At 45.6% G+C, this 71,546-nt stretch overlaps 4 protein-coding genes across 5 annotated transcripts; 2 read left to right on the forward strand and 2 right to left on the reverse strand.

Moving 5' to 3' along the window:
- Positions 1–2,771: 2,771 nt before the first annotated feature.
- On the forward strand, positions 2,772–36,095 carry LOC135911277 (semaphorin-2A-like). The gene is made up of 14 exons (XM_065443475.1): positions 2,772–3,218; positions 8,561–8,654; positions 8,850–8,901; positions 10,966–11,028; positions 13,892–14,008; positions 16,746–16,866; positions 18,770–18,934; positions 20,148–20,269; positions 24,660–24,783; positions 25,848–25,911; positions 27,674–28,020; positions 29,368–29,495; positions 30,703–30,848; positions 35,859–36,095. Exons 1-14 carry the CDS (start codon positions 2,816–2,818, stop codon positions 35,887–35,889), a joined length of 1,977 nt encoding a protein of 658 aa, XP_065299547.1. The 5' UTR covers positions 2,772–2,815; the 3' UTR covers positions 35,890–36,095.
- Positions 36,096–38,564: 2,469 nt separating this feature from the next.
- Positions 38,565–42,720, reverse strand: LOC135911279 (uncharacterized). Of its 2 annotated transcripts, none has more exons than XM_065443476.1 (3): positions 42,592–42,720; positions 41,637–41,738; positions 38,565–40,079 (listed from the first exon to the last, which is right to left on the reverse strand). In XM_065443476.1, the coding sequence occupies exons 2-3, from the start codon at positions 41,697–41,699 to the stop codon at positions 39,432–39,434; spliced, it is 711 nt and encodes a 236-aa protein (XP_065299548.1). In that variant the 5' UTR covers positions 41,700–41,738; positions 42,592–42,720; the 3' UTR covers positions 38,565–39,431. The 2 variants fall into 2 exon arrangements, with proteins under 2 accessions (XP_065299548.1, XP_070392064.1); XM_070535963.1 differs by lacking the exon at positions 42,592–42,720 and adding an exon at positions 42,491–42,579.
- Positions 42,721–61,903: 19,183 nt separating this feature from the next.
- On the reverse strand, positions 61,904–63,746 carry CCT8 (chaperonin containing TCP1 subunit 8). Its single transcript, XM_065443524.1, has one exon. It carries the CDS (start codon positions 63,567–63,569, stop codon positions 61,938–61,940), a length of 1,632 nt encoding a protein of 543 aa, XP_065299596.1. The 5' UTR covers positions 63,570–63,746; the 3' UTR covers positions 61,904–61,937.
- Positions 63,747–64,124: 378 nt separating this feature from the next.
- On the forward strand, positions 64,125–70,264 carry sigmar (Tumor necrosis factor alpha-induced protein 8-like protein sigmar). Its single transcript, XM_065443530.1, has 4 exons — positions 64,125–64,456; positions 64,572–64,755; positions 65,103–65,296; positions 65,748–70,264. Coding segments are annotated over exons 2-4 (561 nt in total). The 5' UTR covers positions 64,125–64,456; positions 64,572–64,754; the 3' UTR covers positions 66,114–70,264.
- The last annotated feature ends 1,282 nt before the right edge of the window (positions 70,265–71,546 follow it).

Raw genomic sequence — 71,546 nt, forward strand, 5'->3', positions numbered from 1 at the left:
AAAGCTCACATATTTTTCATGTATCTGTACCCCCTATGTAATACCCCTTCGGGGGCCTTTAGGGGTATTATGAAATAAATAAATAAATCAGCCGTGTAAACTTGTAAGCATTCGCTTACTAACTAAATTCACAAGCACGGTTTCACGCACGCATAGGTCAACATGAACACATCTCGCTCGATGGCCTGTGAAACTCGCTGTCAATACGCTGGAGTGAGGAGTCATGGCGGCAGCAGCAGCGAGCAAATTGACCTTCGTGCATATCTCGCTTCCACGCGAACGAAACGTCGAAAGCACAGCGCATACGAAGCTACCGGGACTACGCCCGCTCTGCAAACAACGAATATCGCTTTGAAGATGAGGGCGGCGCGGGCGCGCACTTTGTTCACGTCGCAGGTCGCTTTCAAGATACTGCGCCCGCACGGCCGCGTATCCCCCTCGCACGCTTTCACTCGCACATACAGCATACGGCGCGCAGTGACGATTTTATTGCCCTTGGACTTGATACGGAACGTCACAGCGGCGACGCCGGCGACTGCAGGAATGCGCATGGAGCGTCCATATAATTGCTATCGCAATAAAACACCCGTGCACTACATTGGGTGTACGTTTAGAAATCCGATGTGGTCAAACTTGTTCATAAAGCTGTGCCACTCCTGCATTGGCTGCTGAAAGGCTCCTGACAGTGTTAAATAGATAAATAAATAAATAAATAAATAAATAAATAAATAAATAAATAAATAAATAAATAAATAAATAAATAAATAAATAAATAAATAAATAAATTGTCCAGATTCCTCTAGTACGGCGTCCCTCTTAAACCACAGTGCAGTTCAAGGTGCTGAGCCGGACAGTTTAATTTAAATGGAAATCATCCTGTTGAATTTATTGCACATAGCCAAACTGCAAGAATCGAACAGTGGTGGCTGAACACGCTTCTTTTATTCAAGCCCGTCAAACAGACTCATATGTGTTTTTTCCCTCCCGTGATACAGAAAGCTTTCAGAGATAGTAATTAAGGTTTGCATTAGTGCTCAATTTTATTTCTTAACGTTTACATGTAAGTCTGCGTTCACGTGCTGTCGTTACAAGCACGTCGTTCGCATATAGGAGCTTCACCGTACGACACGAGATACAAAGTGAAGGTTTTGATAAGCTACCCCTTCGCAGACGTCCGATTTGCGGAGTTTCTGCATGAGCAGCCGCCCGGACTGCCGCGACAGAACCTATCTTTAAGCAACGCGTCTCTTCCGGCGCTATTGTAAGCTGCTGTTTATTTCGAAACGAACAGATCGCACACGAGCAAGCGGTTGGATACATTCGCGTGCGAGCCCTTACGCGCCATGAGGAAAACGCCATCCCGCTATTTGTTCTAAATCAGGAAAGACGAATGAACATCGACGCACGTTGGCATTGAATAATGGAGCACACTGAAAAGCATTTCTCATGAACACATCAGCGCAGCTCAGCGCAGTGTGTTTACATGTTTTTGCACAGTCTTCGTGACCTTATATAGCACTGGCTGACTATTCGAGTGCGCCTCCTCGTTTCGCTTACGAAATACAGTTCTCTTCTTTTCATAGCTTTGCATTATGTTTTTCTCACTGCGTTCAACTTTGACCCGTCTTTCGCAGAAGGGACGGAGGGTAATTGATGTTTAACAATGAAACTCGAAACAGCAAATTCCTTTCATCTCTCATATCCCCTGACGATTTCAAACACCTATAATTTGTATAAAGCTGAAGCAAATTCCTTTCACGACAATGGGGGGAGGGGGGCATTAGCTAGCTTCAGCTATAGAGTTCGGCGTCTAAATTGTTACCTTACACATCCGGTTTTTAGTTTACTTAAATCTGTTCTTTTTGTAACGAACCAGAAGCAATTCATTATTTTTTCTCTCCTGCCACCGCTTTCTTTTCCTAATTAATTTTAACTACTGGGCTTCTTTAACGTGGCCCCGATGCACGGGCCACGCGCGCTCTTACATTTCGCCACCATCAAAAATGCGGCCGCCGCGGCCGGAATTCCATCCCGCGACCTCGAGCTTCCATCGCAGTGCAACGCCAGAGACGCCAACAATATAGCCTAATGCAACGCAAGCACGCGCAATCCCGCTTGCCGATGCCACGCGAAATGCGACAGTGATAAGTCGGGTCAGCATGGCGAAAGGTATTTAGACAGTTTTCGCAAGGATATGAAGGGCGTGCAAGGGTATTTAGTACATTGTGCACAGTAAGCCCCTCTTAACACGTTGACATGAGTTGAGGTAACAAGGAGCAGCAATGTGCAGGTTGCTTTTCTCGTCTGCTAACATGTAACTTTGCCTTTTTTCTCGGCGCTTACATGGCTCCAATTCTAGAACATTAATTGTTGTTAATATTGTGGCTTATCCGCTCGAATCATCGTCACTCCGCATAGTGGGTGTTAGTCATGAGTTTCAAGGCAAATGACAACCACGGGGGTTTCTACGTCGTGTCACTCCCGTAGACACGCGTCCATCGCCGCGAAGAAATTCCTTTACGAATCCCATAAATTTCATCGATAGTACTATTGGTTATTTATTTCGTCGCTCCTATTTCCTTTTTAAATATCCTTATTGTCATTCATTCTGGCTGACTCTTCAAGTAAAATCTACCTCTACTATTTTCGCCTTTCATTTATTTATCGCCACTATCGCGTTTCTTCTTTTAATTCACCGCTATAATTATGAGATCAGCCTGACTCTCAACCACTGAGTGTCACTCATCGTCATCACCGACACCCCTCGCGCGTACGTGCCACGATTCAAGCGCTCAACTTCCACGCGAACAGCAGCATGCAGGCCGTCGAGAACTACCGCGGTCGGCCCTTCGCGGCCGCCAAGTCAGCCCCGCTGGAGCAGCTGAGGCAGCAGCCGGGGCCGTTGCAGGCGCCTCGCGGCTGGCCGTCTTCGTCGTGGCGCAGCGGCGGCGGCGGCGGCGATTTCCTAGCCTGCGGCGCGACGTGCGTCCTGATCGCGGTCGTGTGCCTGGTGCTGTCGGTCACGCTGGTCTGTCTGCTTACGATAGCCTACGCGAGCGATGGCGCCGACGGAGTCCGCGCGAGCGTGACCACAGTTGCCGCCGTCGACCGCGGGATAGCAACCCAGCCTTTCGCCGACGAGGCAGCGCAGGCGCTCAGCGTAGACTCGTACGCTCAAATCGAAGGCGCCTCACTCCGACACGTCGGTGCAAGACACGGTAAAGCTTAACCTGAAATAACTTCAGAACACGTCACAAGAATAGGTCGCTTGATTTAAAGTTCCTTCAAGCGAAGCGTACGTGTAGCAGCTCGCCGCGATGAGAAAAATTAGGCAAGGGAGCATCAGGCTGCGACTGGAAACATTTATTGGTTAAAGAGCAGCGCCCTTTCTGGTCTTAGTCGTGGCTAGATCCAAATGGCTAGGCAAGGGTGTTCTAGTTGTGGCTACAAGCCGAGGCATGCTATCCCGTTCAAAGTCAACATGGCCGCCACTGTATACGTATACCGTGACTGGTACCTGTGGCGGAGGCTCAGGTGCATTTCCAAGCGGCAACGCGAGATAAAAAAAAACGAAAGTAATGACCCTGGAGATGCCTAGTAACTTCAGGTGACAAGTATGAAAAGCTGATGTGCGGACTCACTGTATTATTCTGCTTAATATTTTTAATTAAAAAAGTGCTTCGACAAGTTCTATATGTGACAAAAATTAGTTCATTTGAATTGCTCGCTTAGTTAACGTTCGCTCAGAACGATTTCGCATATCAGTGACCCTAATGACAATGGAAGATGGTGCCCTTAAGGGATCCTTATCTGCTCTATAGGGCCGAGTTATTCTAGTCAACAGGATAGAAAGCTGGCCGAGTCATGAATAGGGACCAAACTCCTACCCAGTAAATGCTAGTTTTAGCTCCTAAAGCAGGCACCTAATTAAAGGCTCAGTTTAGGCACAATAAGAGCCGAAATAAGCACTATACAATTTTCCCAAAACTACGACGTGTTTTATCTATTGACAGTGTGTTACCCATACGTATGATAAAAAAAGCTGGTGTAGCGTTCACCTGCGAGGTCCGAAAAGCAGCAACCATGTTTTGCAAGCCACCGCTTCACAAGACGTTGCTGAGCGCACGAGGGGCTGATTTTCTGTCAAACCGCATACTGTAGCCGACAAGTTCTGACACAATGAGCAAGTGGTGTATCTTTAATAGCCAACATTCTCGTATTACAACGGTTCGTCAAGTCTAGCGAGCACGAAAAACCGAAGATACGCCAGGAAAGCTTCTGAACGGTTCATGAAGGAATCTAACATCCGTGCCTAATAGATTGAAGTCTACAATGTTCGAGTAAGGAAAGAAACCTTAAATAATATACGTTTACACATCTGCGTAAAAGTTATAATACTAGCATATAAGTATCATGTGTAGGTTTTTGGGTTCAAGGTTCTGTCTCCTACCACTCAGAATAAGCTTGTAAGCTGAAAACAAGCGCTCTGTATTGAAAAAGGTGAATGGAGCGATTTTGTATTTCCCTATGTGTGACGGATTCACACACTCTGGGTTTCTTGAGTGTTCGCCTTTAAGAACCTTCGAAATGGCTTAGACCGGGGGAAAAATGGCATATTTCTTGTCTAAATAATGCAATCTGCATGTTTTCCCAATCTGTTCTTTTTTTTTTCTGGAAAGCTGGCGCCCCACACTACGAATTCATTAAACTTGTGTTTTGGTGCGGTAGCTGTGTCACGAATCCTGTACTGTTCGCCAGATATTGTTCCTTGGCCGCTTTTTGTACATTGCTACGACTTTATTCCTAGCACAGGGCTACTCTTTTTATGACACATTGGTACACAGGAGCGTGTGTCTTTATACGTAAACTTACTTAAAAAGAAAAAAAATAAGCGGCAGATGGCGACGTGAGGGGCGGAATTGCTTCAGATGAGCTTCCATCGCCTCGCTGTCTCTATATAATCACAATAGGAGTGGAGGCGCAGAAAAAAGCGGACCACATTAACTCCAGCGAACAGTGTACTTCCAGCGGGCTTCGAACGCTTCCGCTTAACACACACGCAACGCAACCTGCAGTGAACAGCCTCTCCAAGCCGCAGGACAGATTTCTCAAAGTGCTGCGCCTTCCTCTCTCATTTCTCTCCTGAACTGACGCTGCGAGTCCACGACCGATATATCAATTAACTTTTCTCTGGAATTGCTAACAAGTGTTTCTCATATTTCTGCGTCTAAAATAAAAAAAAGCATGTCAAACAGATGGTGAGAGGGCCTCAAAAGTTTGACTAATATTGACGACGCAAGCGCTCATTCGCTAGGTCACCTTGCCAGGTGTGTTGCTATTAGCACCGGCGTCGACCGGTGCTGCTATCTCTTGTGGAAAGAAGTAACTGAATTAGCTTTCGAAACATAAAAATCGCCACGAAAAAGAATTCTCGTGAGATAAAAGCAGAAGTCGGCATATAAAGGCACAAAGGACAGAAACGGGCATTTATCGGCACAGTAAAGCCCGTGCTAAACCACTTCTTAACCCGTAGTTTGTGCTCAGACACCAAAAGGATAAAGTATATACGCGTGGCAGGAAATATGCATTTGCTTATAATTTGGACTGAAGTCATAAGTGATTTCTATTTAACGCTCCACAGCCGGAGACAAGGACGAAAGGGGGGAGGACACACACGGACGCAGACTCGCGCCTAGCGTTTCCTCAAGAGAGAAAACGCAAAGACCCGCCCCTTAACTCCACGTTAACTAGCACAATCCTTAATAATATATATTACAATGCTAGGAACACTGGTAAACCATATCAAACAGTGTAAGCAGCACGTGCCATTCATGTGTCCAAACCCTTTGTGAGCGTTCAAGATGCCTGACTAACGCATGCGTCGCCTTGGCATTTATATGGAATGGTTATGCGGAACCTCACCATCCTATTGCGCCCCCCAGCCCCCTGCCACTGCTACCCTTCGGGATATATTTCCCTCGCTGTTGATTTCGGTACCAGTATATTTAAAGAAACTTCATTTTTACTACACAATTGCGAGAAGCATTGCATAGTTATAATTCGCTTAGGTGTGAACGAGCTTCCCAGCTGTTCCTGATCCGAGTGAGGCGTCAGAACGTTCTTTCTCCTTAGTGCTTTCAGCGCTGGATAAAACTTGAGCATCCTGTCACATAAAGAAAGTGCAGCTGTCATCACTGGTTATGTCAGCAGTAACAGTGATAACTTGCCTTGTAAAACTAATTCTTTAAGTAGCTATTCTTACCACGACCCGAAGCCATTGTTGCGCATATGTACGAACGTGTGATGAATTTGCATTACAGCTTAATGTCCTGAATTTTGTTTGTCCGGGAAATGCGAGTAAGTTCCAGCGTTCTGAAGTCTAACTTCGCTTTTCTGTAATACTGTTAATGCTGCGTTGAAGCAAGGTTCGAAAGACTGTCTTATCTCCGTCGTTATCGCGCAAATATTTCATTGTATATAACAGTATAGCAATGTCCATCTACCAAGCCTTGGCACGCCTTTCATCATTCTGCATCTATACTTAACGTTCTGACCTTCGCGACTGCCGCGGTAATAGTTTACAGCCGGAAAAATTTCTTACGTTGTTCTAGTATTGGTCTTCAATATTATCGAGTGACCTGCACAAAATCAACACGACCATTCTGAAGTAACCAGATGTAACAAGCAGAAATAAGTTCATGCTACGGTTCCATTCTCCATCCTGTTATGTTTAGGTTCCGGCTAATTGCTGTACTTTTCGATCTCGTATTTTGTTTTATCATCGTGAAATAGTATGTTGACATCTCTGAAATATATTAATAATCTCACGGGAGCATCGACCGACACGTCGGTCATCGCCGTGTCACGAAGTGCGCCAGCGAATGTAGCGAGGGTGTTCGCATGCGCGCATTTCCCAGCATCGTCTGCTAGGCTGTTCCAGGGATTTCGACACAGCTGCTTATCTGAACATGTATCGTTTGAGACCGCTTATTGCAACCACTGTGCGCGCAGGAGCCCATGTGCGCATTTTTGTTTGCGTTGAAAGCGGATAAATGGCGGCGGCAATGTGAAGCCTACCGAAATAACCTGCTACACGGTGCCGGGACAAGAGCGTTCTCTGTGCGCATGCGCTTGCCGTCGCTAGTTTCACAGCTGCGCTCCGCGACAAGTCAGTCAGTCGACGCTCCCGTGAGTTGCGCGAGAAATTGAAAACAAAGCGGCACCACCAATTCCGGACAATGGTACCTCTCGTGTGACGTCAGCACTGGCTGATTCGTCGTCAAAGTCAAACGGTGGGAAACGGACGAAAGGCAATGACTAAGGCAACATGGACGCTCGCTCGCAACTAAATGTTTAATAACATTGACGAGATTATATACACGCGTATACAAAGGCGCGTGGTTCATGCACGATATGCAAGGCACATCAGCAAATCATGCCACTCGTGAATTGCGTTTCTCTGTCGTGCAAGGTGATAGACGTTTGGCTTACACACGATGCAGAATCCTTGTGCATTTGGTATGCCTCTACTAGTTCGCGGGTTAATTGGTTGTTATATAGAAACAAAAGTAGTGTTTCCTGAAACAGGTCATCGCAATTAGGGAAGCTTACAATGCGCGGCCAGATTTGAGCACACCGGATTTTTTGACAGCAGCGTGATGCTCTCGAAAGCGAACATTATTGTAGTTCACTTTCCCGCATGATAATGGTATGGCACACCGGATTTTTCGACAGCAGCGTGATGCTCTCGAAAGCGAACATTATTGCAGTTCACTTTCCCGCATGATAATGGTATGGCTTATACGACACCCGCAGAGCAGTAAACAAACTAACACTTGTGCTTGATGCGAAACGTGGTTCGCGATGCCGGCTTAGGTCGGTTGGCAAGATCACAAATGCTGTGTAATTGATACTACGCGGCGTATACCGCACTTTTTAGCAACTTTCCTTAGTCTATGCTTTATCCGATGCGCATATATGGAATGACCGCAAACCTTTCTTCTCTTGTTTTCCGTTGAAATGTCTCGCCTATCTTTATTTTCTTTACTGGGATTTCGCAAAATGAGACGACAGTAGATTTGGGAAACCACCCTCCTTCAGACGGCCTAGCGGTTGCAAAAAAAAATTGACGTTAGCAACATGTTGGCTGGAATCTTTTACCGCGGAACCTAAAAACAAGCACCGATACTTCTTTTTACCGATTTTGAATGTGCTGACGAGTAATCCAGAGTCATTATTTCAAAATCAGTGTTTCAAAATACACTGTTTCAGGAAACCGTGGTTGACACCTAGGCAAATAAAATTGCAATCATTTTGATTTAGCCTGCTCTTTGTCCTATGTCATGTGATACTCTTACTCTGGTGCCAGTGAGCCCTTTCCGAACGCACAGTTGATATCTCGATTGTACACCATGTATAGTCGAAGAAATCATTGCTCTGTTGTAGCTGGTACGAGTATATAAAGTGGTACGCTCTGCGCCTTGCATCTTACTCTATATCTATCTCAGTATGCGTATTCATTTTTCATAACTACAACGGAGGATTATCATGCACGGTGCAGGGGGACCGCCAGCGCGAGTCTTCAGCAGGGGAAAGCTCTACTACCGCGCTGCCTACCTGGACGAAGATAACGGGTACCTTTACGTGGGAGCCATGTACGTGTTAAATGTTGCTCTACAATATAACAAACAGTCGCCATATCCTATAACAAACCGTACCAATGAAAGTATAGCCATACAAATTCGGTACCGGAGTAAATGCATATCAACTGCTGCTGCATTGAGACGAAGTGGGTGTTTGTTGCTTCGCTGTAAATGACACCTTTAAACAAAGTTGTGGGTCGCTTGCAGGGATTACTTGTTCAAGCTCCAGCTGGTGGACATCAACAATGGCGTCCTCAAGGTGGGTTTTTTTATGCGCAGACCGCGAAGTATGTGCAGCTAACTACAGTTGCGTCTCATTGAACTAAAGCGGGCGGCGTTTCTCCGCACACAGAGCGTTGGCTAAAATGATTTTTCTTGCTAATTATAAGGACGAGCATAGTAAAAACAAATTAAGTAGCTGTCTACAACATTTTGTCAGATCAGATCTACCGCCTAGAAAAAAAAATTAAGTATATTGCATGTCGTGCGCAAACAGTGTGAGGAAGAAATTATCTATTGGTATTTTTACTCAGAGGTAAGATATACGCCCGGCTTTGCTTTTGAAACAATAGATCAAATTAGTAGCTACGGATCATACCTTCAATAATTTTGTGTATGAAGTTCTCAACTTGAGCCAGCAGCGCTATAATTATAGTTTTGGGACGTTAGCAGCGATTAAACATTAAAGCGTACTGTTTCCAACGTTCCGACACCTAGTATAATCGACCTCTGTAACAAGCTAAATCTGCCTGTTTTTTTTTTTTTTTGCTCTCCAAAAATACTTTGGGCAGATAGCTGGGCGACCGTAATAAATTTTGAGTGAGCGGCATCATAACCACATGCTTCGACATGGCGTGGAAGCGGCAGCCCTCTCCTTTCTTAGGCTGTGGTGGTGTAGTAATACAAGGAGCGCTGACTTTCAACGTATGGGCTCACAGAGGTCTGCCTTCATCTTTGAACAGTGACACGTGAAACATTTATGCCATGCTTACTAGTGTAATTCACGCCCTCGTGCGAGCTTGCCCTTTCACGTCTACGCCCACTCTCGGCAAGCACATTGGAGGTTCGAAAGTTCGAAGACAAATGTTTTACCTGAGGGCGCTTTCATCAACGTGTGCTTCAAAGCAGGCTGAGTAACGGTGGCAACGAAATCAAATAATAATGTGGATTAAGTGTTTTTCATGTGGATCGTGAATGATTTAGTGTTCTCTATAGCGTTGAACGCTGTATGAGCTGTTAGACTTGACCTTAACTCATGAACAACCTACACCACGTCATAATTTGGAAAAAAAAAAGAAATTTGATCTCACAAGAGCAAACCCGGTGATTTTGTTTCTCCTCCTTCCTTGTTTGAGAAAGGGACGTTGCCTTATTTATTTATCTATGGCTGAGGAGAAGTAGTAAGATACAGCTAATTTGGGCGGCAATATGTGCATGGTTTTCGACAAACTTGCCTCAGGTTCGCGTAGAACAGGGTTCGCTTCTGATTGTCAGTGAATGATAACGGCGGAGCATGTCGCCTTCAATTCCTCCGCTCCTCTACCGGTGGCGACTTAGCCAATCGTTTTCAAGCACAGCCAGTAAATTCTACGCCAATCAGCGTGTCTAAGCGGCAGCAAGTGGCACCTGCTCATTCGTGCCATGATGGCATCGCGAAAGGTCGCTCTACCATTCGTCGTCGCAGCAGTGTCACCACATACTGCATGGCGTAGGCTCGGTGGTCGTTCTAAAGCACGCATTCTACTGGAAGGTATCTTTACTTCAGAAATATTTTGTCACAGCTTCCTTTACTTTCCTCTTCTATCCTAATACGCTTTTCTGTATACTTACTCGAATTTCACAGTGTGTAGTTCTCGTTTTGTCAAATCCTTCAATATTTTCTGAAGGGTCTGTGACACACGGTAACAATAAGCTGTCAGCTAATGGCTGCGTTTGAAATGTCTGGTAAATGCGTTACACGATAATATTTAGAAGAAAAGTTGGGAAAAGTGCGTGCTTCATTCACGTTGAAGAGAAAGGGATGACTCAGATAATCTGTCAGTTCAGAATCAACGCTTTGTGTTGCCTAATCTTCGCTCTAGTGTTCTTGTATTATCGCCATTGTTCCACGCTGTGATGTTGTACAACGATCGGGAAGTCTACTTTCACTACTATCATAAGGGGTACCCGTGAATAAGTAAGTTCTTGTACTTATTCGGCAAAGCAGTGAGCCCAGCATAGTATAGAACACTGCTGGTATAGCGCGACCTAATTTATAATTTACCCACAAGGTGCCAGGGTGAAACGCTAAAGTGCGTGGTTATGTGTGGATGGGTTTCTACAGGAACTGAACCTGCCTGCTCGACAAGACTCGGTGCTACGGTGTAAGGCCAGAGGGGTGCGTCCGGTAAGTAAGACAACGACATATCAAAGAAACCATTCAGGCTGCTATGCAATCTCCGTGTTCTGTGTTTGTGACCTTCAAACGATAACCAAGTAGGGTGGAAGAAATAACATTAGTGTACTGTTGACAAACTGAACTTAGTGCCCCTTAATTAACATTGGCCAAGATATCTCCACCTAGCGCAAAAACAAAATTAAGCTGACATATAACTGTTCGCGGTACCTTATTATTTGCCTTTCTTGTAGGCTATTTTTCGCAAAGACGCGAGGTCAATTTTGTACATGCGCGACCATGTCGCGAACACGTGTTGAAGCTTTATTTGCATTTTTATTTTTTATTTTTTATTCAGGAAATGTTTACTCCATTCCAGCGTTTTGCTGTCCAAATTGGCTTTTTAGCACGGCTTGCCTTCTTGCAGTGAAGCAAACATTTGGTGTTTTATCTGTCCTTTTTTTTTAACAGCCAAGCTGTATATGGCTAGGGAATTTCCGTCGTCCGCGTACTAGCTCGTTGGCACCCCTCGGCGAATCCACGCGAACGCGCTCGTGCCACTGTTTACGCGTTCGTCGTCATCGTCTCCTTCCATCACTGGTTCCGTTGCCGCCCATAGCTTAGGGGGTAGGAGTCATTAATTGGCAAGAGGCGTCATCAACAACAACTATCATCGATAGCAGCTTTTCGTCGCCTTCCACAGCTGGTTCTGTTGCCGCGCATAATTCCAGCGTGGAATCTCATTTCTCTTCTGCCGTCGTAATAAAAAAAACGGGTTTTCTTCTTTTCACAGCGAAGCTGTATACCTCTACCCTCCAAGAAAATTTTCGTGTTGTAAGCAAAAAACTCCCCATACGTGGGCCGATTCCAGAGATAGTGCAATGCCGGGCCGACCCGCGGCGGAGGTGAAGCAGGCGTTAAGCACTCCCCATACGTGGGCCGATGCAGAAGGTAGTGCAATGCCGGACCGACCCGTGGCGCGGTGAAGCAGGCGTTAAGCGCTCCCCATACATGGGCCGATACCGAAGATAGTACAATGCCGGCCCGACCCGCGGAGGTGGTCAAGCAGGCGTTAAGCACTCCCCATACGTGGGGCGATACCGAGGATAGTGCAATGCTGGGCCGACCCGCGGAGGAGGTGAAGCAGGCGTAAGCACTCCCCATACGTAGGCCGATGCTGAAGATAGTGCAATACCGGGCCGACCTGCGGCGGAGGTCAAGCAGGCGTTAAGCACTCCCCATACGTGAGCAGATCCCAAAGGTAGTGCAATGCCGGACCGACCCACGGCGGAGGTCAAGCAGGAGTTAAGCACCCCATACGTGAGCCAATCCTGAAGATAGTGCAATGTTGGGCCGACCTGCGGCGGAGGTGAAGCAGGCGTTAAGCACTCCCCGCACGTGGCCCGATCCCGAAGATAGTGCAATGCCGGGCTGACCCGCGGCGGAGGTGCAGTTCGTCATTAAGGGGCCCACATACACAGCTTCGCTAGTCATCCTTCTTCATAAGGTGGAGGGGCACTGAGGGTTTCTTTTTTTAACGGTGGTATGTACCATTGCTTAGGGGTTATGTCATTCATTTTCTTGCATGACGAACGCATTTAATAACAGAGCTCATACGAGAATGTGTGTGCATACCTATCGTCACGATGACCACCGATCTGGACAATGAGCATCTTCGTAACCTTTGTTCAAAATTCCATGTCACCTGTGTGTGCTGCCTGCGTGCTCTAAACAGCTTCGTTGGTCATCCATCTCCACAGAGTGGAATGGTTTATCATTTCTTTCTCTTCTTTTTTACATTTTTTGGGTGAAGTTTACATTGTACACGCATACGAAATACAAATACGGAAAAATGCGAAAATAATAAAGACAAGCACGAGTGCTGGAGTCTTGTCGTTATTTGTTCACGTTGTAGTTGTGCCTAACATGGTATAACCAGAAGTATTACAAGGAAATTGTCTCACTCGAGGGGCCATTGCAATCACCTGCTGAAAAGTTAATGTACGTCATGAAAAGTGATTGATATGGCTGAGCTTGAAGGCACATGATGCCTTGAGCTCCGTCAAACAATTTATTCGTACTTAAATTCATAAATTGGAGCTGCTATACGTTAGCTGAATCAGCTGAATTAATTTATGTTAACTGCAAAACTGCTACTTTAATTATCCTTTTCAGTGCCGATTCACTAGCGCGCGGCTGCAAGAAGTCCATTCTTTTACATGAGACCACGCTAGGTCGAATATATGAAAAATACCAAACAGACACTACAAACTAATATGCGAGATATTTTATTGCATGATTCTAATTGAAATGCTGTTATCTTTAGACGTCATCACAAGACCCACGCATGTTAGCTTGTAACGCAGTTCGTACAGGGCTGCCTTTTTGAGGCTCGACAAATATATATATCTGAAAAAAGCACACAATTCGGAAAGTGTTTGTTTACCTGATATTTTTTTAACAGCGTCAAGTGGTGCGTCCATGTTGCAATGACTCTGAAAGTGATGTTTGTAAGGTATTACACACACAGGGACAACACTTGCATGGTGCAAGCAACATCGTCATCATATGGAAATAAAAGTGGGGTCTTTGTAATTGTAGCAGTATTATTTTGGAAAATTTTTATTGGTACATTTTTGTAGACCCTTAAAATGCCATTTCGAATGAAATCGCTGGGCCCGAAACGATTTATTGCACTCGTTATGAAAGGTCGGTAACGGCCCAAGAATTAGTGAACTTTTTTCTTTGGTGTGGAAACGTTGTTATACGTTTAACTCGCCCGTAGCAGTTTTCGTCGTATAGTCAGCGAGCGAGGCCTTTTTCCAGTACTGAACTGTGAGCAGGGTCAAACTGAGCACCACGATCTGTGGCGCAGATGGGCTCGGAAGTGGACTGCCACAACCACATACGCGAGGTGCACCCGATCCGCGATGGCAGCACTTTGTACATCTGCGGGACCAACTCCTTGGCTCCCACCAACTGGCAAGTGCAAGTAAGTGCGCCTCGCGAGGAGGGGGAGGGGGGTAGAGAGCTTTGAAGAAAGCATTCATTGAATACCTTCACAGTTCTAGGTGATGCAGCAAGCTCCACAGCGAACAGCGTCAACAAAGACTGGACAAAGGAGACAGTCACGCCAAGGAAATTTTCTTAAATTTTCTAGCAACGCCAATGCCTTAATTTCTGTTTCTTTCTATTCCTTCTTTATCTCTTTTTTTTTGTTCGCCAGTCACTGACCTGGATTCTCTTATACTCTTATTAACGGCGCATGGGCATTCGACTCAAGCTCTCCCTTAGAAGCGAAGACAAAACACCCTTGCTCATCTGTAGCGACCAAATTTGTTATTCTCAAAAAATATTAAAACAAAATTCCTCAACCCAATTTTCTTCTTGAACAGGCCGTCCACAAAGTTCACCTTTCATACTGCATTTTCCTTTGTTTTTGGAATTCAGACATTAACAGGAAATTCGAAGCGTTTGTGGGTGACACTGCAGACTTATCTGCAAAACCCGCTCGTGAATTTCAGGAATGTTACAGACACTATACTGAGGTATTTTCTCTTCTGGTGGGCCACCAGATAGCAAAGTTTGCAAGTATTGTGGCAATCCATACACAAGTGACATCACTCAAGATACAATTCAGCAGGGGGAACTTGAGCGCACTGCACCTTGGGACCTTAATTTTTGGCTTTCGTGTAATTTGATACGCGATAGGTGCAAATCGACGCACAAGTAATGTATTGAGCAAAATTCAGCAGGAACTGAAAATGAGATAGGATAGAGCCCAGATAACCTACATTTATTGCACGAAACAATGGGAAGGCAATACAAAGGTGTACTTATCTCATGCGCTATCTGGAAGAAGCGTTTCAGGCAATTAAAGTTGGTAGTCGGCGCTCTAACCTACTTCTCTTTCCATTCTTCTTGGTGAATATTTCCATTACTTGCTCAGGGGACGTATTCTCGGGCGATCACTTTCGGCAATACTATCGCCTTCACGTCACGTAGTGTTCAACCAGCCAATTAGCCCATCCAGTTTTGCTCAAGCAGCCAATCAGCGCGCGTCTGATGGCTGAGACGATAGTATCACCGAAAGTTATCGTCCCAGAATGCGTCCCCTGTATGAACCAGCTAGCCCGTAACAGAGTAATTCTGAACAAATCAAACATTGCATTAATAGAGAGTTTTAGAATAGGGGCCCCAATAGGTTGGGGCCCCAAAGAGCTTTGCGGGTGTTAGCGTTGGTGAACGAAGGTGTGAACAGCTTTAGAATAGGGTTTTACGTTTGCGGATAGCGTCTTGCGCTGACAGCGCCACTACGGCGTCAAATAAGCGCTATTAGAAATAATTAAATAAAATATACCATTTTATGATAGGAATAGTAATTTTGACTTGCGTGTATTCGAGTTTATTTACAATTTGGAGGTTATTCTGTAAGCAGCAAACAATTAGTTGCGCTTAGTTTTGAGCAAACCGACTTTACGTGCCTTCACCAGCCAAACTTAGCCGTGTTAGGCCTACGAGCCATAAAATCCACAATCAAATTCGGAATCAGTGGCGTCTAATGAATCAATCTTCATAACACACGCTAGTTGAGAGAAAGCGATGACCGCAGTCACTTCTCTTAGCTTGCGAACTTCACGCGTTACCACGAATCGAACTTAGTTTAGTGCTAGGTTAGAGCCGTCGCTTCGATGGGTGCCGCCATGTTTGCTGACGCAAAGTTTTTGGGGCCGCTATTTGGGCTCCCGCTAAATCGGTGAAATAGCGTTCCCAACGCAAAACCCAAACGCAGTTTGCATCTCGCGCATGCGCAGTGCCTTCGACGCTTTTTCTTTGGGGCCCCAAAACGTTCGGGGCCCCTATTCTAAAACTCTCTAATGGTTTATTATGGGGAAGAGCTTACGTTCTCTAGAAAAGAAACCTTTCCAGAATGCGCATTTTTGACAGCTGTTATAGCAATGAAAGAGTCCACGTCATCTCCTTAATTTCAGAAACAAGCCATGAAGCGATGCTTCTAGAGACTTTTTGTTTCAAATGACCGGTTGCCTTTTCCTTGTAACTTTTCCTCGTCGATATGTTAACTTGCTAGATTATTTTGGCCTGGTTAAAAAAAAAACGCTGCGACGCAATATAAGTCCCAATGAGCTCTAGAAATTGCATGATATTTGTCCATCAGATTGGCAGGTTGCGACTGAAAATTTTATGCACCAGATGCGTTGAAAACGTAATAGAAGCGCAATGTGTCATTTGCGGCGCGCTTACGTGCATCCTACGCTCGTAAAAGTGGGCTCAGGCACATATTTCACCGATGTTTTCCATTGGATGCTAAAGAGCTTCCATTGTGCATGTATCTAATTCTACATAATGGTCGCCTGAAGTATAGGTGGCTTTTTTTTATGGCGAAATCGAATTTCAGGCGAATGTTAGAAAGCAACCTAAGCTCACATAAATAAGGAAAATTATACTGTGCCTGAAGTCAAAGGTTTTTACCTATATTCCGTAGTTAGCAAATCAGGAAGAGCCCCAATGAACTTATTGTTATCTATTGAACGGAAGGATCGCAGAAGAATACAATGCACGCACTGGGCAAGCCTTTCTTCTTGCTCTGCTATTGTTCGTTCCTATAGTCGGCTGACGGTAGCCTGAGTTCGCTAATTACCAGAGCCTGAGATTTTCAGCACGCCACGCGTTAAGTGGACATGCAGCATCGTGTGACGTGCGGCTCGCAGGCTGAAGACCTGACGCTGCTGCCACCGGAGCAGCAGGTGCGTATCGAGCAAGACAGCAACACCGGCAAGGCCATCGGGTGCCCTTACGACATCCTTCAGAACACCTCGGCATTGTGGGTTGGTGAGTCGGTCACCGGTGATATGTATACGAGTGCTTGTTTGAAGGGCGCGTGTTCTACTATAGGTTTAGCACAAGCGCCAACTACGAGCGCTGATAATGACTGTATGCTGCCCTCACCTGATCCGTCGCCATCCACTACACCCCCACCCCACCCTGGTCTAGAGTGATGTCATACCCCTTTCTAATAGAGATAATTTATTCCTTCATGTTGCTCTTGTACACATCAACCATGAACATAGGAGTGGCTGAGGAGTGGTCAAAGGAGTGGCTGAAAGCGCCGGATTTTATCAACAATTCGATCTATTAGACTACATCAGTGAGAAATTGTGCCATCTTTAAAATGAACGATTATTTCTGTGATCGAGCACAGGATAAATCAAATACAGAAAAAAAGAAGGTACTCAGAACTTTGGTTTTCTCAATTTACAGGTCAGTAGTATACGGCCGCTGAAGCAAGCATTACGTGCGCGTTACTAAAGAGTATTTGGAGATGATTAACTCGAGACGGCAACGTCACGCATCGCTAGCTTCCTACACTCGCATTTCATCTAAATTTGACGAAATTGGTATCGTGAGATCGGCGGTTGACACTTTCTTTAAGCTTAGACTCTTTACAAGCGCCATCAAGATGGTGCGAGCAGGCGACTCGAACGCTGTGACAAGATACATTAATAAAATTTCGTAGTCTCTCTTCATCAGACCACCGGTTCACTGTGCGGATGATGCAGGGAAAAACGAGGCGTAAACCATAGTACCTTATGGCCGATTATAAGTAAATATCTAGGAAAATTCACGCACACTTCGTAGCACTTCCATAGTTCCATCTTGTTAAAAACACCATTGCCGCCCTAATGCTGCTAGAGAGCCATTCACCATTCATGTTCAAGGTTTTCAGGCTAAACCACGCCCTGTATCTCTAGGGTTACAGAGGTTACTTAGAAGATAAGCATCCATTTATTAATGCGATTAGCATTATTAGGGTACTTAACCACTTTTCGAGAGTTGTCTGTCTATCTATATATATCTACCTATTTATATATGTGTGTCTGACTGTTTTCCCGCCAACCTGGGTCATTGGGTATATGTGACACCTGGTACGTGATGCTCATCAGTTAAACCGTTTGACGCCAACTTGTTTTACTGGGTGTATTGGGCTCTTCAGTGGCCTAAAAGAAGTACATATTTAAAATTCCTCCGGTGCTAGAGGGGAATCGAAGCCGCGTCACACAAAGTCAGAGAAATTTCTCTGAATTCACACGCGCCCCGTGAGGACTGGCCCAGCGTGAGCAGATGGAAACGCGAGAGAGGAGCCTAGCTGCAGTACGTGGCTCATACATGGCGCGCCTCGGTGGGGACAATGTGGTGCGTCGCTTCATTGCTAATCGCATTAACGCCGGCATTCTTCGTGAGAAGGGCTCTGAAGCAGCATTCTTCTAAGAACGCGCTGGAAACAAACGTATTTCAATATTATTTAGGCTGTCGAGGAAGCACTGACGCAACTACTGACGGAGCGGTTTATAAATAATGTTAATGGTTTTATTTGCCCGAGTTCTAGAACGCGTAACATAGCCGCCGCGGTGAACGTATAACATGACACAATTATCGTGCGTACGTTACTTGTTATAAGGGCATAAAATAATCACTAATGGTCCACCATATGCCCCAAGTGTGCAAAAGCTTAAAGCAGCGCACGCAAAGCAGCAGTGATTAAGTAAATGAAAAGGTTGTACATTCTGAACAAATACAGGAAATGTTTGGCTCTTGATTCTCTACTTTCGGCGTACCAGTCGTGGTCCCGAAAGTTTTCTTCGTACTTTTTTAAATTTTTTTTTACGTTTTAGCAACTCAAAAAGTGTTCGTAGTGTCGAGGTCAGTCACACTGTATTTGTGTCCCTGAGTGCAGAGGACGAGCCCGAGAAAAATACTTCGTTCGTGATCGCCTTAAGACCACTGGACCAGCACGGAGACAACTACGCGATCTCGAGAACGGAAATCTTTGACTCGAGAACAGGCTCACGCATCTACCACTACCTGACAACCCAAGTGGGTGACATCACTATGCTGAACGGTAGGCTTACCCCCACGCTGCGCTGCTTACTCCACATGCGCTGACGTCAGCTTCCCGTAGTCCCGTATAGTTGCACATCAGGAAGTTTGAAAGTGCGGTATAGCAGTAGAATTGAATGCCACTGTTACAATCCCCTGGTTTCACAGAGGGCAAAATGCATCAAAAACATGATTGATTGATTGATTGATTGATTGATTGATTGATTGATTGATTGATTGATTGATTGATTGATTGATTGATTGATTGATTGATTGATTGATTGATTGATTGATTGATTGATTGATTGATTGATTTAGCGTCCAAATGCAACAACACGGGCTATGAGGGACGCCGTATATAGCGGAGGGTTCCGGATTAGGTTTGACCACCTGGGTTTCCTTAAGGTGCCCCCAAAGCACGGTACACGAGCGTCTTGCATCTCGCTCCCATTGAAATGCGACCGCTGCGGCCGGCAATCGAACCTGCGACCTCGTGCTCAGCAGAATAACGTCATAGCCACTGCGCCACTATCGGAAACGTTTAATTCAGAAGCAAGAACTAATGGCGTAGGCGAAAAGGTAAAGTGACACAGGCGAAGTCACAACCCCGCGTAATTCTCTGCTGGGCCTTATTCAGTTTCTATTTACGCGGAAGGCTTTTCTTATAGGCGACCATTTGCTTGTGCTGCTGTAATAACAAATGGGAAAGAACAGCCTCAGTGAAAACTGCACACTAAGGATATGAGTACGGTACCCACATTCAACTTGACAGTTCAACAAACAAAAAACACTTACAGGCACGTGCATTTTATTGTTTTATGTCTTGTTTTCACCAATCAAGAACAAGCTACCCCAAATTTACGTACGCATAGGCTGGCGTCATGTTAGATAGTGTTTGACATACCATCGTCAGAGCTTTGTTATTTATTTAGTTTGTTTGTTTGTTTGTTATAGTTAGTTAGTTGGTTGGTTAGTTAGTTAGTTAGTTAGTTAGTTAGTTAGTTAGTTAGTTAGTTAGTTAGTTAGTTAGTTAGTTAGTTAGTTAGTTAGTTAGTTAGTTAGTTAGTTAGTTAGTTGGTTAGTTAGTTAGTTAGTTAGTTAGTTAGTTAGTTAGTTAGTTAGTTAGTTAGTTAGTTAGTTAGTTAGTTAGTTAGTTAGTTAGTTAGTTAGTTAGTTAGTTAGTTAGTTAGTTAGTTAGTTAGTTAGTTAGTTAGTTCCCATCTTCCTTATCGCAGAGCCCCACTCCGTTGGCGCGTTCGCGCTGCGTGAGCACGTGTATTTCGTCTTCCGCGAACAAGGCGTGGAGCGCGCGGCCTGCGGCAGCTGCGCCATCTCAACTCTGGCGCGACTCTGCAAGGCACGTGCAACGCCTCCGATATCGTGCTCGAAGTCTGCGCCTCCCCTTCTACCGGAGGCAGCCGGGGTCATCGAATCAGCATGCAACGCTCTGCTGCGTGTGTACGCCACGGGTAGATGGAGCTACCACTGTCCTCCCCGGAAATCGGTTCTCCTTAGTAGACACTAGAGTCTGTTACATGATCATGGGACACATCAGTATAAGCTCGAACAAGACGGAACTTCACGGTAAGAGGGAGCCTTGAAGTGATAAACGGTGATTGAACAAGGAATGTCGCTGTAGCCAACGTTTTGACAAGAATACTTGTCTTTGCCAGAGTAGTAACCATTGTGGGTCGCTTCAGTGTAAGCTGCAAGACTAGCTTCGGCCAAAACTGCTCGGGACTCGGCGCACGAGACTTTGGCATTGAATGACGCGTTTCGCATAAACGCGTTCATTCTCGTGGCTGTACACTCAACATACACCTTCGACCACAGTACCACATTAGTAAGAGACTACAGAGAAGCGAAGGGCCAAAAGCCTCATCGGCTGTTATTTTTGGTTACTTTCATTACTGAGAGATGTCAAAGAGGCATTATAACCTTAACGAACGAAAAAATACGCCCTAAAGTTAACGAGGAGACATGCAAAAATAACACCACTGTGCTAATTAAGCTTCTGTCCCCGTTATCGTGTGTTCGCGGTTTTTGATTCATCCAAAAATGAACCAACAGTTCAAAGCTTTTACTTTACTAATGTGTTAGCGATGGTGTCGAACCTAAAAATATACTAATTTGGTTCGGGTTCAACGGGTTCAGATTTCGTTCCGGTTCATTTCCGGTTCGGAGAAATAACATTTTATAGCGGTTCGCGAACTAGTTCGCAACACTGAACCGGTTCGGTGCAGTCTATTCCAAACTGCCCCATGGCGATAGGCTGCGTAGTACTACCGACTTGTCCGCGTGGCACATGCGCAAGGGTTATCAAGAGGAGGCAGAAATTTACGAGCACCAATTACACAGATACAGAGGAATCGTCATGCGCATATTAAAGACAGAGGTGAGAATTAGTGAGAATCCCTATGTCAGCGTAAGGCCTGCGTAGCTTCCACACTCGTTACTTTGACAGCAGCACAGTCAGTGAATTTGCGTTTCGCTTGAGGTTTTTACTGCAGGACTGGTGGCGAACGAACTGTGGCATGTGATCTCGAAAACAGTGCGAATTTACGTTGTATCACATAAATTAAAATTTCAAACGTCTAGTCATTAGCAAAGAAAAAAAGACAGCATTTGACGTTTCGCTCACTTTGCTGGTTTTTTACGAGCCGGTGAGAACATCTATGCTTCTGACGCATGAACAAGGACGGCTTGTGTTGAACCATACGTCGATCTTTTTTGCGCATCTGCATGCTGCGTGTAGTCTTGCGCAGCGCTAAGCGCTGCGCAAGACTTATGTAACAGGCTATGTAACAGACTCTAGTATCTACTAAGGGCGGACAGTGAAGTCAAACGCACGAATTGTGCCTCACAAATAACTTCTGGAACACCAAGAGCGTTGTACTTTGCTTGGATAAGCAACAGACGTGCATTGAACTGTGGCACATAGCAAAAACGCATTTCGCGTGCATTTTACAGCCATGGTTACCGCTCGCTGAGAAGGTAACGGTATTCATTATCGACCGCAGTGTTATGGTTACAATCAGTCATGCAGCTGGGGCGCCATAACGTAAAGTTAATCAATTCTGTTTCTATTCGATTTTGGCCACTAGCCCTCCACGATTGGTCAAAAGTTTTCGGGCCGCCTCCACTTCGCCTGTCTGCCACGCGATATTACGAAAGGCACGAAAACTTCCAATCCGATATGACGTGTACACAGGGATTACGCGTGACTACGCTGAACAAAAGAAAAATGCAATTTTCTGCGCCTTTTTCGCCATTAGCCCTCTGCTATGGATCAGTTTTCTTTTTCGGCTGCGCCCACTTCGCTTAGAGCTCTGTCACATGACGTTACAAAAGCGCAATAACTCACCACGTCAAAGTGATGCATTAATATGCCGAACAAAACTAACATTTTATAAGGGTATAAGGGTATCCGGAGGCTGCCCTGTTCCAAAAAGTATAAAATATGGCTGCTGGCGGGTCACTATGGCACTTGGTACACGAATCTGCCGGGGAGAATAAAGTTATCTGTGTATAATAAACACTTGTAGAGCATATGCACACGTGTACCCCATCGCCCTGCCAACGTTTCTTCGTTTAGTATCTGCTTTAGTGACATTTTAACATTTCGTGACATGCGGTCGCGATTTGCGACCAGCCACCGCAAGCTATAAGTAAAGGGAAGCAGACCAATCGTGGACGCCGCCACTTCCCTCCTCATTCAGTTATTTACTTTCACTGCACTAGCCCCTACTCACTGAAGCTCGCTCCGTTTATGCGTGCTTCTCGCATCATGTCAGCCAATTATATAAAAAAGAATGTCCAGGAACTCAATTTTACTTGCTCTGAAAGCAAACAAAAGTGACCTCTTATAAACGAGAACAGTGTCTGATTGGGCTGCTCAAAGAACGTTGTGGTTCACCGCCTCATGCTTGCGTCGGTGGTTACGTAAATTTAGTGTCAGGACATTGGAATAAAGTCAGGATGGAATACTTATCGTAATACGGCCTCTGAACTCGTTTATATCCCTCCTCGAGCAGATCGTCTTTTCCGCTATCCGTGTTTATCTAGCTTACCTAGCTTTAGTGACGAGCTGACCTAATGGCCGAATTGGGAGAGTCATCAGAAATGTTGACTCCGCGGAGCCCTCGAAACAACTTTTCCGTCTCGGAACACAACTGGCATGGCCGACTTCCGAATTGTCAGCGTCTGTGCTGAGGTGGTTGCATTCACCAGCACACTCTCATCGTCTGTCCCTTATGCGCATTCTCGCACCCAGCGCAATTCATGAGCTGTAAAAATGTGCTAGTGGGGTGCGCTGTTTGAAGAAGCAATTATTCGAATACTCGTGCCAGCTATTGAGCACCCATTCTTATATGCTTGAACCATTTAGTGCCGAACCGGTAAGCCTTATTTTTTTTATTTCGGATCAGTATCAGTTCGACTTCAGGCATATTCTAAAAATATCGGTATGGGTTTGGATTCAGTACCGCTCGAAATTGCGGTTCGGTTATGGTTTTCGGTTCGGGTTTAGGTTCGGTTCGACACTCTGACTATAGACTGCCTTAAACACAATTCCACCCCTCCACCACCCGCCACTGTAAGATATACAGCGGTGACACAGTGATAGACGCTATACTGTACTCATCGTCTGGTGTAATCGCTGACGCACTCATAAAAAACGTCTTACGGAACCCTTAAGACGGAATTTCATGGGCTTTGTCAACAGAATTAATGACAGTTTCAGGAAACCTTAATTGTCATATGGCCCAATAATCTGTATGCGTGATCTCAGTAGCAGCTACAAGCCCTCGAACATTTGACACAATGATGTCGTAGGATGACGGATACACTGCAAAATGCTGCAACAAATTCGTTCCTCAGTTTAAAGTGCAATTCTACTGTAAAACTGGCTTATTATTTGGTGGTTTCCATGAAAGTTTGATAAAAGTATGCTTGCGCATTGCCAAACGACGTGGACAGGTGGTCCTCGGAGAAGCTTTTCTTCTGGTACTGTAGTCTACATGACCGGCTGGGTTCGCTCTTTCTTGTCCTAACTGACGCTGACTACGATAAAGACTGAGGTTGTCCGGGAGATAAAAACAATGCCAACTTAAAAAAATATAATTCTACAGGTGCCGCAGGATGAGCAGAAATGACAGCACTTCTCTATGAGCTCAAGAGCACAAAACCGATGTTGCAGCCATCGGGGATGAGAATGGGCTCGAGGGCCACTAGCAATTTTTTTTAAACGCTAAGTCCAGTTTGATCGTAAATTACCTATACGTGTGTTTAGACAACATGCATTATGCTCTGTAGATAACTGTGGTGCATGTTGATACAACAAGGGGTAAAGGAGAGAGAGATACACGGAAGTTGCTACGCGATATAGCCACCTTATGAAGGGGCCGAGCAATAAGGAATCAGAAGCGATAAGGTACGCACGATAAGACAGGGAGCATCTTTTATTTGCATTCACGAGACAACTGGCCTCATACAAGAACGACTCTATACCTACAGTGGTGCTGCATCTACGCCGAACACATAAATACTTAATTATACTTAGAGGTTAGAAGAAACTATGTTTAGCCCATGGAGTTCAATACGCACAAAACAAAATCTTTGTGCAAGGTGCACGACGGCAGAAGTATGATGGCGACTGACTGAAGTTATACAATGTAAACCCTATGACAAATTGAAACCACTTTGCGGGCCTCGCGTGGCATACGTCTTGTTTTCGCGCTTGCGAGCAGAACGACCTTGGACACGGGATCAGTGAACGCCGGTGGACCTCATTCATGAAGCTCCGTCTCCAGTGCCTCGACACGGCGAATCCACGAAAATCGGGCTCTCAATTGTTCAGCTTCGACGAAATACGTGAGTAGAACCGTCCTAAGCTCTTAATTCAAACACCGTGGGCACTATATCTAAAAAGTATAGCCACAGTCAGAATTCCGAACTGCCACGTGCATACCTTGCCAGTTCCGAAAGCCCTGCACGCCTGACTGCGCCTGACCTCGGGCCACATGTTGGTGTCGCTGTGCATCGGCCATGACGGGCCTAGCATGCTGGTTTTCGTCAAAACATCGAAGTCAAGAAGCGTTAGACCAATTATAAACAACAGCAAAAAATAACAAAATTTTGCTCATTTCAGACCGCTGCAGACGCTAAAAGGGGCCGATGAAAAACTAAATCTCTATAAGAGAACTAAATAAAATCCGACTGGCACGAATTTTCGCGAGGAGACTGAAAACGTTCCACGGTGCCTGTGTGGGATACCTTAACTATGGGGTGCTCATGTCGGAAGCATAAGAAAGAAATTATCAAAACGTCGCGAAGGTCCCTATGATGGCTAGTAAGTGAACGAAAATAATTTTGTAATTGTCGCTGCGTGCAGGGAAATAAGATTTCGAGCTGTAAGTTTACACTGTTAAAGTTGAAACTATCTAGGAGACAGTATTGATACTGAAAATTGCGTGGCAGAGCTGCTTGTTCTTGATCAAGTCGATTCCTACTTAAAGCAATAACCATGGCGTCAACGACGAACGCAAGAGAGGTTACAGGAAAGAAGTTGCTTGAAATTTAACATTTCTTTACAAGAGTTCTAATATATATTTGAGCGCGTTACTCAGAGCGAGATACACTCAGTGGCGGCGGAGAGCGATCACGTGAGCGGCGCTCGTCGTGGTAACATGCCTAGAAGGCGCATTAGGTAATGGTAGCATTATACCCTTTTTTCGGGTGAATGAGTTTCGCTTCCTTTTGTTGCATAGGTCGCCTGATTTTCTTACACGTCGCATTTATTTTAGCCTACATGGTAGAAATAATAACGCATAAAAATTTGCTGAAGTTCCGTAAAAATACATGTCGAGGCAGTGTTCGGTTAATAACGAAGCATGATCTTTGTTTGTTTGTATTGTATTGCTGTTCTGTTTTCACAGGTGACTCTTACTTGGTTCCTGACTTGGAGGGTGGCTTGCTGCTCGCCGTCTTTGTCACTATCACGTAAGGCGAACTGTACAATGGCGAAATTTTGCGCAGGCTTTAACTGTGCTCCATGGCCGACATACAGGGCTCTCAATATGTGGAGAATATGCGATAGGGGCCCCTGAGTGGTTAGTATCAGAATACAGCGGTTAGGTGCCCTCCTATTCATGAATGTCGGTACGCTACCATACATTTCTCGAGAGCGTCCGTATGCCTCCTTTTGTTTAAACTCTCATTTCCTCTAATAAATTCAAAATAAGATTGAATGGCAGTGAGAGGAAAGCTCGCTCCTACGTTGCCGCAATAGCAGGCATAATCTAATACAAAATAAATCAACGCGGCATTTTTTGTGTGTGGGGTAACAAGCGAAAAAAATTATATGTCGACATGGTGCGCTTGGCGTACTGTGCCGTTTTTTTATTTTGTTATTTTTCATACAGATTCTTTATTAATCCGATGTGGCAGATAGCATAGTTCTAGTCATTGAGCTGGATTACTCAAGGAGGTGGACGTTACGTGCACAATAAATTGACATCCATGATCGACTAATTAACAAAAAAATCATTAATTATATTTATAACTAATCAATTTTTGGAAGATGTCGCAATTTACTAATTGTAGCTGGTGAGTTCGCAAGGCGTATTCACTTTCTTTAATTTTTGCACAATAGTAATGAATGGACCAGACTGGAGCGAATATATGCACACACAGGACAGCGAGCGCAGCGTGTGTGCACCGCTTCGAGTAATGCAGGTCAAGCACTGCAATTACGTTATCTGCCACAGGATTTTATATTATTCTTATTCTGTAAGGAACGCCCACTACCATTCCGGAGAGCATAAAGATCATTTACTAACGTACAACGACATCACTAAATACTACTACTTGGGGCGTAGGCGATTCCCACGGCCACACGTAAAGTTGAACAGGGCTCAGGCCGTCACGCTACGTTTACTGCAAGCCGGGACGTACCCCACTCCACATTTCGTAAATAAAATTCACCCCGAAAGAGAAATTAAGAAAGAATGTCACATGTGCGATGGCATTATTGATATCTGACATATGCTGGCGGGCTGTCCCGCGACTCTAGTCGACCCCGAAGTAAAACTGATTTAATGGCACAATATGATATCAAGCTCTTCATATCAAGATCAACTACGGGCTGTCCAGAGGGTCCACGATGGCGCCATAAGGCTCGGCCTTAGGGTGCCGACGTGGATGCGGCCCGCCTCGGTCTGAAAAGACCGGGCTTCAGGACACTAATAAAGTTTCGTGAATGAATGAATGTAAGGTGCTAAGAGTTCGGCTTGGTCAGTGACGGCAGGTCCCCGCGTAGAACGTTTATTGTGCTTATGTAATGAAGGATGGGTTGATGATTTGACTAGTCCCAGTATGTGCACCCTTGTGAATCAGTGATTACTGAGTATCCAAACGCTCCAGATATTCTTCAGGACCCCCATTCATGAAAAGCTCTTACGCTAGAATCGTTCGTAAGAGAAAATTTCAGGCAATACTGATTCTTGAGGTGTTATTAGCGAAGGCACCCGGCCAATGACAAAGGGCCCTTACGAACGAGAATGTTTGCGAATTCCACTGCAGATTCATAGCCCTAGTCCACCGTGAGCACTCGGCAACGCGCCCGCTCATTCCTTCCGGTTATCTTGTATTACCAGTCAGCTCGAGTCTTAGTAAAAGGCACCCGAGCTCGGTCGACCGCTATAGCTCAGTGGGCCGTGACAGACGCCGTGCCAGCGCATTCAGCGTAGCCTGTCACCCGCAGGCACCGCTATCCGCAATCGGCCGTATGCGCCTTCCGAATGACCGACATCGGACGTGTGTTCGGCAGAAGCGACTTCTTCGAACAGTACAAGGGCGACACGTACAGGCTCCTCAAGAGGGCCACGAACGTGCCCACCCATCGGCCGGGCGCCTTTTGTCCGCCGGACTCTCGGTCCACGGGCTTCGAGGGGCCTCGCTTCCTGGCAGATCACCCGCTGCTCGCGGACCCGGCACCGCAGCGCCACAACCGGACATTCTTCGCGCGCAGTGGTGTCGTCTTCAGTAGCCTGGCGGCGTTCGAGCTGAATGAAGAGTTGGGCACTTGGCTCGTCTGTTACGTGGCCACAGGTCCGAGAGCCCTTGTATTATTTGTGACTCAAAGCATGCCACAAATCGCCGAAGTGCGGAAAGGAAAAAAAAAGTTTGCGGTTACAAGGAACAGAGTAGAAACGCGAACTTTTGTTCTTCGTTGCTGCTTTTTCGTCATGAACCTCAACCATATCGCCCAAATTATTCTCCTGATTTCAGTTGTTCTTCTATACAGGCATTAGGTAGTTATAAGAGTCACCGTGTTGTTCTGTTCAGTTTAGTTAAGGATGCCACAAGTACTGAACCGAGAGAGGCCGGAAGTAGAGCGTGACTCAGGTGCGGTGAGAAAGTGCGGAGCTTCAGGAAGCTCACACGACGGTTACGAGTGTGTAGCCATTTTCGCTCCCAATCTGTACAGATCCCTTAATCGCCTAGGGGTGTGATGGTCCTGCTACCTCCGTTACATTTCAACGTCGCGACGCGGCGGCGAACGAACGTGCCACCACCGACTCACAAAGGGAAAAGGCGAGACGCGACCGCATCGCAAAAAAAAACTTCCAACGATACCGCCCGATACCGCCCGCTTACCCGCCGTGGTTGCTCAGTGGCTATGGTGTTGGGCTTCTGAGCACGAGGTCGCGGGATCGAATCCCGGCCACGGCGGCCGCATTTCGTTGGGGGCGAAATGCGAAAACACCCGTGTGCTTAGATTTAGGTGCACGTTAAAGAACCCCAGGTGGTCAAAATTTCCGGAGTCCTCCACTACGGCGTGCCTCATAATCAGAAAGTGGTTTTGGCACGTAAAACCCCAAATATTATTATTATTATACCGCCCGCTTCACCCACCGCCGGCGCAATGGGTGGGTTCCGCCGCCCGTGGATGGATGGATGGATGGGTGTTATAAGCGTCCCCTTTGGAACGGGGTGGTGGGCTGCGCCACCAAGCTCTTGCTATTATACTGCATAATGTCCTACCTAGGTTAAACAAGAAAAAATAAAAAAACACTATGAACTCCCACAACCAAATTTTCTGATCTCCTATCGTGAACTTTGCTTTTCTAAGTCTCCGTTTTTTTTGTTTTTTTTTTGTCGTTTCCCTACTTTTCTTCCACCAATCATCCAATCGCCTCTTACCGTGATTCACGGAGCCCAACACCATCTGGTGGTGCTGCAGGAAACCGAGCTTTGCGTCAAACGACCGAACTCTCTTCTTCTATTGATAGAAGCGCACGCGGCGCCACGTGCGCTTCACCATTGTATAATAAATATAGGTTCCAACACAACGATGGCGCGAAATAATGCTGACGCTGTACCACGTTGCATTCATGAAGTTACGGTGGTTAATTTGGCTTGCTCACTATCGATATTTGCGTTCCTGCTTTCCAGAGGACGGTAGGGTGCTGAAGCTGGCCGAAAAACAGTCTACCGATGACCGAGTGCCGACCTCTGCCCGCGTGGTGGACTCCTTCAATGCCGCTGCCGAACCGATACGAAAGATGCTGGTCTCACTGAAGGTACGTATTCACTCCAAAACTCTAGTTGTTGTATATTTTTGCACCTTTTCCGTAGTTGTGTTCTTTAGCCTTATAACATTTCCCCGAGCCAAGTCTGTCCCTATCTTTCAAGTTCACTTGTCTCCGTGTCAACCATAGCGACGTGCTCTCAGAAAAGGCGTGCATTGCACTACCATGTTGCACACACGCTTAGGATCAACAGGAACCCCTCGTTTTCTTAAAAGATAACGGTATCAGTGTTGTAGCGACTCAGCCTATATAGCACAGCAGTATCACATTATACGTGCAAATTTCGCTTACTTACGACCAAATGCTTGGAGGAAATAATTGCTGCTGAACTTGAACCTAATGCACCGTAAAAAAAAAGAAAAGAAAAATAGATGTCACTCACGTTGCAGTGCCGGCGAAGAAAACAGTAAACTGTGGATTATGAAAGTAACTCCTTTTTGGGGCGAGCCTGTGCCTAGAAAACAAGCAACAGTCAAGCACAACGATAGTGGCGAGCACGGTCAGCGATCGTCTGAAATCTGAGATGTGGCTCAAGCGTGTCGGCTTCTGTACGTGACCCGTCGAAGGTTCCAGGGTAACCGCTGATGCTCGTATACCTTCTACAAAGTACTACCCAATTCATGTTGTGCATACAATCTGATTGCACAAGGTTCGGCGAGAGCAAGCACAACAGATAGAGTCAACGATAACGCTCGAGCAAGTTCCAAACGTGCAGGCGCGTCTTGCGCTGGGCGATAACATTCAAGTTGTTAGCGGGTGAAATTGGTTCCCAGTGGAACGGGGGACGCCGCCCACGTTCCGCTAGGAACCCGATTAAACGGAGCGTCAATTGTCGGCGTCTTGTCAAAGAGTGGCCGGGTAACACAATCACATTACCTTAACTAAGCGCAACTTCCCAAATGTCGCCCTGTAAGCCTCAAGTATTGTAAACATCAAACCATGTAAGCCTTGATGACCTGTAAGCCTCAAAGTAATGATTATACAGGAGTGGTATTCACAGGCGATCACTTTTGACGATGTCACTTTCATTAAGACGCTGATTGGCTAGGCCAGCGGGCAGAACACCCACGAGGCATCGCGCCATACGTCACATTATGCAAAAGTGATAGCGCATACGGAATCTATCTATACGGAGAAATGATCAGGGGGTTGTTTTAGTAGACGTGCACCCAGCGGTATATATTTGCAATGTGTGCAGCACCGCAGCCTATACGTGTTTTCTGACGGCGGGGTCAATCAGTACCGGCTGGATGCCTGCGCGGGACGCCATGCGGACTGCGCGTCTTGCGTGCAGGATCCATTCTGCGGGTGGAATGGCGCCCGTTGCTTACCTCACAGCAGCGAGTAAGTAAAACTAGCCCGCCGCCGCGAAGTGGACATTTTCTTTACACCATACATTGGCGTTCCAGACAATCACTTCGATGTCTCGGCATAACAGCCAAAGAGAACATCAGTCAACGTCAGTCACGTTGATTTCATAAGTAGGGTTATCAGCTTTACTTCCGTGCGATATGTATGAACTGAAAGACAACGTAACAAACTTTGTTCTAGTGTTGATCACGGGACGGCTTGAAATAAAAATGAAGAGTTATTGCGCATGCCACGACATTTTATAACTTCACGTATTGCTGAAAAAGAAATCCTGGAGCTGCTATACAACCACACCAGAATTCTCAAAGTAATACACGAGTAGTGTTATTATATAAGATACCTATCGACGCTGCCCCGTTCCATTCTATTTGCAATTCTTTTACGATTTCGTTGTTTCGATTGAGATCCAAGGTCTGGGGAATAATAGCTTCCGTGTTTTCTGTTTTTGTTTTTCAAAATGCTATACGACTATTTTCTCTGTCTTTCTTTCTTTTTTGTTTTTTTTTGATAATATTTATTAATTGTATATTCGACTGGGTTTGTGTTTTAGCCTCTTTTTATCACATCAGCCTGTCTTGGTGCTTTTTATCATCAGCAACTTCAGGGGTATTTTGCTAGGTTTATATGCATAGACCTCCCTTCGAATATTAATGCGAAGCCCTCTTTATCAACTTCTCCGGGTGGCTTGCGTCGTCTTCGGTCACCAGGGGCAACCTCCGCGCCGCAGCCGGCTGCGTTATGAGCCAGTGTTTCGCCGTGACGTCATACGTTCTCTCCTACCACGTGGTGCACCTGGCGCGGCGTTGTGAGTTCTAACGCCAGGTGGTGATAGGCTGCCTCGACTGTCAAAAAAAAGTTGGGATTGCATGAAGAAGCGGCACTGCTTAGACGGAGCAAGTTGCGGGAAAAGATAAGGATGGCGTGAGAATTTGTGCAACGAGCGATAAAACGTACGAGTGGAACGTTGCATGACGTTGACGCGAAAAGATAAAGGCGCACCAAAGAAGATCCTGGAACCATGTAATAGCACTCGGAGCTACAACTGGAAAATTCGCGAACGGTTATAAGGAACGAAGACGGTAAGATCTTCGAAGACGACGACGCGCTCAGGTAGATCAGACATGTTATTGGACATAACTTCGGCAAGAAAGAGAGCGTAGTGCAGACTCAAACAGATCCAGCAACAGAAATGGTCGAGAGATAAAAATTTCACGTAGAAAGCTTCTACTGGAAAAAAAGCAGAATATATGTCCCTAATAATACGGCTGCACGACCTGATGAAAGCCCAATACAGCTAATCAAACATCTGGCTCCAAAGAGCAAGGCACCTGCTGATTAAGCAAGCTATTAAAATGAAGAAAATTTCGTTAGAGTGGCGTGAAAGCAAAACGAACCTTTTTATAAGGGCAAATATGATAAGTATAAGACGAGCTCGTGCAGGCCAGTTACAGTAACGTCAGTGATGTCTAGAATAGCAATGCAAGCCATAAAATTAGAGCTATAAAAATGTGTGAAACAGTACAGTGTACTCGGGGAACTACAGAACCGGTTCAGACCAGGCAGACGTTCAGAGGATAATACCTTTGTACCACCGCAGTGCATAGAGATTTCAATAACTCGGAGTAGGCCTTTACGAATAGCATTTCTAGGTATTAAAGGAGCTTAGGAGAACGTGGACAGGCGATTTCCACAAATATTCTCAAGCGTGAGGGCATAGACAATGATCTCGTTGAGCTGTTGAGGGGGACATGTAGAGAAGGCCGAGTACAAATCGTTTGGCAAGGACGGAAATGCAATGAAGTCGTGGAAGTTAACCAAGGATGGAAGCAAGGACTTCCTCTGTCTTTAGTGTTGTTCACGCTTTATGTTACGGGCATAGAAACACAAATGGAAAGCAGCGAATCAGGTTTTGATATATCTTACATCCACAATGGGCAAAATGTGCAACAGAAGGTCCCTAGGCTGATGTATGTAGACAAGTGTTACAAGCGGACAATGCAAGGAATTTGCATAGACGCGATTAGGCGTGGCAATGCCCAGTCGCAAGTCTATGCAAATTCCTTAATAAAGAGATCAGTAGTGTCATGGTGTCAATTCAACAAGAACTCACTTGCACTGTCAAGCAATATAAATAGCTGGGTGTATGCATAAACGAAAGAAAGACCTACTTAAGTGTCCACCAATATAATCTAAAGATTAAAGAGAAGCTGAATGCAGCAATAATAAAACACTTTAGGGTTGAAATAAATACAAGTTGGCTCGAGGAAATTGAAAAAGTGTAATGATACCAGCGCTAACGTTAGCGCTAGCAAATGCCATTCAGTGCTATAAATCAGAAATCTTGTAGGGGTTGGAGATTAACCCGAGGGCGATCGGCCGACTGGCTTTGGGGGCCCACAGTGAACCCACAAATAGGGCAGTGCGAGGTTACATGGGTTAGACTGCTTTTGAAGTCGGAGAACGCAGAGCAAAACAGTTTTGGAGAAAAACTAAGAAACGTAGATGTAAGGAAATTGCCGGCTAAAATGCAAAAATATATGCACCTTGAAAGCGAGGACACGGAATGGAGGAAAAGGTCAAGATAAGTGGCAAACAAGTGCAAGGTAACTTAAAGTGTAAGTAAATAATGGAGTCATAAAAAAAGAAAGTAAGAGAAACAGCGATGGTGAATTGGATGCAAAGATGGAAATAAGAACCATGGAGATTTATAAAAACAGCAAGAGAGAAATCGGGAGGGAAAATGTGTTTGATAGCACAAAGGGAAATGCCTTAGTAAGCCCGAACCGGCTGCCTCATGATAAACACATTCCGGAGAAATTATGAGCCACATGATGAGGCATGTGTGTGCTGCGAGAGAGAGAGAGAGAGACAACTTCATGTAGTCGCCTGCAGAACGACACCATGAATAAATGGCGCCGTGACGCGGGCCCTGACGTCTTCTCAGCGGGTGGTCTCTACTCAACTCCAGCGCGTGTTACTCCCGCGGTCGGTCGCCCTAAGGGGCAACGTTCCGTCGGTTTCGCTCGGCCTTTGTCTTTGGCTTTTGTCTTGTGCTGCGAAAAAAAGGCCAAAAATGACTGGGCACATCGTAATGGAATGACAAGATATTTTCCCAGCGAGACCCGTAGGGAGTGTCCCCCTTTCAACTCGTCAGCAGTAGAGATGAGTAAGAGACTATTAGAGTATTGATGGAAACAAAAGCAGGAAACAGGTTGATAAAACCGCAGTCATCGAACGCCTAGGTAATGATACCACATATAGATAGACGTATAGAGGTCTTAAATACGAAAGTTTAGATTGAGAGCAGATAGGCAAAAGGCTAGATAGTGATAAATGTAGTCCCCGCTCCAGCTCACAAAGGATGCCAACAAACAGGCTCATCATTTCCACGTTGACGCAGCAGGGGTCCCACATAAAGCTCTCGCTCAATAACTAAAATAACGTGTTTAATGTTGGGTACTTGAACAAGGGTCGCCCAACGCAACAACCCAATGCTCTACTAATTAGATCAGACACGCACGCAAGGCACGAGACTCGTTCCCACATTCTAGCAACGGCTTTGGGGCGTTTGGCACGTCGGTCATGGCGCAAGACAACTTCCATCCCTCGTGCCCGCAAAGTTCCACCTGTCCTTCCCCGTGACAGCTGTAGCTTCGCCTTCGAAATCGGTTCAGTTTACCTGGTGCAGTACCTTCGGTATCGCCCGTTATCGTACGTTATCGACCCCGTGCAAGCAGTCCTGCGCGCGATGGCGACAAGCGACGCGACGGAAATGTCTGTCACGTCCACTTGTCGCCTACAAGTCGAAGTCCACGCGAGCGACGACTTTGAGCGACGTCTACCCGGTGTTGCCAGTATGAGGTTCGTGCGCATGTCCTCTTCTACTCCGTCTGCACTGATTGAGTGCGGTTACGAGCGCCGTGTCTTGGGGGTAATTTGCGAAGTGTTCGAAGCCCAGGCGACCCGAGATAGCCGATGGCTTCGCATGCGCTGTGTTCTTGCGCGACTAGTTCGCAGTGACGCGAGAGGCAGCACGAAAGGGATTTCGCTCACCGCTGCTGCCACTTTTCGTCACGCCAGCGTTTTGACTGCGAGTGCACGTACGCGGTTGTCGAGTGAGATATGTTCATGTCTGCCTGTGCGCTCGTCAGAATGTGCTTGTTAACTTAGTTAGTGAGCGAATGTTTACAGCAGTTTATGCAGCTGATGAAACTACTAACCTTACTTCGAGTAGCTGTCTAATAATTTGCTATCCCAATCAATGCTTCGCATTTCGTGTGGAACTGCGCCATATTTTTTTTGTGTGTGTGCAATATCGCCGCAGTAACAATGGCTTCGTCGTGAACTACATGCAACTTTTGTACGTACCCAGCACGAAATTCATTTGAGGTCTTGCAAAATCGGCAGGGGCCTATAGATATGACAGTTTCTTTTAAAACAAGGGGTTCCGCATAAAAAGAAACGCCTGTATGAATATACGTGTCATCAGAGCAAAAACAGTTACTGTTCCTATACGACAACTCACCGCCAACCCCCTTTTGACATGCCAATTTTTTATAACCATCTGCTTGTCTTACTTACTGTGCCCAATTATGTTGTACAGCTGATATTTTTCGCAAAAACCCAAATTTCCTCAAAAAAATTGACGTAATTTTTTCCATGTCTTGTTAATAGAAAATTCGTTACCATCTAACTAGAATTCAACGCACAAAGACCGTAACCGATTCTGGAAACTTTTCACATCTAAACTCTTAATTTCATGCGCAACGTAGTATTATTTGCTAGTATTGCTAGTATTACTAGCATTGCTCGTATTATTTTGCCATAACTCGTCTCCGCTCTCGAAGCGCTTAAAAACAATGTTATGAGACGTAAATTGTTATTTTGACCTTTAATTTAACAGAATTCGCATTTCGTTTCTGTACAAGGTGCGAGTCTTACGCGGTTTGTATATTCTTCTTTTTTTTCGTTTTCATTTTCCAGACCCTACGCTTCCACTGCGCGGGTGTGCTGAAGATGAACGGCGGCGGCGGATTTTGTTTTTTATGTTTGCAACTTGCGATATTTTATAGCCGTTTGCGACCACACCAACCATCACCAACACGGTATTACCATGTTATTACGACAATCTTTTCGACGTCGATTAATTGCAACCAATATTTTTATAGAATAGTTATCTCGAACGTGCACGTGTTAACATAAATTATTTCCAGGCTGCTTCGAGTCGCTTCCTCCTTTCACGGCCCAAATTAACAAACATGAAACTAAACAAACAAACCACGATATCTTGATATTCGTTCATTAGCTCCGTAGCACGGTTCACAATGCCCGTATATTTCTCACACTCAAGCAACGACAGGGAATTCTCTTTTGCAAGCCGGCTGACTACTTCCAAAGCACTGTCCGAAGCATGCTCAGCCGCGGAGGCTTTTAGCGATAAATCACTGCAAAAGAATTAGGCACACAATTAGACAATTACACCAGATGCTTTTTACGTGGGCACATTGACCTGAAGCCCCTATTTGAGCTTCAGTTATCGCTTGACATGCCATTGCAAGTGGCTGCCTTGGAACCGTATTCCTTGCGGCCACTGCGCCCTGTGTGAAGAGGCAAGATGCTTTGAAGGGCTAGTTGGTGCGTAAAGATGATGGAAAGTAGCGCAAAAAAATAAGGAAATCCGTCCTTTTGCCCTCCTCCTTTCTTCGTCATTCTTAAGGCAAAAGCCTTAGATCTCTATGTTTCAAGGTCGCGTTGTGAGGTACAGAAAATCGGAGCGGTCTTGCCACTGCTCGTGCGTTCGTCGTCGTCTTCCACATCGTTGCCGCATCGATGCCGCTAATCATGCCAAAAAGGCACAGTTGATTAATATAGAATTAAGGCGCATGGACCTACTACCTATGGTGGGTGTTGAACCCTTGACCCTTGGTGTTAATTACAGCGAAGTTGATTTAGACACGTTTAATTGTTATATAATTAAGGTGCCTGAACTTACGACCATTGGTGTTAATTAGGGCGAAATTGATTAATATGTAGTTAGTTGAGGTAGCTTTAACTAAGGCACTCGAACCCACAACCTTTAGTGGGAGAAAACAAGTAATGAGATGTAACAACGCCTGCGAATGGATGTCTCTTGAGCGCACAGGCTTTCACCTTCACCCTCTTTGGCGTATGCTAATGTGACTGTCAATGTTTTTGCGCTACTTTCCATCGTATGAAGATGCACCTTCACTTGTTTTACTTTTCTTACTTTCATATTTATGGCGGTATAGGGAGAGAAAAGGGGGGTGAAAGTATCTGATAATGGCAAAGGAAAGAAGCAAAACAAGAGGCTGCCAACTATAATCGGCACACTGAGCGGACTAAAACGAAAAGTGTAACAAAAAAGAATCATGAGCCATTCCACTCTGTGAAGGTGGTTGACCAACGAAGCTGTTTAGCACACGACATGGAGGTGACACATAATTTTAAACAAAGGAACGAGCTCATTTATTGTCTTGATCGGTGGTCATTATTTCGCTCGCAACTGCATTCACATTCTTTGATAATGTCAAATCGGTACACGTACGCCGCTGGGTGGTCGGTTGGGCCGGATCGGTGTGGCATCGCAATGTATAAGTCTGCAACACGGAACGCGTAAACCGCTCCCTTTTTGGTACCGACACATCTACATTGAAATCACCGACAACGACAACAGGGGTAGTGTAATGGCAGCTAATTGAAGCGAAGTTAATAGCCATGAACTTTACGGGCTATGTCTGCAACACGCAACGCGTAAATTGCTCCCTTTTCGGTACCGATATTTCTACATTGATATCACCGACGACAACAAGGGTAGTGTCATCGCAGCTAATTCACCCAAAGTGAGTAGCCATGAACCTTACATAACTAGAGTCATTGCATTTTTTGCTTGGTTAGGGGGTATGAGCCGTTGATGACAGTTTTCGACATGCTGTCCTGTATGTTTTACACGTGATTAGAAAGAATTTAAGCACTGTTCGCTTAACTTTGTTGAGTTCTTGTAGCCCCTGCCTGCTATGAGCCATTGCATTTTTTTGCTTGCTTACGGGAGTATGAGCCATTGATGATGATTGTTTTTGTTCACGGTGAACAAAAAAGCACGGAACCCTAGCCATATACAGCTTCCCTGTAAAATAAACGCCCATCCCTTTACTGGCATGAGCCATTGGTTTAATGCCCTAACTAGCGCAAGGAGTTCCTATGCCAATCCACAGAAACTTGGAAAGGCGGCGGACAAAGGGCGATATAGTCTCGATTGCCACTTTCATGTCGTTGAGTCTATGACATACATGTAGGCACAAATCCGACTGGAAAGCCGCTTTAGCTGTTCCTTATGTGCGCAAGACAAAGACCGATGCCTCATTTGTCGGTGCGTACTGCACGGCGCTCGGCATCGACAACTACCATCCATTGAATTCCTGTCATTTTTTTGACCAGTGCATGCAATACATGCCTCTTGCGCCTTTGGTGCATGTGTCAGTGTAGGAACAGCCACATTCACAGATGCATTGAAGGCACTACAGGGATGCATTACATGAACTTTCGCCCTTTCAATATTACCAGCTCTTTCACACAAACACCTAGATCCATTATTACCGCCTTTAATAGAAACCTAATAAGAGAGTCATTCCATCCTGCTGTGTCGATGGTAAGTATGCTAATCAAGATATATATGCGTTATTGATGCATTTTATTCACACGAAGGAAAAAAAAGAATACGTAAAACATGCATATCTGTAGCTTAAATATAACTAGAAATTATACGCGAAATATTATTAACGCAACTAACGAAGTCGTAATAGCATAGACATTACACGCAAACAGGAAATTTCAACTAAATATCGCACAAAATGTCAAACGTGCACTGGCGTTCCAGGGCTGTCAAACTATACTGTTTCCCTACCGCCTGTAACAGGACAGCGGCGCCCCTTGTGTTGCCGCTTGGCCTTTTCTGGCTAATCGTGACGAAAAAGAATCGCCGTGGATCGTGATTGGTGGCGAGCCTAAAAGATGGCGTGGTCAGAAATCTCCAAACATTTGGCGCCACTGACTGCCGGGTCACACGTCAGCCCGTGTCCCGGAATACCTGTACGCCACTTGACGGTGGCAGCTGAAGCACGCCACCGACCAGCCAAACTAGCACCTCGTGCTGTTCTCCCTCTTGCCCAAGTGACAATGTGGAAACACTCGTTGAATCCTTCTTCGCCACACATCGTGATCAAGTGGTACACGTTCAAGAACATGTAGTCTCGGAGGTCTTCAAAACTTTCCGCTTTTGACTCGGTTCTTGACGTGATCGCCAAACAATATCGCGTGGCGGAGAGCCTTCAACGAGGCCTCGCGATTGGAGATCCCAGCCAGACGGCTACCGGTACCCGAGTCAGCCATTGCACTTTCTCGCAGCACAAGGTAGCACGGGGAGCAGGTGCAGACAGCCGACGGGTCGATGGCCGCAGTGCAGTGTTTTGGGAAATTGACAACCCGCACAGCGCCATGCACCGATGTCTACACGTACGCAGTGCATCAGCGCGACGGACATTATTGTGCCATATAGGTCGTCGACACCGGACCGTAGCTGGCTTCCGGCACTGAATTTGCCCGGTAACGCTCGTTGAGCGCCACGTCCTGCTGCTCGTCGCCGCTACCGCCGGCCATCGTCGTGCGCAGCGTCGCGACGTCTTTGCCGTCGGTACCAGCGTGTAGCTCTTCAGTGCCGTTTTCTTCGTCCCCGTTGTGTTCCACGTCGAAGTGCAGCAACTGAGTTGACTGCGCTGGCTCTTCGATTACGCCGACGTCGCAGTCACAGAGGACGTGCTTGTACTGTGGCTCAGGCACTCCGTCGTCGACATTCGAAGGAGAGTAGAAAGGATGGAAGACGGATGGCCGTTCACGTTCAGTGACGAATGATCCGGACGACCAGAGCGTCTCGCGGAGGAAACCCGTGCAAGTCTGCGGCCCGTAAAGATGATGCACCGCCATGGACGGCCACAGCCCGCGGCCCGCGCAAGAACCTTCCTCGGTCTTCTGGTCAGCACAGACTTCGTCGCACTCGCCGCGTCTGAGCGTTGCATTGTTCTGAGTGTGTTGCCGCTGATTCTGCATCGGGAGGCTTCTGACGCTGCCGATAGCGGCAACGTAGCGCTGGCGTCTGGCCATCGCGCTGACACCACCCCACTTCTCCACGGCCTGCCACAAAATAACAAAAAAGGCATGATTCAGAAGTCGTCATGAGTGTCGCATTGCTGATCGCTTGTTTCTTAAATGCAGTTTCAAATCTACCTGCGTTAAAGGAATATGCTAGGTGATAAAACAATAGGCTTTGTAACACAGCAGGTTATGCACAGCTACAGGTTACAAGCTATATACTTCTTACCCTGTCCATGCCCTGGCTTATACCACAGTTGCAAGCCGTGTGAAGACGTGGGTTCTTGGTCCCAGTCATGGCTCAAAGAAAAACAACCGAACCGCTAAAAATATCCGAGCTAGTCTATCTGCTCAGCTGGGTGCACGCACCTCTGCTCAGCCCATTTTGCGCAATGCCGAATCGCGCACCCCAAACGGTACCTCGCTTGGCCACCGAAAGATTCCAATGGCTGACACTTCCAGGGCTACGTCTAGTACACATAAATACCCAAGGTAATGGAAGGTTAGGTGGCCGTCGCTGCAGCACAATCAATGGTGCATCGCACGCGTAATGCGAAGGTTGTGGGTTCGGTCCCCACGGCTCACAAGTCATCTTTTCGTCTGCTTTCATTCCCCCTTTTCTTCACTTCATCCCCCCTTTATTCGAGGGCTTTTTTCACGCTCGGAAAAATCTTTTATGTAGCACGTATCGAGCAACAAATAGCTGTAGGGGAAGTTTCTCATGTTGCTCTAAAATTTTCTCGTTGACACTTTTCATCAAGTTATAATAATTGAGAAGTTCATTAAGACTAATTATGTAATTAGGTGGAATGCAAAAAACAATCTGAGTATCTTCAAGCGAGGCAAAGAACATTACCTTGGTTCTGTCTAGCTACGTAGCATTTGCAGATTTTTTAAGTTGGCTCAAGTTACGTGAAACACCTTCTGTGAAGATAGCTCTTTGAGGCTGAACTAAAATCTTATTACCTTGATTTGTGCGACCATTAAATGTTTTCTTTTTGTGCACCATGAAGCTTACCGTGCGCTAGCCACACGGTAAGTTGTATTAGCTACATCGTTTGCACAGATTAATTATCTATTCTTGACCTTTCTTCTACCTAGGTTCATTTATCAGTGTTAATTCACTTGCTCTATTAGTTTCACTGCCGTGATCTCACATCATTGAAAGAGCCCCCTACTGATCAACTCAGCGCACTTCATTTCTCCACGCTCTTCATTTAAGAAAAAAGAAGAAAGAAGAAATATGTAATTGAAAGCTTAAATAGCCGTTATACTTCTCCTTTTACATAAAATTCCGGTTTTCAGGATTCAACTATCGTGGTCATATATCTTATACCATTAGATGAAGAGATGCACGAATAACTGACGACTGCGGGGAGACCCTTACAATCACACAGAACGTTTTGCGACCATTGCCGTAGACTAAGAGCTAAACGTCTGTTATCTCATACGTTATCTTGACAACAGCGATAATGTAGCGATAATGCAGCTAATGATACATGTCCTGAGTCGTCGATTCCTAAATGTCAAACGCGGCAGCAAATGCCTTAACTAGAAGCGCGAGCACTGAACTGCTAAAACATTCGAAATGGGACGTACCTTCACAAACATACGCACGGCACGTTGATCGCGCCCGCGGGACGGGGACGGGGAATGTCGCATACGAGCTTCCAGTGGCTGGGAGTGCCTCACGACACGAACCTGCAGAACATGACAGGCTATAGCGTTACACAATCTGTAGTGTATATCTGCTTTGTTTCAGCCATACTTGGCGAAATGACATCTCGCCACACAGCAAAGCATCTCAATAAGGTGTACAAACTTGGGTCAGTTGGTCTAGCACGGTTCAGATTTTGGAAACCGAGCGCTTATATAGGACGCCCACAAAAAATTAAGGACAGCGCAACGTGAGTGTCTTTTTCTTGTTGCTTCGGTAAGCACTCGTCTTCCCAAATCAGAATTAAGTGAATTATATTCTTGGCAAGATTACATTTGACAGGACAGCAAAATACGGCTCGTCAGTGCCCCGTCCACAGACTACAAGGTGACTAGTTGGCATTTGGGATAACAGCCACATATGGGGCTCCATGAAACCGTATGTGACCAAGCTAATCTTGCACTAAATCTATTTTGAAAACTTCCGCCTAGACGAAGCCATTGGCAAAGACCATAATGTCCTAAAAGCGTAGGCTAAGCCAGAGAAGCCTAGTTGCGAAGGCCCGAGGAGCGGTCCTCGTCAAAACAACAGACGCCAAACAGCCTATATTAAATTTCGACGAAATATTTCGGTAAAGCAATAGACGTAAAGCGTGTCCATTGTTGAGTGGTCCGAGCATATAATTTCCATCGATTCGCCTCTCGGAGAGGTTACCTCCGCAGGCAATCAATTTAGGCCTACTATGTAAGCGTCGCGAACAACTCGCCAGAGAAAGCAACCAATACAAACATCTAACCTCAGTCTCACCGCTAGAGCACGGTGTGAAAAACCATGCGTCTCAGATGGCAGGCGACGCGGCTACAGAGAGGCTGGAGAAAAAATAAGAGCGTCATTTACCGGCCCGGATTCGCAGTGTTCCACGAGGAAACTTGAAGTGCTGTCAACGGGCACTACGTTTGCTTCTGGAAAGCCAGCTCAGCAGCGCGTGAACACATTCTGCTGCACGCGCCCACCCTGCAAAAGTTCCTCTTTGCCTTCTTCTTTCCAAACCACGAGGAACAAACACCTAGCGAGGGGGATTGGTCAAGCTCCTTGCGGGAAAAAAAGCACGACCAAACATTTGATATTTTCCCTAAGCTGACGCTGATTCTCTATCTAGTATTCTCCATCTAGATTCTCCATTTGACAGACTAGCGCCAGGAAAACTACTTTTAATGCACAAATTGAAACCGATTCTCCAAATGAAGAAATTACTGATACGCAGCTAGGTAGACCACATTGGTGTCGATATGGAGTTGGTCGATACAGAGCGAAATAATCCTTTATATACAGCATTTATTGCAGAAAATGCCGTACTGTTACACTATACTGTAGAAGCTGCGTAAGTGAGATGATGCAAAGCTTGCATCGTGTTCCGTGTTGTAACCGTGTTCAACAGGACAAATCATTGCCAGATGTTTCAAAGGCGCCTGCTAAGCAACGAACAAAAAAGCTTCTAATGCTTACGGTATACTAGTAACGCTTACCAACTAATGCTTACTGTACTTGAAGACGAAAAAACACGCCGCAGAACATTTTTGTATCTTTAGCTTCATTATACAGCTATTTGCATTTGTATTTCTTACTTTTTAGTTGATCTTCAATACCTTTCTCCCTGTGATAAATCAATGCCATGCTTATCTTGATGCCAGCCTTCCTATCAGGCGAAGTGGCGCCCGTGAACTCGTTGGGAGGCCCGACATCTCTGAGGCTAAGAGACTTCCGACCCCCGCCGCCCTTGACCCCAGTAAAAACATTTAATGAAGTTTTCTCTCTCTCCCTCTCTCTCTCTCGCTGTGAAGCTTAACGCAAGGCTCTATTAATACTGATATCGCAAGTAAGTTGTACTTCAGTTAATAGAAGCTGTACTTAGCGTCGAAAGTTGGCGCTCATGTGCTTCATTTCCTTTAAATCCTGTTTGGCGTTAACTACGTTAACTACTGGCCCATCACTATCGCAGCGCACACGGCCGGCCTGCATATACTTTTAAATTTTTTTGTTCTTTATATATCAAGCCAAAACTGACGTAGTACAGCTGCTTATTGCTGTCTCTTTATGCATCAGGAAATCAGCTCAGCTGCGTTGGCGCCAGCACAAAATTCAGGCGACAAGCTTGGATACCAACTCTTCATATTTAAAAAACGAAATTTGTCGTTCGAACGCTCACGGGAACACGATTCTTACAACGAAGCTATTCGCCTCTCGTTGGTCGGCATTTTAAAGCGACAGCGTTAAGGGCCACGTGTCGCAGAAAATTCATGCTAAAACACATGCTACATGCTAAAACAGCAATTTCTGGGGCCACTGCAAGAAAAACAGCTACTACTCCGATAATTCTCTTTAAACTGATGCAGATCTCACGCACTGTGGGAGTCGATAGAAGCAACTGTGCGGGGATTCAGCAAAATGAAACGGCCCATCTCGACACGATACTCGAAATGCGCCCCGCAACCCTCAGCTGAAGCGGTGGTGAAACGCGACACAGGGCCTCCACCGATACCACAGTATCTAAACACTCAAACACCACAAAGCTCTCGCGCGAGAGCACGTCCATTGGCATTCGCTGCGACGAATGGGTTCTCTCAACTCGGTTGCTCGAGAGAACGTGTGCCGCCTTCCTGAGTTCACGAACCATGGCGTAGCGGTTCAAGCCTCACAAACCTTGCCGACGTAGGACACTGCCGGCACGCCTTGACGCCGTACGTAGGTGATCTTCGTGAGTAGCAGTTTAGTCAGGCTGTGTGCGCAGGTTGACGCCCAGCTACTCAGCCGCTTGTTTAGCAGCCCGGCCTCCGGGAAGCATGAAAGGTCGATCGACTTCGGCAGGGCCGGAAAAGTGCAACACTGCAGATGTCTTGGCCTTAAATGAAAGGCCTAACGCCACCATTTTGTTCACGCAGTTGTTCATCTGTGACTGAAAAGCTGCAGCACTTCCTGCCATCGCACGGTGTCATCCGCGAAAACAAGGCTAAGTAATACCCAGCAACTCCTCCCCCCGTCAACCTACCCATGAACCTACCCAGTATGAACCCAAGACCCAGCTTCAGGAGCTGGCGTCCCACCTGGAACATCTAGAACACATATAACATATAGATGAGCAAGAACAAAGAACATCCCTATTTTGGCCCTCATGTCACGGATACTTCGCCTGACCGGGTACCGCACATGGTCGTGACTACACTGTTGTACAGGCGCTGTAGTACACTGATCCACGTCAGCGGCATTTCCATATCACGCAGGCGGTGAAGCAGTTCCGCGTGTAGGACACTGTTGTATGCCTTGGAAACGTCCGAAAAGCAACAGACAAGAGTACACGCTTCCTTGCGGACGATTTCCACTCACTGGGTCAGAACAAACAGATTATCTTCAAGCCGTCTGTCCTTGCGGAATCCGTTCTGGTGCTCTGTGAGACAATTAGCTTCAGCCCAGGCACTGTTGCAATCTCAGCGCTGACGCCCGTTGTTGCAATCGCACCGCTGGCACGAGTTGTTGCAACTGGTTCGCAAGCCCCAAGGGTAGCGTTGGCCTGGCGGCCTGGGGCACAACTGGAAGCATCCGAAGGTCCTGGCAAAGCATGAGTCGACTGCTAACAGAACAACTTGTTTATTCTAGCATCGCAAAAGAGCGGCCGGTCAGGTCGACCGTAGTGGAGAGACGGGAGTGCACGTTACTCAACAGAAGAAATCGGAGCCTCTCCCTTCGCGTCCGGGGGCAGCTGCTTTTATACTCTCGGAGTCGAGGGCAAGACGGAAGGTCACGGGACGAGGCCACGTGACAGCGGGGCACGGACACGCTGAGAGACATGTTGAGACGAGTGTAGTGACGCATCCGCCGAGCCGGCGCCGGTCAGACCTCCTCGCTTCACACTTCGGGAGCTCCTCTCCCCGGCTGCCGCGCTTTGACAAGCGTGGGCACACACACACACACACGCACACACGAAGACACGTGGCATCGAAACATGCCTGGACGCGCTTGGCGGGGAGGCGTTGAGGCAGCGCTCAACGGGCCAAAATGTCCGCCGCTTTGAATGAAGCTCCGGCGTCCGTTGCATCCGCGCCGGCTATACCGCGCGTCGTAGGCGAAACGTAACAGACCGTTGCTTAAAAGATATTGCGCGACATAAAAAACGACACGGACGTGAAAGAAGACGACACACCAAGCGTCTTCTTTCACGTCCGTGTCGTTTTTTATGTCGCGCAATATCTTTTAAGCAATGGATTACCAACTTGCCCGGAATGCTGCTCTCATTAAGTAACAGACCGCCCCGCCGGGGGAAGGAGATGCCGATGGTCAGGGGACTGCATCCGCTGTCCGGAGGGATGTCGCTCGATGATGCTCATAACCGAAGTCGGTCGTCCCTCGGCGTTTCTTGAGCGCAGCGCACAGAGAAGGCCTCGTTCTCACAGGACACTGCAAAGTGACTTCGGGAGAGTTGCCATTTTATGCGAAGCATATTACTAGAGCTCAACCCAGCTCCTCAGGCGCGGCGGTGTCGCCTTCAATACCACGTGACACCGTGACGTCACGACAGAGGAGAAACGGGGCTCCAACTCGCGCCGTCGCCTTCAAGGCTGACCACGCGACACCGTGACGTCACGACAGAGGAAAAACGGGGCTCCAACTCGCGCCATCGCTCGCGGCGTCGCGGCGGTGTATAAGCAGCTGCGCTTGCCTCTGCTAGACACTCACGAGGTGAGATGCCTCCTGGAGACAGAGCTGCTCGTTGGAATGAGAAGCGAAGGTTGCGGCGTGCTACAGAGACTGATTTTCTAGGTGGCTTTGGCTCAACTCTTGCAAGATGGACTGGGTGGGAATCGAACCAGGGTCTCCGGAGTGTGAGACGTAGACGCTACCACTGAGCCATGAGTACGATGCTTCAAAGCGGTACAAAAGCGCCTCTAGTCAATGCGGTGTTGCCTTAGAAACGAGCTGTTACTGAGGCTCAGGCGTGCGTCGCTTGCTCAGGCGCACATTTCGTTGCCGCGCCGAACGCTGCGTTGCTCGACGCTCACCGCGTCCAATGCGGGGCGCGTAGTCGCTGCGCCGTAGCCCATTGTCTTACACCCCTTGGCGGGTCGACGGGAACGCTGTCGCGTTCCACTCTTGAAGGCGAAGCAGAGTAACGCATGAGTTGTTTCTTCGTCTAGCCGAACCAAATATAGCCAAGCAACAGCAGTTCACCAGGCTAAACAGTGGTTCAACAACTAAAATAAAGGCTAGTATGCTTCGCATCCTGGGCTTAACCTTAGCTAAGCCACAGCCATTTTTTTTTCTCTCGTTCCCAGCAAGCGTTAGAACTACGCCGAAACTCAGCCGCTCAGTCAGCAAGTACGGCACAACCCTCATTAAGCCCTGCCAGGCTCTTTCCCTCTTTATACTACTGCCTAGTTCCTTACAGTAGTCTAGCAGCACCCAGAACGCGTCCACAAATTGGAAAATTGCACTAGAAAGCACATCATGACACCAAACAAAAGCAATATGTTAAAAATCCTGTCTCAGGAAGAAAAACATCAGTAACAAACAACTTTGAGGCTTATTCCCACGTTAGGGGCTTCGACTTAAGCCATCGGCGTTACCGTTGAGACTCCCCTTTTTGTAACGCACTTCAAAGGAATGTTGTTGCAAAGCGAGGCTCCAGCGCAGGAGGCGGCCATTTGTGAAAGAGATGGTCTGCAGCCATTGGAGAGGGCAGTGATCCGTTTCGAAGCATGCGAAGCGGAGATCGCAGCGAGCGACCGTACATCAGCTCAGCTGGCGAAAACCCCGTAGCCGCATGCGGCGCGGTCCTCAATGCAAACATCACCCCAGGCAGACACAGCTCCCAGTCAGTTTGTTGTTGGGAGTTTTGGGAGCTTTGTCTCCGAGAGCCATGGATCGGCGGAGAAGGTCCGCCTCGATTGGAGCTTCATTTTTGCCCCATCAATATCGTGATGCAAGGTATGTCGAGTCTGGCTTTCTTCATATGGGGCAGTCGTTCGTAGTCGAAAGAGCGATTGCTGTGGCCCTGCATACATCTCTGGCCCTCGCTTTCCTTGCGTTTCGGTCTTCTCTCAGATTCCTACAACAGGCCACATTGCCTCAGCAAGATGATTGCACACGCCATAGTTTCCTTTTCTCGCACTGTCAGTTCCGGCACTGAGCAGATGAGTCGAGGCGCGTACGAGGCTGCCTTTTTACGAATGGCTTCGACCACATGTTCAGGTTTTGTCCCTCTAAGTACATCAGCAACTCCTACATGCAGTACTTCTGGCTTGAATCCTCTTGGCGGGAGAGTAAGTGGAGTGCGCGGTTCATTGCTGCATGCCGAGCCCAGCCCATTGCACCACAGATCTCTAGTGAACATACAAATGACATCCTACAACGTATATTTTGACGTCCGTCGAATATCCACCGAAGTTTCTATGGTGTACTACGGATGCCCGTAGGATCATGCGACGTAAAGAAAGTACATCCAAAGAATATCCATCGTACATCAAAATCGGATATTCGGACGTCCACAGGATGTTTGAAAATAACCCATTGGACCACCTACGTCTTACAGATGACCAGCAGAAATCCGAAACGGGGCACTCAAACGTTCCTGGATCGTCCCATGCACGTGAATTGACGTTCATATAAACGTCCCACGAACGTCATAATAGGATATTCGGACGTCCACCAGATGTTTAAATATTGATTAATCTTATTTCACAATCCCGAGTACATCCTAAAAGCATTTTTGTCCGGATGTAGGACGTTTCTTGGACATGTTACCAATCGTCCAGAGGACGCTTGTGGGGCATTTGGTGGTGGATTTAGGATACACACAGGACGTCCATATTGATTATAAATTTACATAATAGGGACTTTCCTCATAATGTGCCTTAGCAGTGCAGCAGACGTGCTGCATTTTACATACCATTAGCATGTAATTTTGGCCTGGTTTTGTGTTGGCTTGTGGGGCAATGATAAAAATGAATTGCATGGCTCTTGAAGATTCATCCCAGCAGTCCAATAAGGCGACCAAACATTGTCATGCAAAAGCTGAATTATCAGGAGACAGGCCAAGAATACAGCCCACCGCATTTCAAAGCATGCTAAAGGAGGCTGCAGTGCAGCTTATTGTGCGCATAATTCCGTGCTACGATAAGCTAATAGATTACATACAACTTGATAAAAAGGCATTAAATCAGAACATATAGACATGCAAGCTATACATTTTTGTGTTAACAGGAACGAAGCTACAGAAATAAGTTCTGCAGGCTGCTGAATCGTTTGACAATCTCATTAAAAATAAAGCCTTCATTTCAATAAAACATTTGCAGGAAAATCACGAGTTCAACTTTCAAATGCACGCAGCAGTTTTCAGTGAAGCGCATCAATGCAAACAAATAAAACTCAATTTCATCATACAAGCTCAGCCATTAGGAGATATTTATGACGTCCCATGGTTAGTAAAAGTGTGCATCAAGTAAACTGTTTACAAATGCACTTTGGGTAGCAAGAAAATTTTAAGAATCCGCAATGGGGCCACTATGGAAGTTACCATGTGGCTTGCTGCGGGCTCACTTCCGTGGTCGCAGGCGCATCAATGCAAAATTTGTTGATCAGTTCCCATATGGTTGCACCCAGCGTGTGGTAACTTCCTTATGGGCCGATGTACTTGTGAACTCTGGGTTACCAGAGCCTTTCTCTAGGCCATATTTAGTAGTTACACACATTAACACGAGTTATACTCAAGATATCACAACTGCATTAGGCATTAACAAAATTCAAGTACTTATATAGTCATATATAGAGACAAACAGCTGTTGTATGATCATCCATATATAGAGCAAATGCGCTATGCATTCATAACAAGTACTGGTAAAGATCACCAGAGCAAACATTGATGTTTTCGTGTAGTGACGACACCATTTCAGTTGAGCTATTTTGCAGATGCACCTCGGCCAGTAAAAGAACCTTAAAAGCCCTCTGCAAGGGGGAAAGGCGGGGGGGGGGGGTGTACAAAGAAAGTTAGTAGGAGGTCTACTGCAGGCTGGCTCACTTCAGCGGTCGCAGGCACATAAATGCAATATTTGCTGGAAAGTTCACAGGTGTCTTAGCCATGAAAGAAGCTACTCCAGACTTTCTGCAGGCCTGCTCACACAGTAAAAGTACTGAAGATTTGATAGATGCACTGGACATTGTTAAAGTTACTAAAGGATCACTTAAGCAGTTGCACACACGAACATTACTGGAGAGTTCACAGGTACAAAAGCAGTTACAAGATACTTGCTGTACTTGAGTGGTCACAAACACAAATTCACCATAAGTGTTCACAGGCTCGAAGGCCTCTAAGCAAGTAAACAGAAGCTGAATGCGACCTTTCCGTGGTCGCAGCCAAATATTGCTGAAGCCGTCACAGGTACCTTGGCGACTACACAATTAACAAAAGGCTTGCAGCATGCTCGCTTCATCAGTCATAGACACAAGAATGCCTAATATGAGTTCACGTGTACCCAGTGGCATAGCGCATAGCATAGTGGCCGGGAGGCCGTGGGCCCCGGGTGCATGGGGCCAGTAGGGTGGGGGGGTGTCATATACGTCTGAAGACACCTGAAAATTGTCCATATCCTCGCCTTCCTCGACTACACCCGGGGGGGGGGGGGGGGGGAGTGACAGAAGAGCTATCGGCCCCGGGTGCCAGACGACCTAGCTATGCCACTGCGTGTACCAAAAGCTAACAGACAACTTGTGTGGGGTTGCTTCAGCGGCCACACAGAAACACATCATCATCATCATCAGCCTGGTTACGCCCACTGCAGGGCAAAGGCCTCTCCCATACTTCTCCAACAACCCCGGTCATGTACTAATTGTGACCATGTCGTCCCTGCAAACTTCTTAATCTCATCCGCCCACCTAACTTTCTGCCGCACCCTGCTACGCTTCCCTTCATTTGGAATCCAGTCCGTAACCCTTAATGACCATCGGTTATCTTCCCTCCTCATAACATATGTCCTGCCCATGCCCATTTCTTTTTCTTGATTTAAACTAAGATGTCATTAACTCGCGTTTGTTCCCTCACCCAATCTGCTCTTTTCTTATCCCTTAACGTTACACCCACCATTCTTCCATGACAGAAGAATGAAGAAACAGAAAGAATGAAGAATGACAGAAACACAAGTTCATCTTAAAAATTCACGGGTATCAGACAAGCTCGATGGAAGTTACCAGAGGCACAGCGTGGCTGTTCTTCCATGGCCGCAGATACAAATACTTCTGAAAAGATCACAGATATCTTGGCGACTAAACATTTTACCGAGGCTCATTCCAGGCTGGCTGAGCGGTCGCAGACAATTACATTACAGTTCACATGTACTAAGAAATTTAGTGAGGCGTTTCTGCGGACTTGCTTGAACAGTCACACAGACAAAAATTAACCCAGAGTTCACACACTCTAAGAACAGCTTACACCCTTTGGCGTGCCCCTTCTACCACACAACGATAATCGTCATCTGCCTTGATGCGTTTCCTTTCTTTAACGCTGCGAGCCCGGAACTTTCCAGTAACGAACGGCACGCGCGTTATCAGCATAGAACAGTTTACACCCTTTGGAGTGCCCCTTCTGATAAAGCGCATGCCATTCGTTACTGGAAAGTTCCGGTCTCACAACGTTAAAGAAAGGAAACGCATCAAGGCAGATGACGATTATCTTTGCGTGGCATAAGGGGCACGCCCAAGGGTGTAAACTGTTCTTAAAGTGCAAGTACATCGGCCCATAAGGAAGTTACCACACGCTGGGTGCAGCCTTTCATCAATGATTGCAGATTCAGAACAGAAGAGATCACGGGTACGCTACACAATTTACTAGTCATCCTGCAGGATTGATTCCAGTGGTGGTAGACACGAAAATTGACTGTTAAGATCAGAGGTGCTAAGAAAGCAGATTTCCGTGCGCCTGTTTCTGTGCTGATTATCAACGAAGAAAGATGTCGACCCAAGAAAAGGGCTGATGGCAGGAACGCAGCATGGCTGTAAAGTATGCAATAAAAGCTTGTTAGAAATATCTACAAGAATTACTATCCACCATGTAGATGTTAAGAATCTGCACTTTTAAGAGCAATATGCTGGTTCTAACAGCAACTTCGCTTCCTTGTGGCTTTGCACATACTTGCTGAGCTAACAGTTATCAGTAAAAAAGTTGTAATGATTTTAAATCTGTGCAAAGATAAAAGGAATTCTCCTAGCCTCTACATCAGCATCTATATGTCTAGCGAGCTAATAACAATAAAAAATGTCACAGTTTCATCCGAAAAGCGAAGCAGTGATTGTGACAGCAAATTACCAGACAGCTATAATTAAGCAGCTGTACGCGTTATCGCCAGTGTAAATTACAGTAACCTTCGCTTCCTTGTTAAATTAACAAACTTGGTGTCGTGCGCAAAGCCAAACATGAACACTTCTCACTGACGGTAAACACGCTGTAGGAACGTTGGTGTAATGAAGCGAAGCAGCAGTGACAAGCGATCGCTTCTTGCTGCTTCCAGCCACAATGCGTTTCCAGAGCCAAGTTTACGCAACCTTCAATGCTACAGCTGTGTGGGAACAGCGCTCACGAAGCCACAACCCACCGCAGTGCACGTCTGCATCAGCGGAAATTTGACAGGAGTGTTCCTACAATTTCTATCGCAATAATAATAATAAAAAAATTTGGCGAATGTCGACTATATATATAACTTCACTAAGAATACGATGACAGTATGGGAATGCAACAGTCTCGTAATTTTGTCCAGCACGTCGCGTACACATGTCAGCACATACACTGGCCCAAACGATAGCAAATGCAAGAAGAAAACAGAAGCAGCATGGTTGGTCAACCACCCCGTGTGAGAGGTGCTGCCATTGAAATACAAATGCCTACAATAGTTCGATTGCTCGTGCAATCGCGGTTGCGCAAAGGAAACTCAAATGGTACACAAAGCTTAAGTGACACGGTAAATCACCTGACAGAAATTTCATTAACAGTCAAAAGAGACAAACGTTCTCCAATACTAAAAAATTAAATTATTGAGTTTCACGTGCCAAAACCATGATCGCGGAATCGAATCCCTTCCACGGCGGCAGCGTTTCGATGGGGGCGAAATGCGAAAACACCCCTGTACTTAGATTAAGATGCACATTAAAGATCCCCAGGTAGTAGAAATTTCCAGAGTCCTCCACTACGGCGGGCCTCATAATCAGAAAGTGGCTTTGGCACGTAAAACACCATAAATCTTTGTAACGACAATCTGATTATGAGACACGCCATAGTGAGGGACCCCAAAATAATTTGGACCACCTGGGGTTCTTAACGTTCTCCTAAATCTAAGTACACGGGTGTTTCCGCATTTCGCCCCCATCGAATTTCGGGTGTCGTGACCTGGACTCTATTAGTGAAAATACGACAACGTGCGAAGGTGCAATAGTCTGATAAGAAGCGTAAACGGTTCCATCGTTACAGACAGCTGAGACTTACATAAGCTTGACCTCACCATCATACTATCAACACCCGAGAGCGTGTAAATAAGCAGCAGTTTAACAAGTCACCCAAAAATTTCGTTATTTTCGGAAAGGAAAGTGTACGGCATTCTTTGGCACGAGCAATATACCAGCCTAAAGGTAATGAGAGAATGTAGCAGCTTGGCCGGCCAACCATTCCGATACCAATCCCTACAAAAGTTTAGGTATACCCACCTTACGTTGTTTTACGATTCCTCTCGCAATCATGCGTTTATGCAATGGAAACTCAAACAGCAGATGAAGCTTAAGCCACACGCTTAACTAGTGAAGTCGCGTGATAGAAATTTAACAGCCAACAGAGACAAACGTTCCCCATTAATAAAAATATGACGGCGTGCGAAGGAGCAATAGTCTAATAAGTAGTGTAAATGTTTCGATCATAACAGACAGCTGAGACGTAAGCTTCACCTCACAATCATACTAGCGTGCACCTAACGTGATAAGCAGCAGTTCACAAGAAGTCGCCCAACAGTTTCGTTATTCCCAGAAACAAACATGTACGGAATTGTCTGACAGAAACGGTGTGGGAAAATTCAGCAGTGCGGCCGACCTACCATCACGTGCAACAAGTGCTGCGATCGCCATACAAATGCCCACAAATGTCTAGTTATTTCAAACCTATAGTATACACCATTTTACAATCGCTCTCGCAGTCGCGGTTACGCAAAGCAAACTCAAATGGCAGACAAAACTCAAGCGACACGGTTAATCAGTGAGGGCGGGCGTGTGAGACAAATTTAGCAGTCAACAAAGATTGACAAACGTTCCCCATTACTAATAGAAAACAAATGACTCCGTGCGAACGAGCTATAGCCTAAGTAGCGTAAATGTTTCGATCGTTACAGGAAGCTGAGACCTAAGCTCGAGCTTATTACTATCATAATAGCATGCATCCAACCACATGCAAATAGGCAGCAGCCTAATAAGTCGCCCAAAAGTTTCATTATTTCGAAAAGTGTTCATGGCACTGTTTGGCAGGAATATATATATGCTGCATGTTATGGTTAATTGTACGGCCGCACTGCTGAACTTTACCACAGCTGGTATTCGTAAAGACAAGCATGGTAAAGTTCAGCAGTGCGGTCAGCCAATTAACCATCACGTGCAGCAAATGCTCCGATTGTGCCTACATCTGTAATCCACGTCCCAAGTTCACGTACAAACCTGCACGCTTATTCCTTCATTCCAAGGACAGCGACAAGCTCTTCCATGATTCCTCAAAACTACAATTTCCGCTTATTGTATAGAGTCCCACCCCTCTTTGTAACACCCTAAGTGACATTCAGAGTTTTGAAATAAATAAGTAAAGGAAATTCAGTCAATCCGTCCTTAAACAGTTTTTATTATTGCTATCGCGATCGTTAAGCAAACAAAACGCCAATGGCAGACGAAGCGTAAGCGACACGGTTACTCACTACAAGCGCATAACAGTCAACTCGGACAAACTTTCATAATAAAAAAAACGCGACCACGTGCGAGCGAGCTAATCAGCGCACCCGTGTCGTCATTACAGAGCTGAGACGTGAAGTTGACCTTAACGCCATACTAGCATGCATCTGTTCACATGTAAATAAGCAGAAGTCTGACAAGTCGCCCAGGTGTCTTGTTATTACGACAACATGCATGACACTGTTAGCCAAAAACAATACTAGCCTTAAATACACCCATGGTTAAATTCAGCAGGGTGACCGGCCATCACGGGCAGAAAATTCTCAGGTAGCGATACAGACGGCAACAAAAAGTTCTGTTATTCCGAATGTACGTGGTTTTACGACTACTTTGACATTTGCGGTTACGCACAGAAAATGCCAACAGCACACGTACCGAAGTTTAAGCAACACGGTTATCACTACGAGCATGCCAAAGAAACAGCCAATTGAGAAAAGGTTTCACTGTTACGTACTAAAAAGTATGACTACGTGCAAACGAGCAATTAAGTTGGCGCAAATGTTTTGTTCATCACAGACAGATGAGGAGTAAACTTCCCTTGATGTCACCACCATGCTAGCATCCGATCAAGTGTAAGTAAGCAGAAGTCTAACAAGCCGCCCAAAAGTTTCGTTATTCCAAGAAACGTGCACGGCACTGTTTTGCAAGAACAATATAGCAGCCCTAAAGACAGGCATGTCAAAATTCAGCAGCATTGCCGGCCATAATGTGCAGCAAGTTCCCCGACCGTGATACAAATGCGTATAAAATTTCAGCTACTTCAACCTCATGCAGTTGTACCGATTGCTCTCGCAATCACGGTTACGCAAAGAAAACTCAAACGAAATTCAAGCACGGCTATTCCGGGCACTGTGTGTCAGGAATAGTTATCAACATTCATTTTGTTATTATTCGCTACTGTTTAAGAAAGACAACGATAACTCTTGCAGACCCATCCTGTGTGATACATGGGAGGAGTTAGCGGTTCTAAAGTTTCACACTCAGACATTTCTTTTTGGTGGATCTCAGCATGGCGCAGAAATATAAAACAGAGTAAGCTCGGAAGTTTCCAGGAAAGCAGTACGATGCGACCAAACACAGCACAACGGATGGTCAATCGCAGATTGATGTTACCGTCGTCGCAAACCATGGGGATGTACAATGCCCGTCATTCGTCACTTTAGTGGAAAAGATTGCAGGGTAGCTAATAAAAAAACACTGACTTCATGAACTGTCACTTACCGTAGCGTCTGTCACTTACCGAACTGTCACTTACCGATAGGCGTAAGACGTACAGGCACCACGGAAATGGAGCTCCAAAGCGCACGACGAAAATGTTCCCTTGGAACTGACAAACATTCACGCTGGAACTCATGAGCACGACACAACCACCACGCACATTGGCAGAAAACGCGCGAACTGAGCGCAGTGATGTTCCATACCTTGCAGCAGAATTATATATATATATATATATATATATATATATATATATATATATATATATATATATATATATATATATATATATATATATATATATATATATATATATATACACACACACACATGTTATATACAGACATGTTAATGTCACCCATTATAATGATATTTTTATTTTCTAGTGAAATGGTATGTTAAGTATGATCAAGATTATTAAAAAAAGTCATCGACTGATGATGAAGGGGAACAGTAATTGCAACCAAATATGAAATATCTGGGATCATTAGAGGGAGAACAATGAACTATTTCAGTCCAGACGGATTCACAATTAGTGATGGGTAAGTGTAGATCATGTCGTCTGCGATAAGTAAGATCAGGAGACATATATATCGCCGCACCACCATGACTGCTAGCTAAGGAAACAATAAAGATTTTTGCTATCGTCTCATAACCAATTTTTAGTCAAGACAATTTATGAGAATGAGCTAGAACACAAAAGAAAATGATCAATCTCATCAAAATGTTTGCAAAGACTTCTAACATTGAAATGAATGACGGAATGAAATCCCCTTATGAAAGAGTTAACTTGATTAGGTTCCAGGAAAGAGACCATTATTGATATGATAAGTGGTGAGACAATGAACACTCGTTGCTGTGCTATTAGTCTATTCTAGTTAAGTCGGAATTATCACGAATACGCAAAACTGTGCTGTTAGTAGTGTTTCTAGCCTTGATTTGACAGTTGTCAGTCCAAAGAAACACCCACTTTTTTTCTGTCTTCAGTGTTAAGGCTTTGGAAAACAGGGCCTTGTTACATGGGGTCAGATGATCATTTACAAAGATGGGTGTGTTAGAAATGTTGGAGAAGGCTAGATCACTGACACAAGCTTGGCCTTACGTGCTTTACTGATGAAGTCAGATTTCTTAGCTCGAGAGCAAAAACGCGCAATGATGTTTTTTTGTTTTTTTTTTTAACACTAGACCGTGTAGGCACGCAATGAACAATGTCGAGATCACTAGGCGATATGGGACATCCAGCTTTCTTCCCCAGCGTTTTCATGATTGCGATGCAGTCCTCCCCTTAGGAATAGGGAACGCCCTTGATCTCAACATTGTTGAGGCGTGAGTATTGCTCAAGTTCTTCGACCTTAAGAATGAGTGAGTGGTTTTGAGCTTTTAGTTCTTTATTCTCTTTTACCAATGAGGCATATTGGCCACGTAAGTCCTCAGCAAGTTGATTAAAGTGTTGTGCACTTGATTGAAGGGACTCAACTTCCTTTTTTAATTCCGCAACACCAATCCCGGAACCTTTCATTTTTACCAAGAACCTGCCGAACACCTCATCAGACTTAAGACTGGTCCGGTCAGATCAACTACCTATGGAAGAATGTTCCCCGAGCCCGAACATGGCTTATTACCTGTGTGTCTAAATACGCACATTTACTACAGAAGAATAGATTGGCAGCTTCATTAATGCCGTCTTGTATGGGGGAACGCAACAAAAACTAACCTAAGCTGGGTACACACATCTATTTCAAAAAGAATTTGCATATTAAAGAAACAGTGTCATTTTGCTCACATACAGCGCTCCTTTTTAGAAGACGTGAGCTACTAATAATTAATAATATCAGGTATAAAACATTTGCAGTGATTGTACACCATGAGGTGAAATTTAATCCTAGGGAATTTCTTCAGCAATGTTTTGGAAGGATTACAGCCGCAATTCGGGACACATTTACAAAGGAGATAGGCTTTCTACTAATTACAGCCCACACAAATTGAATTCCACAGTTCCTAAACCAAAACCCTTCTGTAAACATGTTAGCTGATGAAAGCGCTTCTATTCATTGTTGTTTTCTTTATGCAAGCATACTTATTAACAACCCAAAGCTAACTTCACACCATGTTTACTGCTTCTGCTGTCACACATATATCACGTTTGTCGTCATAATCTTCTTTTTTCTATGCAGTTTCAGGTTAAATGCTCGTTATGCTTTAAATTAAATTATGGGGTTTTAGGTGCCAAAACCACTTTCTGATTATGAGGCACGCCGTAGTGGAGTACTCCAGAAATTTTGACCACCTGGGGTTCTTTAACGTGCACCTAAATCTAAGTACACGGGTGTTTTCGCATTTCACCCCCATCGAAATGCGGCCGCCGTGGCCGAGATTCGATCCCGCGACCTCGTTATGCTTTCATATGTACATCATTTGTTATATGTTTGTACATCTAATCTCTGCATTTCTAGTATCTAGTCACCATGTATTTCTTTTTTCTGACATCTGTGCAAATTTTGTTTGGTTAAGTCAATGCTGAGATGTGTAAGCAGGTAAAGCGGTTTTGAGGGACAGGTGCAACATCAGGATTTTTCAGTCTTTTTGCCAGTCCCCTAGGCAGCTATATGCTGCCTAGCGGACTGCCTAGGGGACTGGCAGTCCCTTAGGCAGCTGTTTGTCTGAATAAGGCTGATAGAATGAATAAAAGAAGCCAAGCTAAAGACCATTGATATGACCCCATCAACACATATGATGAACTTGGACTCGAAAGAGGTGGTGGCTGTATGCTGTTAGGAGCCATTGTGCAGCCGCACAGTCCAATGCATACACAAAAAGGCACAGCTGCTCCAGCAAGCAGTAACATTACACTTTGGTGGGTCCCTCGACACAAAGTAACTCCTGGCAATGAGGCACTCATGAGGCAACCTCGGAACTACTAGAACACCGTGGAACCACCTCAGGGCCACTCAGAAACGGCAACTACGATGACTTGTTGAATGAAGCCAACTACGAGAAAATCGGCAAACACACGAATGAAGGTGACAAGCCTTTTATACTAGCAACCACAACTCAGTATCTGAAGCCAAGTATTAGAAAATCGTCAGACAAATGCATTAAGGTAACACAGCCTTCGTAATCTTAGCTTGAACGGAAATTACCCTTTCCTGCAGCCTACCCTTGATGGGCATCAGTATGTCACCACCAAATTCTAGCTAAGACTGCAACATTGCTGTTAAATGCTCACACCAGTTTACAATTGGCAAAGAGGCATGATACCGTAACTGCTTCCAGTACAAAGTGCCTTACCCAGGACTGTTAGACACAACCTCAGTGGCAAAAAGCCACAGGCATCTTGCTGAAGGCATTGTGGCCATCATTTTCAAAGGCTGCTCTTGACCAAAAGAGGAGCACCTGCACTGGAAGGCAACCTTTCACTCTCTTCTCAGAGTCATCTAGAAGGCGGGTCTAAGAGATTAAGTATAAGAAAGAAGCATCATTTTTGTTCCCACCTGATAAGAAGTGAAAAGGCAATCCGCAGTCCATCATAATAAACATTTCAATGACAACAGCTCAGAAATGGGAACAGAGAGGCTCAATTTTTGTATTATACACAACCACATTAAGCCATCAGACAATAAAGTCAAGGAAAGCATGGGTGAAATTTCCTCTAGTGTTAGTTGAAATGTAGAAATGATAACATAGAGAGATGAAAGTGAATGAAAAAAGCAACTTGTTGCTGATGAGAGCCGAACCCACATCTTCTACACTCTACCAATTAAACTGCAGCGACAGCTGTCCCGCTGTTCACTTTTATGGCGATTTGTGCATCTGTACAAGATCTGACCCCGTGAGCGTTAGCCAGGATCACTCATTGCCATGGAGGCAGATATAGAACATTCTTTATAAAGGAACCCTCACAAGATTTGGCCATTGCAGACAGACATGTGAGGTGTGTACATCACACGCTAAGGGTCTTGTCTGCAAAGTATTAAACTGGTGCCCGGTACCAAAACAGCTCAAATTTCAAATGAAAGCTTGTGCATCCATCCTCTCAAATGAGCCCTGCTTCCCAACGAAAAAATCAAGGGCAAACACATAAATTCCTTAGGTAAGACACACTGCCTGAAAAGTCACCTATCATGAAATGAGACTTTGATAACTAACTCATCCGATGCAGAATGTGCAAATCAGAATAGTGTTTGCCTGAGTTCACTGATTGCATGTAGTAAAAATACTATGTGCAAATCCACCAGAGGAAGTGAGCTGCACTGCAAAAAAAACAAAAAGAAATAAAGGGGGCGGGGCTCGTCACCTGAATGTGTAACAGCCCCTCAGCTTCGATATGAGAGAATGTAGGAAAGGAATGTTGCTCTTGCAGGTGCTAGCTGAGCCGAAGGGAGTGGTTTTCTATGTTGGTAGTAATGCTTGCTTCTGGGCAGCATGGCGATGCAACGTTTCAATTCCTCCTATCTCCTCTCATAATGAAGCAATTTAAAAAATTCTTTTGGTAGTACACTCCCTAGACAACACTTTATAATTTCCAGTTGACAACCAAAATTTCTAATGGGGCTTGATGATGTGCCCTTCGACCCCGGGTATCACTGCGTTTCAATTAAAGCCACAGGTAATTTATCATATGATTGCTTGCTTGGCTTCAAGCATTCAGGACTCAAAAACTGTTACAGCATAAATAAATCACCAACATGGTCCAGGCAATGATCTCTAGTGCAATTCAAGCCAGCAGACGGTTCTTGCAACCCTTTGGAGACATGAAGCTGCTTAGCGTATGTGATAATGTCTTATAGAAGTAAGCTTATGACTGCTTGGCAAAGCCTTGAAGCTACTTAATATATTGACTGCAAAACTACCATAACACCATCCACGGTTCAATTTCAAAGCCTCAGTCTGCCTTGGAAGCAGTCTTTCACCATCCAAAAAGACAACACTAATGTCTTTACTGCAGACTTTATTGTGCAGAGCTTAATTAGTGCAGTAGACTAGCTGTTCTTTCACTGCATTATAGTCATTTCATGCCTGAAATTCGATATACTAAAGTCTTATCGCCAATAACCAAATGACAATATTCATGCGGCTTGATAGCGTTCATGACAGCACTGGAAGATTAATGACCTTCTCCGATTAAATCAACATTCGTGGAACCCATCTTACACCAGTTTGCTGCACAACTTTCATTCACCTTGTCCAAACAGAATGTATCAACACTTCCCAAGTTGCTCTGAAAAGCAATATTTTAATGAAAACACAATATCCGTAACTCAGTTGCATAATCCTGTGGAACTGCACATCAGGAGCCGTGTTCAACGAAAGTCATCCTGAACCAATTTTAAGTGCGAAGGATTTCTTGGCAAACATTCGCCACTTTGACAGTATCTATCTAGTTGCCTACGTCTTGTGCTCTCATGGTCGTTTCGTTAACTTGGTATGTACCAAATTGGCACAGTATGACAAGAGTGTATGACGATCATAAACATATCGGTCATGACATAGTTATCATGGCTTGTGTGTCATGTAGGTCATAAAACAGCCACCTATATCTTGATATGCACCAAAATTGGCATAGTATGACAAGCATACGACGAACATAAATGATAGGTCACGACATGCATGCCATGTAGGTCATGAAACCGCCGGCTACATCTTGGTGCCTTCATGGTCATTTCATTAGCTTGGTAGGCTCCCTGCACAGTGCTTCGCGTAACATCGATTTGCAGAGGACATGGCATCTGCCAGCTTATTTACACCGCCCAATTTCATAAAAAACATAAGATAACTGGGGCCGTAATGAACTGCTGCAACATTTTCCTTTGGCTCCACCGAATCTAAACGGCTATCTTGTTTTTAACTTTATTAGTTTATCCCATTGTTTCTTAGACAAGTCATTAAACAGCTATTGCATACTCGTGTACACAGTCATAAGGCTTGCTCTGCAACCCCATCTAGCTTTTCAATGGCAGCAAAGCAGATGAAAAATGGTTACACTGTACAAAGGTAGGAGAGGCATTTTATTTGGTTACTGATTACTTGTCATCATCCCAGTCCCCTCTATCAGGCTTTCCCTTGGGCCCTCCAGCTGGCTTGGCCATGATGATCTGATCAACATGGAGAACCGTAGAAGCAGCATTGGTTGCATACTGGAGGCTCCAGTGCTTCGTGATCAGAAGGTCCAGGAGGCCATTCTTCACAGCATCTCCCAGGCCCTCATCCTTGAGGCAGGCATTGGGATCGCCCTGGTTGTGGGCTGCTTGGATCTGAGCCAGGAGTTCTTCGGGCTTGGAAGCACCAGAGTTCTGTGCCAGAGTCCTGACGAGTGACTCGAGGGCCTGGGCGAACTTGTGGGCTGCGTACTGCTCAAGGCCAGGCAGCGTGTCTGCCCAAGTGGCCAGGCGCCGGGCCAGCTCCGCCTCGACGGCGCCTGCACCAGGCACCAGGCGACCGTCCTTGGTGGCTGCTTTGAAGGCGTTCACGCCGTCGTCCACTGCGCGCTCAGCGTCGTCCAGCAGGCTGTCGGTAGAGCCGCGCAGCAGCACGGTGGCCACGCGGGTCTGGCGGCCCTCCTGGCGGAACACCACCACTGGAGTGTCGCCCAGTTCGTCAAGGTAGACGGAGTCGCATAAGCCAAGGTCTTCGGGGCGCGGTGCGGTGAGCTTGGGCAGCGCAGTGGCACCCACGACGCGGCACACACGGCGCACGTCGAACTTCGAAAGCAGCCTCACCGCCATCAAGCCGTACTTATTGAGGTAGTGGAGCGCCATGTCGCCCACTTTGCCGCCACTGACCACCACCTTGACGCCGGCGTCAGCGATGGCCTTGATCTGCGCCTCAAGCATGTTCTCTTCGCCCCGCGAGAAGTTCCTCAGCTCCTGCGCCGACTGGATTAGCACAGTACCTTTCGTCTCCGTTTGCAGTGTGTCTACGGCGCATGTGTAGACTGCGACCTTTGCATCGCGGGCTTTGGTGATGTCGCCTTCGACCTGCCGCTTGAAAACCATGCCGAGGACTACCTGGGACTGGTCGAGACCCGAGCCAAGTACCTTGCAGACGCGAACGTTGTCCACGTTGAGAGCACCGGATTCTGGAAGCACCGCCTGGCATGCCTCAGCCACCAGCTTGGCCAAATAATCAGCGCCGGCCAAAGGCTTGCTTGACATAGCAGTGCGAACCGCCTTGATAGCTTGATCCGGCTTGTGCATGTCCTGCACTTCATCGACTTTCAATTCGGGCAGAAGATCAAGAGCCTTTTTCAGCGCGAGCTGATAACCCTCAGCCACTTGCACGGGCGTGAGACCACTTCGAACAAGCTCCTCGGCATTTTCCAATAACGCGCCGGCAAACAAAACTACCGCATTTGTTCCGTCACCCACCTCGGCTTCTTGCATCTGAGACGCCATGACGAGCAGCTTGGCGGCGGGGTGTTGCACCTCGAGCTGATTGAGAATGGTGGCAGCATCGCTGGTCACAGAGAGTTTTTCCAAGTGGTTTATTACCATCTTGTTCAGTCCGTTTGGTCCATAGGCCGACGCGACGCTTCGAGCAAGCTCGACGCAGGCCTCAATGCTTCGAAAGAGGGCCTCATCCACGCCCTGGTAGTGTCGAGAACCTTCTTTCAGCATCTGCGAAAGAGCTGACGATCCAGCCCCACGGAACGACATGATCGTGGCTGAGCTTTGTAGAAACGCTTGGAGTAGTCGCAAATTCTCCTCTGAGCACTATCGAACGAAAAACTTAGCGAGTACGAACGCTAAATTGCACTTTCAATGAAAACCTCGTGCTCCGCCAGTGGTGACAATGCGCCGGCCGCGGATAGATTCCCTAATTTGGCGCAGCGTGACAGGGGCGCTGACGGCATTCAAACCGTTGGCTCCGTATGCTTTTTGGCTTTGGATCGATGCCCACCAATGGATTGGCCACGGTTATGTGTTGGCGCTGTCTTCGTTACGAAAACTGCATCAATCTTGTGCGGGAATCTACCAAAACACCGAAGACAAAACCGCACTGGCCGTTTAAAACAGGGATGTAAAGGCACTTGCTCGCATATCTTCGTCCTTATTGTGGCCGTTCTGAAAAGTAAAAATTCTAGCTTGTGGTTGTTTGCAAGTAATGCGACAGGTATTCACACAGATCGTAAAAATAACTAAGCTCGCGCAGGGCCTTACACATCTCCAATGTTTATTTCTCTCTCTCTCTCTTCAGTCGTTATTGCAGTCGTCCGAGTCAATGCATTGTCCGAGTAGTAACCTGCATTAGCTCTGCACTTTTCGGCATTGGCAGATGCGCAGAAACAAATTGTTTTGATTTCATGTTCGGCTGTATATTTTTAATCATCTTACCCACGATTTTATAGATGCGTGTGCTCTATGTCAGTGACCCATGACGACCTGGACTGACCCTAAACAAACGATTACGTAACCAAGCGACTTGAGTTGACTCAAGTTGAGCTTGGCCATGGCCAGCGTAGCCAACGCCTCAGCGGCTTACACACGGAGGGCTGACATGAATGAAATACGTGTGTGATGGAAAAAGCACAACCCATTTCGTGGTATGAACGGTAGCGCATATGGTTGGCGTAGCTTTTTAGTGGTGGTAGAGAGCCCATAAGAGAGCGTTCCGTTCTGGAATCTGCTCATTTCCATTTGAAACTTCGTTACACGCAGGTTGCCTGGCTAGCTGGCGAAGGAAAGAGGTCAGGTGACTCGTAGGCCGGACAGATTGAACGGCTTGAAGCATTTGAACGTATCGTTTTATGCATTGTTGTCGTGGCTTTGGTGCTGTAACATTTTTCGTGTCGACCAGCCGACTGTGACAAATCTGGGCCCGTAAAACTTCACGTCGGCAAAAGTAAGTGGCCGCTTTTTCTTTTCTTTTGTGTAACGTTGTGCTAGGCGTTGGCGACGAAGGACGAAGTTTCCAGGCCTCGTGTTTCCGTTCCCCGTGTTCGTACTAGCTGCGCTACTACGTCGTCAGATCATGAGAATGGAAATTTGCGCGCCCACACAGTAATCAACAGCTCGCAACTACACCAGCAGTTCGCAGCTGTTCTAAGCGTGACCGCTGCGTCATGTGCGCAGTGAAAATTCCTTAGCTCCTCTATGTGGCCTTGTATGTACGGTACGCTTCGTGGTTTTCGATGACAAGTCGGGCCTGGATATTAACGATCTGTTCTTTTTTTTTCCCCCTCCTTTCAGTGGCTGAGTTTCATGCAAAAGACATTGGGCTACGCGTCCAGAAGAAACTGCTTAGCCGCGTGAGCAACAAGAGCGTAGCCAAAGCTTTCATTGATGACGTCTCGGCAAGTCTTCTGGATAACTTGTACAAACTCGTAAAGAGCGTCACGGGCAGCAAAAAAGACGCAGAAAAGGTTACGAAAAACATTATAAAGGTGAGTACCGGTCAGTTTGGGTCGATTTACTTGTAATTGTAACAGTGCCATTTTTGCATTTATTTCTCACCACCCTAGTGCTGTGCCATATTTATCATGACCCACTAACTTTAGCTTGTATTCATACAATTTTGTGCGCGCTGTCATTGTGCTGATCTAATTGATGCGTTCGTGTGGAACACTTACTTTGCCTGCTTGTGTGCAGATTAAGTAATAATAATAACGTCGTGTGGTTTTCATAAAGTAGCACCAAATTAGCTAGTGCCTACACTGCGTATCAGACTTCAGTTTTAAGAAGTTATTTGCAAAAGCCGCAAAATTAACTGATAATGTGAAGTTCGAGCCACTGTAGTCCAAATTAACACACTTTATGCAACAAATGAGATAAACTTTTCTTCCTTACTGTCTATTGCATCTACTAATGCCCCGATACTAAATTTCTGTGTTACAGATTGTCGTGAAGGTTGGCGTCTTGCACAGAAACAACCAGTTCTCACCCGAAGAGACAAAGGTGGCTGAGCAGCTCCAGCGCAAGATGCGTGCTCTTGCCATGGCAGTAGTAAGCTTCTACGAGATGGACTTTTCGTATGACCGAAGATACCTCGTGGGTGCCTTCGACGAGTGTCGTGCTTTGCTTTCCGACCTTGTGCGATCCCACTTAACAGCCAAGTCAATGGGCCGAATTGAGCATGTCTTTGGCTTTTTTGGTAAACCAGAGACTCTCGATTCCGTGTTTGCGGGCGACAGCGTTCACCGTGAGTGCCTCGGAAGGGTCGTCAAGGATCTGCATGAGGCCTTGGATAAAGAGAGTCTCTGAGGAAGAAAGTTGGCCTGGTCATGAAGAAGAATGTCTGCCTCGGTGCCGACACAATTACCTGGTGAAAAGGTTGTGCGCGCTTGGAATGCTGGGAGATATGCACCACGTGCAAATGTAGTCGCTCTATGCAAACTCAAGGAAAGTAAGCCTTATAGTGAGGATTGCCAGGTTTGCTCACAAAAAGCCTTTGCATATTCAAGTTAGTGCATGCATTTGCAGGGTTAAACATTGCCAAGTATGTTATCCAAACGCTGTTGGCTACTAACTGAAGAGCCAAAAGAATGGCCTTGCCTCGAACAAAAAGAAGAATTACTGTGTGCCTGTCTACTTTTAATGCCTATGTGACATATGTAGCTACTCCACTTGTGCCTGGTGAGGTGCCTTTAGGTGCATGGACTCCTGTGCATCTATAGAACATTGCTATCATGATTCAGGTAGCATGTTTTATTATTTTGCTCTGACTTGTTGCCCTTCTAAGGCAGATACTTGGTGCCTAAATATAAAACTCTGATGAGCTGCGGCGATTGAACTTAGCCTGCAAGGAGACTTAGTGCAGCAATTAGCTTTTCTACTGGTTTCATGTCTTTTATGTGTTATTGGTTTGACAGTGCCTGCGTGGAAGATTCTCAAGCACTTCAACTTTAAGAAACGGCGAGTCTGAACAAGTGTGGGTCTGGTCATGAGTCATGGATACTAGGTGCTGAGCTATATGTTACAAAAATATTTTCTGCTTTTTGTTGAAGGAAAGTATAACACTGCCAGAGGTCTATATAATGACTTGCCACTGATACTGTGTAGCTGAGGATCTTATCACCCTTTGTCACTGAGTTTCACAAAGCCGCACTCCTTCCGATTCATCCCACCGAAAAAACTGATTCTGAAGCAGAAAAATGCATACAAAATAACAGCCTCTGCCTAAATATATGGTGGCAAAGTAATGACCAATTTTCTTTTGCTGCAGCTGTGGTCAGGATCAAATGCCCCACATTTAAAGACGGAAGCATAGGATTCTATTAAGCCGCATTTGAAGTTAGGGTTTCAGAATTTCAACCCGTGGTTTTATTACAAAGCACAACTCTTTGGAAACTGCCAAATGTAAAAATGTTACAAAAATTGTTGGCAAGCTAGAATTTTATATTGCCTTGTACCACAGCTTATGTGTGCCATCAAATCCATCATTGAAGGCAGAAACAGTCAAATTTCACTTAAATGATCCTCAGGGGCCCAAAGAAACTGTTCGCCCAAGTGAGATGTAAATATACGAAGTTGCCATCTGTATAATAGCTGACTGGGTGATGGTTGACACAATATTGTTTTATTGTAATAGTTAAATGAGAATGAAATTTTGATACTATGTGTGTAATAAAAAGTACCAGAACGCGGGGCTTCTTCAAGAAACCTCCTAGTGAGTACAATTTGTTTGATGCGGATATGAACTTTATCAATGCCAAACTGTGCCTTGCCTTTAATATGTTTATGACACGGCACATAGCCGACATAACGCGCCATTTTTCTTTCATGTTAATGGTGGCGTGTGGCCTTCTGCCACAAAACCGTAAGCATGTGCATGTGTTTGTGCACACTCTTTTATACCTACTTACTCTTTCGAACACTGTAGCCTGTTGCTACTTTGTGCTGCTGCATTTAATCACAGCCTTTTGCCTATAAATATAGCTGCCCAAGTCATTGTTGCATTTAACAAAATATTTAGAGAGGCCATGGTATATGCAACTGCCTATTTTTTTTTTTTTTATGGTGTTACTACTATTCACCTTCCCTCATTACTAGAAAGCTTATTAATGTTGCAACATTCCAGTTTCTCTTTCATGCAGTTCTTTTAAAGTTCATGCATGTGCACACTGTCTCCGGTTTGGATGTCCTACAAAAGCTGCGGAGGGACAAATTTATTGTGATGCTGTTACTCATGATTGAAACAAATATGGCCCCAGTTATTTGTTTCTGCTGGCCACCTTTTGCTACCTTATTGCACAGGCCAGATCTGTTTGACCTGTTCATTCCAACATACTTCCAAGGTATGTCAGTATACTGTTCTTGACATATCTGCATTGTCATGATTACTGTTTGCTCAGTGGAACTCTCATGATGTCGAATGCACTTGAGTGGAACGTGCCATTTAAGAGGGTGCTTGCTCAAGGACAACTGATGATCAGTCCAGCTATGCAACAAAGAAACTGTAATGCTCTGCTGGTGGATGTGGTTGGACATTTACAGTTTTCCTCATATTGTAGAAAGCAGCCACCAAAAGTTGAATCACTGGCTCAACTGCCTTCTAAGAAGTCTTGGATTTTTTTTTTACTTACGTTATCTTTATTTATGCATGTTCACTTGTGTTTGACCATACATAATCTTTTTTTTTTCAGCACTGCCTCTCCCCCTCCTTCCCACATTTTTTTCCCTAAGCCTTTACTTTTGTTCTGTCTGTTTACACCTTTATTACGTTGTTATTGATAAGTCTGCTTACAACTTTATTCTAGTCTAAAGCACATTTTACAGGTTTACCACTGGGACTAAATGTTACTCACAATAACGCCTCTATTTCTTTTTTAAGTTGTGCACTTTGCTGGCACTTTGTTCATCATATTTAGTTTCAGTACTTAGCAGGAAGCTGTCAAGTCTTGGAGACATGTGCAGCAACTTTTTTTTTTTTTACTTGCAAGCCTTTTAGTCACCTCTTCACATAGCCAAGGAGTGCCATAATGTAGTGTTTGGTTATCACAGGATCTCTATGCAGTAGTGGATTGTGTTCTTTAGCTGCAGAGTGTTCTATTCAACTGAGTGATGTGTGGCATCTTTGACACCATTTTTGTATTTCAAAGGTGCATATTTTGGAACTATCATTTTTGGGGATATCTCTTTCAAGTGCACACTGCTTCAGTAAATAAGTGGATGTGATGAAAGAAAACCGTGGGCAGGCACATCTCAGAATTTTCAGCGTGTTGTGGTTATGAGCACATGGGCAGCAAGATGTTCCGATAACAAAAGATGCCCTTTATTGCATTGATTCCTTATTATTCATGTTATGTTTAAAAAAGTATGCCCCGTAAACTCGTTCTAAAATACTGCCCTAGGTTTTTTGTTCTTTTTTCTTCAAGTGAAATGCCTACTGGTCAGCATTCTGTTAAAGGGATACTGAAGGCAAATGTCAAGTCCAGCTAAAATGATAAATTAGTGTTGTGACGTGACCAAAGCAAAATTTTTTTATCTAGCTTTTGTAAGCAATAAAGAGAACATATTGAATTGCTAGCCCTGTGCCTTAATGGCTCTGGGACAGCTACAGTGTTACAGGGCACACAAAGTGCTTGCATTTGTGAGAAAATGACAAGCTTATCATGGGATTGGCACCAATGCCATAAATATATAGAACCAACTGCCAGTGACATTAGAGGTATAAGTTATTAGCACTCACCCATCCAGTAAAAAAGAATGGACATGAATAAAAAGAAAATCGTTTTCAACACTTTAGTGTGTTCTGTTGAAATGATCTCGCGCCTTTTCACATCACTTCATCAGTACTTTTGCGGAAGTGCAGCGCCATCGGTGAAGCCCTCTGGGTCACCAAGGGTATATAAGCAGCATAGCCTTGATATAACAGGAAACTTCTGCTGCACCAACATGTGGATGACATACCTCTACAGTTTTTGTTATCTGCTGCTCCCATTTCGAGTGTTTTTTTAGAAACTGAAGCACAGTACATATGCCAAGAGAATTTCGGAACCGCGCTGTTAGTCTTGCTAGACTTAATATTTGCCTTTAGTGTCCCTTTAAAATGCATCCAATCTGATTCATGTCAGTTGTAAGCAGTGAACAGCTGGCGTCACCAATGCTCCATAATGTTCACATCTTGGACATCAAGATTCACTCGTTGCCAACACAAGGTGTAATAGCACCTTTGCATCAAGTTAATGTTGTGTAGTGGATCAGTTAACCAGCATCTGTACTTGGATAAAAGTGACAATCCCATTGTCTGAACATGAATGTGCACGTTGCTGCCATTTTTCAAACCTCGGTTCATGAAGGAGTCACTTCCTGACTATTACCTGCATCTTCTCAAGTCCAGTTTCTGGCTGTTTATAAGGCTCATGTTTTTTATATTTGTTAATAACAGAGAATAAATATTCACGATACCCTAACATCTGTCTCATCATTTTTTGAGCTTGTCTGAAAAACATATACAACTTTTGCAGACTCCATTTATGAAATAAAGCAGTTCTACTGGTTCCCAATTTCATTGCATTTATTTGGTTGTACCTTGATGCACGTTTGTTCTGCACATTTCATATCCACGAATGGCACTTTCCAGCAGAATTCTGAAAGTGCTGTTATGAGGTCTCGTTTCTGACTCGGTGGTACTGCTGAGACCAGTGAGGACACTTGTGGAAACACATTTCAAGCACTTCCAAGTGCTCTTGTCCACTGACAGGAAAGGGTATAAGGTACAGTTTTGTATAGCACATGAGTAGCCATTGCAGAAGATAATACAGCATTTCTTTGCTAAAACCTGTTGCTGATAGAGGTGTATCCATTTCACTAGTGCTGTGCTTGCCTGCTAGAAAAGTTGCAATCTTTGCTTGGAAGCGCAGTTGAAATTGCAAGAAAATGTCTCGTAAGCATTGACTGATTTTTTTGTTCACAATTGGCTATCGCACTGTCAAGGTACCGAAACTTGATCCCTGTACCCTTCTTTTTTTTTTTTTTGTCGAAACTTCACTGCCTTTCATCAGTCCCGCTCGTGGTTCAAAATTTCTCTTCCTCTACTCTACTCCAAAACAAAAAAAAATTAAATTAAATGATGGGGTTTAACGTGCCAAAACCACTTTCTGATTATGAGGCACGCCGTAGTGGAGGACTCCGGAAATTTCGACCACCTGGGGTTCTTTAACGTGCACCTAAATCTAAGCACACGGGTGTTTTCGCATTTCGCCCCCATCGAAATGCGGCCGCCGCAGTCGGGATTCGATCCCGCGACCTCGTGCTCAGCAGCCCAACCCCATAGCCACTGAGCAACCACGGCGGGTGCTACTCCAAAACACTTCAAAGGCTAAAGGCTGTCTCCTCTGTCAGTGGTTACCTATAGCTCCCCTTTTATAAATTTTTAGCAGCTTGTTGACCTTTTCCAGAAGCAACAAAATACTGTAGCTATCCAAAGGAACGTAAGCGAAGCAGAGCATTGAGGCCTTTAGACATGTTTCTTTGTCTGAAAATTGGTTACAAAACCCCAAGGGCTAGGCAAGAATGTATGTAAATCTACAGCAGGCCTTTGCACCCTGATGCACTAGGAACACTGAATTGGTGGTGGTGGTGGTGGTAACAACTTTATTAACAATCCAGCAAATTCATGGCCTGGGCCTAGGCCGCCCCCGAGGAGGTCCGGAGATCCTGTCTCCTCGCCGCCTCACGGGCTTGCTGGATGGC

The sequence above is a fragment of the Dermacentor albipictus genome, chromosome 1 (assembly GCF_038994185.2).
Source record: "Dermacentor albipictus isolate Rhodes 1998 colony chromosome 1, USDA_Dalb.pri_finalv2, whole genome shotgun sequence".
In the NCBI taxonomy this organism is placed as follows: Eukaryota; Metazoa; Arthropoda; class Arachnida; order Ixodida; family Ixodidae; genus Dermacentor; species Dermacentor albipictus.

Bases quoted from the DNA above. Each gene is read 5' to 3' on its own strand.
- LOC135911279 (XM_065443476.1), bottom strand. From the start codon at position 41,699: ATGCGACATTCCCCGTCCCCGTCCCGCGGGCGCGATCAACGTGCCGTG. The intron at 40,080-41,636 runs GTACGTCCCATT...ATTTTGTGGCAG, and splicing joins CCGTGCGTATGTTTGTGAAG to GCCGTGGAGAAGTGGGGTGG.
- sigmar (XM_065443530.1), top strand. The intron at 65,297-65,747 runs GTGAGTACCGGT...TCTGTGTTACAG, and splicing joins TTACGAAAAACATTATAAAG to ATTGTCGTGAAGGTTGGCGT.
- CCT8 (XM_065443524.1), bottom strand. From the start codon at position 63,569: ATGTCGTTCCGTGGGGCTGGATCGTCAGCTCTTTCGCAGATGCTGAAA.
- LOC135911277 (XM_065443475.1), top strand. From the start codon at position 2,816: ATGCAGGCCGTCGAGAACTACCGCGGTCGGCCCTTCGCGGCCGCCAAG. The intron at 3,219-8,560 runs GTAAAGCTTAAC...TGCACGGTGCAG, and splicing joins ACACGTCGGTGCAAGACACG to GGGGACCGCCAGCGCGAGTC. The intron at 30,849-35,858 runs GTAAGTAAAACT...TTCATTTTCCAG, and splicing joins TGCTTACCTCACAGCAGCGA to ACCCTACGCTTCCACTGCGC.